Source organism: Pseudonaja textilis, chromosome 11 (genome assembly GCF_049901715.1).
Source record: "Pseudonaja textilis isolate UNSWEBS1 chromosome 11, rPseTex1.2, whole genome shotgun sequence".
NCBI lineage: Eukaryota > Metazoa > Chordata > Lepidosauria > Squamata > Elapidae > Pseudonaja > Pseudonaja textilis.
The window spans coordinates 6,536,729-6,596,045 of record NC_142000.1 but is presented as its reverse complement, the minus strand read 5'-3'; the positions used below and the strand labels follow the sequence as shown (position 1 = coordinate 6,596,045).

Below are 59,317 nucleotides of genomic sequence, written 5' to 3'. Positions count from 1 at the left end.
ACCACTGGAACTTTTGAAGGAAATGCTTTTTATTGATCAACCTGGAGAAGATCTTTGAAGTCAGACCAAGCATATAGAACCCACTAGATCTCCATCTGGGGGGAGAAGCCTTGATCAAGAACTTCCACAACTTATAGGCAAAACATACAGATCCATTATTTTCCTGGAAACCTCCCCCAAAGTGGGGCCATCCCCTCAAGAGATCCCCCCATGGAGGAGGTGGCAACCAATGTCCCCTTTTGCACCACTGATTTCAAGCAAGCCAACGCTTCGATTTGTTGGCCAAGCATGACAGGAGATGGACCAGTGAGAGTGATCATCCCCGTGCTGTTTGGACTGATCTTTCTACTGGGCATGGTGGGGAACACACTGGTGCTGGTGGTACTTGGCCGTCTCCCACCAGGTGGACGTCCCTCCCGCAGTGCCACCAACATCTTCATCCTCAACCTGAGCATTGCAGACTTCTCCTTCCTTCTCTTCTGTGTCCCCTTCCAGGCCACCATCTACTCCTTGCCCGAGTGGGTCTTTGGTGCCTTTTTGTGTAAGTGGGTGCACTATCTCGTCATGGCCACCATGCTCGTCAGCATCTTCACCTTGGTGGCCATGTCAGTGGACCGCTACATTGCTGTGGTCCATGCGAAGCGCTCCCTGTGCATCCGAAGCAAGCGCAATGCCACTCTTGGGGTGGCCGTCATCTGGTTCCTCTCTCTCCTCTTTGCCATCCCCGTGGCGGAGCACCAGGAACTTTTTAACGGGCACCAGCAGGCACCCAACAGCTCTTTCTGTTGGGAACTCTGGCATGGCAATCCAGGAGCCAAGCAAATGTACAAGGTGACCATCTTCGTGGTCGGTTATCTTCTACCTCTGGTGCTCATCACATGCTGCTATACCAAGGTGGGTACCAATGGGTTAAGAGGGGCTGGAGGTGGGAGGTAGGTATTTTTTTCAAGTTGGCACAGCCAGGGTTTCCTTTTAAGCCAGCCCTGCTCAATCCCAGAACTTCTTTGCTAGAGAAAGATACAGTGCATGATGGTCTAAGTCAGGGGTCTCCAATCTTGTCCACTTTAAGCCTGGAGGACTTTAACTCCCAGATTTCTGGGAGTTGAAGTCCTCCAAGCTTAAAGTGGACAAGGTTGGAGACCCCCGGTCTAAGTGGTACTTCTCCCAAGCATGTGTATAAAACAGTCTTTCACCATTCATTTATCCCTGTGAGTCCATACATGACTTGAACTAAGCGGAAAGCAAGGATAAGTTAAAATCTCTGTTCATTTGATACAGCAAGCCAAGCTTCAAATCTCTTTCAGGTGGGCTCATACCTGAAGCTCAACCAGATTGTTACTCATAACATTCAGGCTTGAATTTCAGCTGTTGTGGATTGTAAACTTATAGTTTAGTGTGTAACCCCAGCCAAAGCGGTTGTTCTGAATTTGTTTAAATCAGACTGGGGTATAAGATGATGTAGAAATCCAATTATTAACACGAGCCATTCATCCCTGCAGCCTTATGTTGTCAACACTGGTAGATAAAAGTCTAAGGGTTTCAAATCAGGTGAATCTGGGAATTTTGGTATAAAAGGTTTTCGACTGCTGAGCTACATACCCACCCCCTCCAATGAGTTTCTGCTAAAAACTAGACAAATTCAAAAAGTCTAAATTGACCTTGGCAGAACAGACAGGCAGCTTCTAAATCTAAATTCAACTTAGGGACCATCTTTCCTTTTCTAAATTTCTTGCCAGAAGCCAAATTTCACTGCAATGATTTCTTTTTACATCTATGCATATATATATTTATATCTACATTTATATCTATGCATATATATATTTATATCTACTAAAGTAACAGAGTAAGGCCAGAAAGAGCAAAAGAGAATCTTTCTTAGTTTTCAGATCCAGAATCGTGTTGTTCAAGAAACATTTTTTTTAACATTTAGAAACCCGGGGAAAGAAAATCTGAACATATCCACACTCAGACAGTAAGCAGATAATGGAGATGACGCTGTTTGATCCTCTGATTATCATTTGATGAAATGCAAACCCATCCTTCTCATTTTACTCTGTTTCCCTTTAATTGATTTTCTTCCTCTAGTGATCAATATTTTATTTGTGGAAATGGGTTGTTTTAGGATAATACAGATGTTTGCTTGTCCCAGTTCCAAATAGTTCTTGATAGACCCCCCCCTTTTTTTTTAAAGTGAAACTTATTTCTTTGCAAATGGTAGCAAGCCATTTTCTAAGCAAGATAAGTAACCAGCCTCAGAGAGGAGTAATTTCCCTCTTGTTCTTCCCCAGACTAAGATACCATGAATGTCTATTGGTATGAATAACATAGGCAAAGGGGATAGTTCCTAATGTAAAAAAATTGTTAGTGCTAGAACAGGGGTCTCCGAACTTGACAACTTTAAGAATTGTGGACTTTGAGTCTCAGAATTTCTCAGGCAGATATTAAACATTTTGGGATTTGAAGTCTACAAGTCTTAAAGTTGTCAAGTTCGGAGACCCCTATACTAGAAGAAATTTTTTCCCCCAGGAGAAGAGATTAAATTTATTCCACTTCTCCTTACTCGTGATTCTCCATTCTTAACTGAGACAGCCCAACTTTTAGATTGCTTCTCAACCTCAAGGACCTTCAGACGGGTGGACTTCAACTCTCAGAATCCCCCAAGCCAGCATATAGGCATGGGGGATTCTGGGATTTTCAAGTTGTTGAGGTTGAGAAACGCTGCTCTATTACAATAGTTAGCATTCTTGGTCTCCCTACCATACCTGTTGCTTTGGGGTTTTGGGTTTTTCTTTTTGAGCTGGCCAATGTTGAAGAGCTGACATCAATCTTGAAAGGTTATTCAAATTAAACTAGCAGAATCAAGGTGGGATTATGATGAATTTCTTACTCACCCTTGCTTCGCCCTCTGGAGCGTGGAATTGTTTCTCCAACTGTCTCTTTAATGGTTCTTTCCTATAAAGGTCATCCTTCTAATTCCTTCTGCAGTGGATGGCTTGGCAGGGTGGTAGACTATATGGAGCATTGTCCTTTCCTCTTGATGAAAAGTGGAATGTAAATCTGATAAGCAATTTCCTCCAAGAGCACCTAATTAGCTTATAAATCAGTTTCACGATCATCAAACTGTAAAGCCCATTTCCAAAGTGTATTCAAACAGTCAGGTCTCTGAATATAACACAGCACACCTTTAATTAGGATAAAAGTCTTCTTTATGAGAGATCCTGTCCATTTTCTCCAGGAAGTGCCTGGTATCCCCTTGATCCAGGGTACCACTAGGTCTTCCTATCCATTTTAACCCTTTGGTTTATCTGGGTTATGGAGGCAGGAAGCTTGCAAAGTCATCAAACCAGTATTCTATTTATGGAACCTTCTGTTCATGAGCCAGTGGGAGGGAGGGGGGAGGAAGGAGGGAAGGAAGGAAGGAAGGAAGGAAGGAAGGAAGGAAGGAAGGAAGGAAGGAAGGAAGGAAGGAAGGAAAGGAAGGAGATGAGAATGAGAATGAGAAGAAAGGAGGTGGAAGAAGGAAGGAAGGAGGTGTGGAAGGAAGGAAGGAAGAAAGGGAGGGAGGGAGGGAGGGAAGGAGGGAGGAAGGGAGGAAGGAGATTGGAAAAGGAAGGAGATGAGAATGAGAAAGGAGATGGGAAAAGGAAGGGAAGGAAGGAAGGAAAGGAGGAAGGAATGGAATGAGAATGAAGGGGTGGCAGGAGAAAGAAAGGAAGAGAGGAGATGGGAAAAGGAAGGAAGGAGATGATGAGAAAGGAGATGGAAAAGGAAGGAAGGAAGGAAGGAAGGAAGGAAGGAAGGAAGGAAGGAAGGAAGGAAGGAGATGAGAATGAGAATGAGAAGAAAGGAGGTGGAAGAAGGAAGGAAGGAGGTGTGGAAGGAAGGAAGGAAGAAAGGGAGGGAGGGAGGGAGGGAGGGGAAGGAGGGAGGAAGGGAGGAAGGAGATTGGAAAAGGAAGGAGATGAGAATGAGAAAAGGAGATGGGAAAAGGAAGGAAGGAAGGAAGGAAGGAAAGGAGGAAGGAATGGAATGAGAATGAAGGGGGTGGCAGGAGAAAGAAAGGAAGAGAGGAGATGGGAAAAGGAAGGAAGGAGATGATGAGAAAGGAGATGGGAAAAGGAAGGAAGGAAGGAAGGAAGGAAGGAAGGAAGGAAGGAAGGAAGGAAGGAAGGAAAGGAAAGGAAGGAAGGAAGGAAGGAAGGAAAGGAAGGAGATGAGAATGAGAATGAGAAGAAAGGAGGTGGAAGAAGGAAGGAAGGAGGTGTGGAAGGAAGGAAGGAAGAAAGGAGGGAGGGAGGGAGGGAGGGAAGGAGGGAGGAAGGGAGGAAGGAGATTGGAAAAGGAAGGAGATGAGAATGAGAAAAGGAGATGGGAAAAGGAAGGAAGGAAGGAAGGAAGGAAAGGAGGAAGGAATGGAATGAGAATGAAGGGGGTGGCAGGAGAAAGAAAGGAAGAGAGGAGATGGGAAAAGGAAGGAAGGAGATGATGAGAAAGGAGATGGGAAAAGGAAGGAAGGAAGGAAGGAAGGAAGGAAGGAAGGAAGGAAAGGAAGGAGATGAGAATGAGAATGAGAAGAAAGGAGGTGGAAGAAGGAAGGAAGGAGGTGTGGAAGGAAGGAAGGAAGAAAGGGAGGGAGGGAGGGAGGGAGGGAAGGAGGGAGGAAGGGAGGAAGGAGATTGGAAAAGGAAGGAGATGAGAATGAGAAAAGGAGATGGGAAAAGGAAGGAAGGAAGGAAGGAAGGAAGGAAAGGAGGAAGGAATGGAATGAGAATGAAGGGGGTGGCAGGAGAAAGAAAGGAAGAGAGGAGATGGGAAAAGGAAGGAAGGAGATGATGAGAAAGGAGATGGGAAAAGGAAGGAAGGAAGGAAGGAAGGAAGGAAGGAAGGAAGGAAGGAGATGAGGATGAGAAGGAGAAGGAAGGAGATGGGAAAGGGAAGGAAGGAAGGAGATGAGAATGAGAAGGAAGGAAGGAGATGAAAAGGAAAGGAAAAAAAGAAAGGAAAGGAAAGGAAAGATTCTCTCCAAAGGGAAAGACAGAAAATCTCGAGACCCCCTGCCCCCCCGCAAAAGAAAAAATAAATCAGTTTTGGAGCATATTGCCACTGAGACAGAAATAAATCAGCTGACTTTTCCAATGGCCAAGATTGTAACACCAGGAGCACCCCTGGTTTGGTACCAGCTGTGGTGATGTCACATGCCTAATGAGAACCTTATATCGATAGTGTGGATGGTATGTTTCCACAATGTCCTCATTGGTGTCATTAGTTCGATAACATCATGACATATATGACATCACTTCCCTCCCTCCTTGCCTTCCCAGACCCGGGTTGGTTCTGTATTTGAAGGGAAGGGATGATGTGGGCTCTATGAATCCAGTGTTGGGACTTCTTTAGCAGAGAGCCAGAGGTGGGATTCAGCTGGTTCTGACCAGTTCTGGAGAACCAGTAGGGGAAATTTGGAGTAGTTCGGAGAACCGGAAAATACCACCTCTGACTGGCCCCGCCCCCATCTATTCTCCGCCTCCCATTGAGTCCCAGTTGATTGGCTGGGTCTTCTTTGGTTGCCCTGCACAAGAGAACGGAGCTGGAAAGCAGGTTAGTGGGGTGGGGAGGGTATGGGGATTTTGCAGTAACCTTCACTTGCCACGCCCACCAAGCCATGCCCACCAAGCCACACCCACCAAGCCAAGCCCACCAAGCTAAGCCACACCCACAGAATTGGTAGTAAAAAGTTTTGAATCCTACCACTGCCCTAAAGCCCTTGTGAACCAGTGTCTGAAACACGCAGATCAGAGGTGGTATTCAGCAGGTTCTGACCAGTTCTGGAGAACCGGTAGCGGAAATTTTGTGTAGTTTGGAGAACCGGCAAATCCCATCTCTGACTGGCCCTGCCAACCCATCTATTCTTTGCCTCCCGAATCCCAGCTGATCAGCTGGGTCTTCTTTGGTTGCCCTGCACAGGAGAACGGAGCTGGAAAGCAGGTTAGTGGGATGGGGCGGGCATGGGGATGTTACAGTATAACCTTCCTCTGCCACACCACCCAAGCCATGCCCGCAGAATCGGTAGTAAAAAATCTTTGAATCCCACCACTGCAGAGGGCCGTAAACTAAACCAAATAAACTCCCAATTCCCTTCCAACCTCAGTAGTAACTTGGGAATTCAAACGATTTCCTTCTGCGTCACTGCTCCGAGTGAGCCTGCCAGCAAGGCAGATAATAAATGCTATCGTTAATAGATGCATTTTCTTTTAATTAATTGACATAAGTACTCTAGTCTCCTAGACCTAATGGTTAAGTACATTCATTGCTTGGTTACAGTAATGCAGTAAGACTCTGTTTTCAAAAGGTTAATCTAAATTTCGTTAGAGAACAGGATACACTTTTTCTCCTCCTAATAGTTTACTCATTTTTTTAAAATAAAGATAAAACATGCAGAATTAAACCTTGACTACAGCATTAAACAAATGAACTCTTAAATAATGATGAGCGCCTGAAAATAAATGCCCAACTGCTGTTTACAATAACAGTGCAAAAAAGTTGCATGTGGCAAGAACCATCGTTGCTGCTAATGTCAGCCGTATTCCTATAATACAGACAGTCCTCGACTTACAATCACAAGGGAGCCCAACATTTCTATTGCTAAGGGAGACATTGGTTCGGTGAATTTTGCCCCATTTTACAACCCTTTTTGCCACAGTGGTTAAGTGAATTACTGCAGTCGTTAAATTAATGACACAGTTGTTAAGTCAATCTGATTTCCCCATTATTTTGCTTGTCAGACAATCGCAAAAAGTGATCACATGATCTTGGAACACTACAGCCGTCACAAATATGAACCGATCTCTTCTTCTTCTTGAAGGTCTTAAGTGATGGCGCTCCCACAACTTCCGAGGGCAACTTCTGTTCCGTTGGTTGATTGTTCTCACTGTCAGGAAATGTCTCTTCATTTCTAGGTTGAATCTCTCCTTGTTCAGTTTCCATCCTTTATTCCTTGTCTGGCCTTCAGGTGCGTTGAAAAATAGCTTGACCCCTTCTTCCTCCTCTCTGGGGCAGCCCCTCAAATACTGGAAGACTGCTATCCTGTCTCCCCTGGTCCTTTTCTTCACTTGACTAGCCAAGCCCAGTTCCTGCAACCGTTCTTTGTATGTTTCAGCCTCCAGTCTCCTAATCATCATGGTTGCTCTTCTCTGTACTTTTTCTAGAGTCTCAACATCTTTTTTATAGTGTGGTGACCAAAACTGGATGCAGTACTCTAGATGTGGTCTTACTAAGGCTTTATAGAGTGGTATTAGTACCTCCCTTGATCTTGATTGTATCCCTCTGTTAATGCAACTTAGGATTGCATTAGCTTTTTTGGCTGCTGCTGCACACGGCTGGCTCATATTTAGCTGGTTGTCTACTAAGACTCCAAAATCCCTCTCGCAGTTACTGCTATTGAGCCTGGTTTCACCCAGTCTATATGTGTACTTTTGGTTTTTCTTGCCTAAGTGTAGGACTTTACTTTTCTCTATATCGAATTTCATTTTGTTAGATATAGCCCAGTGTTCTAGTCTGTCAAGATCCATCTGGATCTTGAGCCTATCTTCCTGCAGTTACCATGCATCCAAATTCTGATATGATTGTTGGGATTCTGCAACAGTCATAAGTATGAAAAATGTACATAAATCACTTTTAACAGGAGCAAAAGGATGGTTATCGCAAGAGAACCATCAAAAAGGAGTTCATTCATCTTAAATTAGATTCTTAAATCTTGCCAAAACCCCGACTCACTGAGGCACATATTTAAATTAATTTTATGTAGTCACCTACATTGCTTTTCAAGACACTTGAGTTGGGGAGCACCAACAGTTTAGATTTTAGTATACAATATTGAGCAATTTCACACCCCAAACAGTACTTAGGTTAAAAAAAGGGACAGTGATGAGAACTTGTGCAAGATTTTAGGATTCTTGCACAAGCTTTCAAGAATCTTTCAGGATCTGAACATCTTTTAAATGTTTTGTCTGTCTTGTTTATGAGATTAGTTACTTTAAGTACAACAATGGATGCTGGCAGTGTTGTCTATGCTGAAGTTTCGGAATAGATTTTTAAGAAATGATTGAGTTTTTAAAGGGAAATAAATAAGAACAAGTTCTTCATATGGGCATTATTAAAGGTATCATATCTTGATTCTTTATTCCATTCCATTCCACTCCACTCTACTCTTATTCCACTATTCCTACTCCCATTCCCATTCCATTCCAATCTATTCTATTCTCTATGGAACAATGTCAAAGTTTTTGACATCTCTTTGCTGTCAACTAGTAGTTGTCTGGGTGTTTGCCCTATCCAGATAGGGGAGCGCTGAAAAGGTAAGAAAGCTGAAAAACAAGACCCGATATTTAAGTCATGACATATGCATTTCAAAATCAGTTATAAAGATGTAAAAAATTCCCAGAAATAATAGACCAACATTTAGAAAAACATAAAATTTGGGGAAACTAGTCATATATGCAATAGCTTTCACTGATATAAAAATGTTTTATTAAATGCAATCTATAAAGATTGCTTTGCTTATAAAAGAAAGTTTGGTTCATGAAGTTTAAAAATATAGTTTATTTGACAGGTATATAATTGCGTCTATTTAATTTATCATTTTTTTAAAAAAAAGTTAAAAAGGAGCTACAAGCTGCTAATTCTATAAAATGGAACCTCTCTCTGATTTTTTTTTTGCCTCTTTATTAAAAGAATTTATTAATAGCCCTGTAGGAAAATGAAGGATTTTGCACTCTGGCTGTGGAATCCTGAGGGCTGCATTCCAACCATCTTAAAGGTGCCAAGGTTGAGAAACATTTTTCTAAATCCTTTAAAATTAGCTAGTAGGAAATAATTCAGGATACCCCTCGTTTCTATTTCTGCCTAGATTCTACTCCATTTATGGAGCCCTAAGAGTCTTCGAGAGTTCTCAAAACACAGTCATGGTTTTAATCTTGATTACCCTTGTTGGGCTTCCAAAAAACATACTGCAAAATAAGCTAACCAGATGAATCATACAGTGTGCGTAGCTAAAATTCTAGGACTCTTAAATAGAGCCTTGAGGAGTTAATCCAAATCTTACTAGCATTTCTTTTTACTGTATCTTTGGACCAAAAGCTTACACCGTTTATTTTTGATATGTAAATTGGTTGGAAATAAAGCTGGATTTTAAAAAAGCAACCTCTTCCGGGTTTCCATTTTTTCCTCCACTTTGATTTGATGTTATGTCTGGAAGGAGAAAGCAGCAATATCCTTTCAGAAGTCTACCATTTCACTTTTTTAAAAAAAAAATCCATCCTTTTTCCATTCCACCAGTGACCTTGTGTAAAAAAAAAAACATAACAGTTGGGTAGAGATAGCCTTCCACATAAATTGAGCGTGGGTGAGAGAGTCTGGAATTACAGCACACAAAAAAATAATCCCTGGTCCTCACTTACACAAGAGCAAGCTCATCTGGCAGATCAACCATCTGGTGTTATAGCCCATCAAGGCACCAACATCTGAGAATTTAGCGTGACATGTTGAGAAATACACTCAGAATTTAGCATGACATGTTGAGAAGTACACTCTTCTACTTGTTGTAGAATACCTTATGCCACCAGACTTGAAATTCTAGACCTAGAAAACCTTGAATTACACCGTCTTCGGTCTGATCTAAGTATGGTATATAAAATCATACATTGCAATGTCCTACCTGTCAATGAATACTTCAGCTTCAACCATAACAACAGAAGAGCACACGATAGATACAAACTCAAGGTTAACCGCACCAAACTTGATTGCAGGAAATACGACTTCAGCAACAGAGTGGTCAATGTCTGGAATACTCTACCTGACTCTGTAGTTTCTTCCCCAAACCCCAAAAACTTTAACCTTAGACTGTCTACTATTGACCTCACCCCTTTCCTAAGAGGTCTGTAGGGGGCGTGCATAAGCGCACCAATGTGCCTACTGTCCCTGTCCTATTGTTTATTTTATTTTTCTTATATGTACCCATTTCATGTATTCATAACTACGTATATACTTATACCTATTATCTTGTAAGCAATTGACAAATCAAATCAAATCAAATCAAATAAATAAATGTCACATATCAAGTATAGCATTTGGGTAAAAAGAAGGACATTGATAAGAGCTCATGAAAGGTTTTAGGATTCTTGAACCCAGGAATCTTTCAGGATTTTTAAATCATCTTTTAAATGTTTTGCCTTTCTGGTTTTTAGGATTATTTTAATTTAAATACAACAATGGGCTCCTAAGCTCTTTGATAAGTCCCTGCAGTTGTCTTGGCAAGATTTTGGAGGTGATTGTATTCACTTTGATTGTTCGTTTATTTAATTTATATCCTTCCGTCATTATTTTTATAAACAAGTCAAGGCAACGGACATATCAAATACTGCTTTGTCCTCCTATTTTCCCCACAACAACCCTGTGAGATGAGTTGGGAAGAGAGGGAGAGGAGAGAGAGAGAGAGAGAGAGAGAGAGAGAGGGAGGGAGGGAGGGAGGGAGAGAGAGAGAGAGATTCAAAATCATCCAGTTGGTTTTCATGGCTAAGGTGGGACTTGACCTCACTTTTCCCTGGTGATTAACTCAAGTCAACCAACCAGCTGCTAAGGCAGGACTGGAATTTATGGTCTCTTGGTTTCTAGCTTGGTGCCTCCACCATTAGGCCAAGCTGGTTTGCCATTGTCTTCTTCTGCCTAGGGCCAAGAAAGAAGGACTGGCCCAAAGTCACCCAGCTGGCTTCTGTGCTTAAGCAAGACTAGCTCTTGTGGCTTCCTACTTTCTAATCCAGCACTACACCAAGCTGCTTCTTGGATGTATCTTCTAGAATAGTTAAGTAGCCCTTGGGGGTCTGCAAGAGTCCAATCCAGGCAAGATCTCTCTCTGCTGCCTGTTGCTTCTCAGTAACGGATCATTTAGGCCTAAATGGTATTAATCGCACGAAGGCAGTTAATATCTCTTTTCACTGTGCTTCTTCAAATGTAAATAGCAGGTGGAAGGTTGAGCAATTCGGCCCTGAGGAGCAAGGGATAAGGAGAAGAATCCCTTTGCATAAACAAAACAGATGCAGGTTAATTAGCACAATGTTATGTCAACCCTGAGCCACAGAAATACAATGCCTTTCAAACAGGAGATAAAACAATTCCATTAAGATTAGTGGCTCTTGACAGATGTAACCTCCCTGAAGCTGAACAGTGATCTAAGGTGACGGCCAACAGCTTGTTAGGTGGATTTACACAAAATGTTGAACTGATGCGGTCCAGGATTTAGTGGTTGTATTTGTCCAGCTTCCAAAGTTAAGTTAAGTTCTCTTCTCTTCTCTTCTCTTCTCTTCTCTTCTCTTCCCTTCTCTCCTCTCTCTCCTCTCCTCTCCCCTCCCCTTCCCCTTCCTCTCTTCTCTCCCTTCCCCTTCCCCTTCCTCTCTTCTCTTCTCTTCTCTTCTCTTCTCTTCTCTTCTCTTCTCTTCTCTCTTCTCCTCTCCTCTCCCCTCCCCTCCCTTCCCCTTCCTCTCTTCTCTTCTCTTCCCTTCTCTTCCCTTCCCCTCACCTTCCTCTCTTCTCTTCCCTTTCCCTCCCCTTCCTCTCTTCTCTTCCCTCCTCTTCTCTCCCCACTCCTTCTCCTCTCCTCTTCCCTTCCCTTTCCCTCCCCTTCTTCTCTTCTTTTTTCTTCCCTTCCCCTGAAAAACTAGCTTTTCCAGTTAATTAAGCAGTTAGTATATTGTGTGGTTTGCTGTACTGAAGAAGGCATCAGGGCTAGAAATCAGGAGACCATGGGCCAGTCACTTTCTCTCAGCCCTAGGAAGAAGACAATGGCAACCACTTCCAAAAAAAAAAAAAACTTACCAAGAAAATTGCAGGTCTAGTCGAGGCAATCTCTGAGAATCAGACATGATTGAGCAGCAGAAGAAAAAAAGTATGTATATACTGGACCACCTATGAACAGTTTTGTTCATTGTTCCAGAAACATTTCCTTACTTAAACCATTAAGCAGAATGGCCACGAGTGGGCAAAAAAAGTAGGTGCAATGGAAACAAGTTTTGACTTCCTGCTGGCTTTCCCATTGACTTTGTTTGTGGGACAGTGGCAGAAGTCACGACCACGTTACCATGGCTGATTGCAATGGCACGGTGATGCTGTAGGGCATTACAGCAGAACTGCAGGGTGGTGCGGTAGTGCTGCAACAACCACAATTTTGTCAATAAAATGAATCTGAAGATTCCTGAAATTTCAATCCCGCGAAAGTAATGGGCCCTGAATTTTGATCCCATTCTTTCAGCTGATATCGGGCACGAAGGATCAGCTCCACCTGTGAAGGTTCAGTTAAACTAATTTATTGCTACCTAGGTCTGCGCACATGAATATTTCTGACCAACCTGCTATGAACTCGGTAAGGGTCAACAGAATTAAAGGGGGGTGGTGATTGGAGTTAGTTCATTTGTGGCTATGTAGAGATTGTAGGCTGATCCCTCTTTAAACTCCATCCCCAAGGTTCCGCTACTCCTGCCCCTACATTAGTCCATTTGAGCTACCTTGATTTTAAAAAAGGGGTTGTCCTGCGATCCTCCATTTTGCCCAGTTGAAGATTACAGATAGACAAACAGACTGGAGAGTTTTAGTAGCATATAAACAGCTAATACATTGTGCAGTGTCTTAAAAACACCCGAGAGGCTATTAAAAAAAGCAAAGGGTTACAACGATCTCACTTGAAGCCTGATTAAATTAGGGGGAAGGTTCATTCTTCTCTTGCAAACTCCAGCAATGGGCTTGAGGGAAAAAAAACGATATTTTTCTGAAATAAGGCAACATTTTCTTTCATTCTTTCTTTTCGTAGGTTTTATATCACCTTCATAAAAAAGTGAAGAATATTTCCAGGAAGTCAGAAAGATCAAAGAGAAAGGTAAATGCCAAACAGCAATTACTAAGCATGGTAGATGAGGAAGATATTTTGTGTAATCAAGTAATCAAAATGTGGTACGTCTGTTTCTATGAGAGATGATGCCCACGGGAGGGAGGGAGGGAGGGGGAGCTGGTGTGAAGGACAACAATGAGGTGGCAGTTTCCCAGAAAGAAGGGAGTATATTAGTAGTAGAAAGGGAGGGGGAGGACAAGAAACAGACCAGCTCAGAGATGCTTAGGAGCAGAGCTGGCATTCAGCAGATTCTGACCAGTTCTCTAGAACCGGTAGCGGAAATTTTGAGTAGTTCGAAGAACCGGCGAATATCACCTCTGACTGGTGATTTTACAGTATCCTTCCCCTGCCATGCCTACCAAGCCACGTCCACAGAACTGGTAGTTAAAAAAATTGAATCCCACCACTGGTTAGGAGACAGAAAGATTCAAATACTTGCCAAATACTTGTGAATGCTCCAACATTTCAAAAAAGATGTTGGATAACCATTTGTCTGGTGTAGGGTTTCCTGCCTATGCAAGGGGTTGGACTAGAAGACCTCCAAGGTCCCTTCCAACTCTGTTATTCTATTTCTATTTTTCTATTTCTATTTCTATTATTTCTATCTCTATTTTATTCTATAAATAGCCACTCTCTAGGATGTATTCATTAGGGTAAGAGTAGTAGTGAAGAGTGAAGAAGTGAAGGACCACAGGAGACATGGTAGCAGTGTTTTGATATCTGAGGGGCTGCTACAGAGAGGAGGAAGGGGTCAACCTGTTTTCCAAAGAACCTGAAGGCCAGACAAGGAATAACGGGCAGAAACTGATCAAAGAGAGATTCAACCTGGAAATAAGGAGACATTTTCTGACCGTGAGAACAATCCACCCATGGACAAGAAGTTGCCTTCGGAAGTTGTGGGAGCTTCATCATTGGAGGCTTTCAAGAAGAGACTGGACTGCCATTTGTCAGAAATGGCAGTCTCCTGCTTGGGCAGTGGGGTTGGACTAGATGACATACAAGGTCCCTTCCAACTCTGTTATTCTGTTATTCTATAGTAAGCATTTATTCTGGCAGGATTCTGTCTGTTATATGTAAGCAGATAAAGAACTGAACCCCAGTTGAACCAGTCTGATTTAGTGGTTAAAGCACCAGACCAGAAAGCAGGAGAGCGTGAATTCCTGCCTTAAGCCATGAAAGCCAGCTGAGATCCTTTGGGCCAGTCCCTCTCTCTCTCTCAACCCAACCCACCACACAGGACTTGTGGGGAAATCAGGAAGAGGAAGGTGTGTTCAATGAGTTTGCCCACTTGAGTTATTTGTAAAAAGGCAGGATACAAAGAAACAAACAAATAAATACATAACCCCCTTCTTGGAAAGCGGTGGAATCTTTGTTGTGCAATCAATTGAATTTTCATGTAAGAAACTCATGGAGGGTGATAATAACTAGCAATATATTTTTTTTTCCCTGAAAAAAATATGAGTGAGCCAATGGTTTGTCTTCTTGCAGGCATTTAAGGTTAAGGGTTTATATGCTGTGCATATTTAAAATTTCTGTGAACTGCTGGTTTGCTGTTTCACAAGCAATTAGCAAGATGACCATGTTGGATCAGAGTTTTTTTGCCCAGGTAAATGTGTTTCCAAGCAAGGATTTTAATCAGTTTATCATCCTTTTATTCACTAAATGTTACAAGGAAACCCAATGTTAATTTGAAATGCTGCCACAAAAGGAAGATAAACGTACAGTTATAAAAAAAATAACAGTCAAGTTCCAAATTAATGTTTTGTTTCTTAAAATTGCAGGGAACTGTGGGGAGGGCTTCTTTGTTGCTTGCTTCAGATTAACAATCTTAAAAACTGAGAACATCCCTTAATAGGCATCATGCTTTTGTAAGGTACGGGATTTTGCTTAGATGTTTACAATTTCCATCTTAATCTTTTAAACACACATATCCTTCCCGCAAATATATTCCTGTTGGGTAAAATGATCTCAAAAGCAATTTTTGTACTTCTGAAAGCCATACAGGACTATCTGTACCCATAGATAGTTAGAAACAGCTTTATTTTTAAAACTACATGCAGCTGCTGTTTCTTTGTTTCCCTTATCTTAATTTGCCTTTTTTTTGTTGTTGTTGTTAAAACCTCCAATGAAGAGTTATGGAGGACTTCCAAACTGGCTCTACTCTGTGGCCTTTTAAGGACTTGGTAATGGTCTTGCTTTGATTCCAGTCCTTTCTGATGCCGTGATACATTTGACTATACACATGGAATTTATGTTTACCCAGATTCTGTAACTCAAGATAGTCTGTGACCGCAGGATTTGTAAGTCTGGTTTATGGCTTAGCATACGTGATCCAAACCAATTTTGATTTATTCATAGTTGGGTAAATTATGCGGTTTGTTGTGTTGAGCAGACTAAACAGAATGAGAATTTAAATGTGGTTGTCTGCTTGAAGGCATCTCATGGAGAGAAGGCCATCATCTTTTGCAGCTATCAATCCTTCAAGATAGGCCAGTTCAGGAAACGAATTGTTCTGACAGTGAGAACAATCCACCCATGGAACAGAAGTTGCCTTTGTAAGTTACGGGACCTTCATCACTGGAGGCTTTCAAGAAAAAACTGGACTGTCAGAAATGGTGTAGGGTCTGCTTACACAGCAGGTTGGACTGGATGACCTACAAGGTCCTGTCCAACTCTGTTAATCCGTAAAATCAAGAACTGCCTGTATCTCATCTGCAAAAGGATGATCTGACTGTACAGTAACAGCCACCTTGAGTCTGTTTGTCATCAAGAACAAAACTATTGAGAGTCCAAAACATCCCTCAAAATGACAGAAGCAGGAGATAATTCCAAGGAGGTCTCATTCTTCTACTCTGGATTCCTTTGGCTGCCAGGCCTACTTTTAAAAAAGAAAAACAGAAAACTCAGACACTCCTGCTATTTGATGACTGACATAATTTAAAATAATTTGCTCTTGTATATGTATTAGACAGCAAATTGGTTTTTCCATCAAAAGCATTTTTTTCCAGGAAAAATTCTGGCCATTAGCTGTTTAGTTCCTGCTCCTATAATATTATGCTCAGCAATATGATAATTATATCATATTGATGGATATAAATGGGGCATAATGCAGGGTTTGTTCATTGCAACCATAACAGATATAATTGAGACTAGACTGGTTTCTTGTAGTAGTTATTTGCTCATGGAGATTGTCGGCCATCCAGGTGTCCCAAAGGTGCTTTTTTCAAGAGGCAACTGGACTTTGGTTTTCCTTGAAGATGTTTTTCTTCTCATCCAAGAAGCTTCTTCAATTCTGGTGAATGGTGGAAGGTCGAAGGATTTATATTCCCTGCAGTCATCTAGTCGTTAGCACTCTTTTTGAGAGTTGTTGAGGCCACTGGGAGGTTTATCTGTGCCCTCAGGGTCACCTGAATAGTGCAAATGGGTGTGGAAACTTCTTACAGTCCTTTCAGCAGCTCCAAGAAGGCCTCACACTCTGAATTTAGTTGAAATCACTCCAACTTTCATCCTTAGCAGGGAGAAGCAATTGCCATCTCTTATGGCAAACCATTAGAGACCTTCACATTATGGTCTCCTTTTCTCATTCAGGCCACTTAAAAATTAAGAAGCCAGTGAGAATTGCGTATCTGTGTGCAAAACAGAAAAACAAGAGTGCTCTCTGCTAATTGGATGGAAAAGATGTTGGCTGGTGAATTTGGCCAGAAATATTTTATTCTAATTGCTGCAGCGCCAGGCCAAAGGTTTGCAGAGCTACTATTTGAACCAGCGGCTTTCAAACCTGGCTGGTTGTTTTTACACCAGTGGCCTCATTCCCAGAGTTGTTTTACCTACAAGTTAAGGATTGGGAGGCATTGTGGGGAAAAATAACATTATAATTTTGGTTTATGCAGGGACAAGAGTGGATCTATAAACTTTCTTCTTCTTCTTCTTCTTCTTCTTCTTCTTCTTCTTCTTCTTCTTCTTCTTCTTCTTCTTCTTCTTCTTCTTCTTCTTCTTCTTCTTCTTCTTCTTCTTCTCCTCCTCCTCCTCCTCCTCCTCCTCCTCCTCCTCCTCCTCCACCACCACCACCTCCTCCTCCTCCTATATAACTTGATTGCAGGAAATTCGACTTCAGCAACAGAATGGTCAATGTTTGGAATACTCTGTGGTTTCTTCCCCAAACCCCAAAAACTTTAACTTTAGACTGTCTACTATTGACTTCACCCCTTTCCTAAGAGGTCTGTAGGGGGTTTGCATAAGCGCACAAACGTGCCTATCATCCCTGTCCTATTGTTTCTTTTATTTTCTTATATGTATCCATGCATTCATAACTATGTTTATACTTATACCTATTATCTTGTTAGCAATTGACAAATCAAATATATAAATATAAATGTAAACGTAAACATATAGGTATACATATACGTATATGTATATATATATATACGTTTTGTTAAGTTTTCGCGGGTACTTACATGTATGGTATTCAGCTTTGTTCGGGTATTTTCCCACATCATTATAGTTGTGCTTTTAAAGTTGTAGCAACGTTTCGACAGAAACTCATTTGCCATCATCAGGCTTCTGTATTCTATATTCTGTATAGAATACAGAATACAGAATATATATATATATCTGCGAAATGCCACTCACGCATCATCACAAAATCTCCAGAAGTGTAAAGTCTACCAACTTGATTTTGTGATGATGCATGAGTGATATTTCGCTTTTATATATATATATATAGATTTTAGGGACAGAAGGATCTTTTGCAGGCAGGTTTAAAAGGTTGAAATAATGCCCAAGAGGCCTAAATGACCGGTCGTAATTTGAGGAGTAATCACAACGAACTTTACTTTGGTTTGTCTGTTAGCCGAGGTTACACTTCAATCCGCTCCAAGATGTTGCTGTGTCTGATCCTGATGGCTTTGGAGCATCTCTGCCAGAAGATGCTTTTCCTCCATCACCCCCACCCGTCCTCTTTGCCATTTGCATGGCAATTAGTTAGTCAGAGTTTACCAAAACAAATCTCAAGGCAGCACCATTGGAAGCTATTCAACAAATGACTCAGAGTTTCTGGGTTTTCTTTCCCCCTCCCCATCCCCCCTCCCCCCCCCCGGCCAACCACTGAATGCATTCAGGACAAAATACTTCACTTTCTGGACATAACCAAGAGCTTTGTAATTATTTTCAACAGCATTTTAGTCCTGGAAGTGCTAATGTAGGGCTGGTACCTCTGCGGTGAAGTTTGGGTGATGAATTAAATCCAAACCTGATCATAATTGTGAGCTCCCAGAAAGTAAGTAGTGTTAAAAGGACAGTGCAGATAATAGCTTGCTATTGAACAAACAGGGACGTTCGATTTTTTTTCCCCTCTCCAAATTGTCAAGGGCTAGATGTGTGCAGCACATGCGTCAACCACAAAGCAGCTGAAGACAATTTCTACTCATGGGCTGTCAGACTTCTGAACAGAACATAATTTCACGTCAACGTATTATGATAGACTTGCAGGGTTGGCGCATTGCGCAACAAGGTCACATAGTGCAATAAGATTGGGACTGGGTTAGAGACTTCTGTCCTTACTGTGAGTTGTGTCGCGGGGGTGTGTGCACGAAGGGAGGCTCAGCCAATCTCATTGTACACATGTAGTACTCTGGCAATAAAGGTAATAATATAACTTCTTGTGTTTCATTCACTACCATTTCTTTGGAGGTCCTTGCAAGTTGAAGAGATTTGCGTTTATTTATTTTTTTTATTTTTAATTATTTGATTTGACAATTGCTTACAAGATAATAGGTTTAAGTATAAACATAGTTATGAATACATGAAATGGATACATATGAAAAAAATAAACAATAGGACAGGGACAGTAGGCACTTTGGTGCACTTATGCACGCCCCCTACAGACTTCTTAAGAAAGGAGTGACGTCAATAGTAGATAGTCTAAGGTTAATGTTTGGTGTGTCTTTTTCTCAGTATCTCTCTTACTATTTATTTCATAAAATATTTTGGACGCTTCATCATCCTGGTTTGAATCTACAGTTTCCAAATCCTAAAGAACCTACTAACCATATTTGTGCACCAGTGCCAACGGGGTATCATATTTTCAAACTTCGCATTATAACAAGATCCTCAATTCAGGGAAATCCTTCAAGGTTTCTCTTTGTCCTTTCTTAGAATGAGGATGCAGCTGTCTTGGTACTTGAATCCTCAGTCCAGGGGAGAAATCCTGAATGGTTTTTATAATGCCTGAGGAACCATGCAGGAGTTGGAGGTTGTAGAAGAGGGCTGTTAAATTCCCAGCCCACGGGCCAAATGCATCCCACGCTAGCCACGCCCACGCCCAGTTTATCAAAGGGGAGGAAGTCCCAATATGTCACGTGACCCCATGAGTTTGACACCCCTGTTGTAGAAGGTCAAGCATTCTTTACAGTCAGCAGAAAATCGTCAATCATAGAAGGAAAGGGAAGGTGAACTGTCCAAGGTCCTTATAACTTTACATTCCTGTTTAACAAATGGGCCCCTTTGGGGGAATCATGCAATGGATTACACCAGTGTTTGTGATACTCAGCAACTTTAAGATATGTGGATTTCAGTTCCTAGAATTCCCCAGTCAGCATGCTGTCCACACATCTTAAAGTTGCTGGGGAGGGTGAGAGACATTGTATTAAACAGTCAAGATGAACAGATTGGATTCACAGACAGAAGTGTAAAAAATGAACTCAAGTTATCGCTAATTGAGTTTATCACACTGCAAGGATCTGTCTGCTAGATGTGAAACCAACCTGCTTAAGCATGTCATATGAACCCAATCTTAGTAGGTGACTCTCCCATAACTTTTAAAGATTTTTATCCTACCTCTCATTCATTCAGGGCTTCAAGCCAGTGATACCCAACGTTCTGTCTTATTTTTCCTTACAATGTAAAGAAGTAGGTTGATGTGCTAGAGAGTGACTGGCCCAAAATCACCCAGTGAAATTCTCTGGTTGAAAGAGAATTAAAACTGGACTCTCCCCAATTCTAATCCAACACCATAACTACTGCACAACACTTAAATTATCTCTCGCTTTCTCTGTGTGTATGTTGTGTGAGAGAAGAGAGGGAGGGAGGGAGAATGATGAAGAGACTGCGATTTCTTTTTTTTCGCTGATTAATTTTTAAAATTTTTAACATACAATAAATCCATTCCATTTCAATCGTGTGTTTATTAGGTACATATTTCATGTGCTTAACAATTACTAATAATATTCTTAACAGTATAACCATATAACAATAATCACATTTCCGTGTGTGTGTGTGTGGCATGCAGGCATGCGTGCACACACACACACACACACATATATATATATATATGGATCTTTGGTTGTTGGGTTTTCTCCCGCGTAAGATTCAAACTTTGAATCTTACGCGGGAGAAAACCCGAACAACCAAAGATCCACATATAAATACCCGCGAGAACCTCAGAAAACAAATATATATATATATATATATATAATATTCAGTATATGTTTTAGACTAGTTTTCTCTTATTGCTTTATAGTTACATCTAATATCTTTTAATTAATTTTATTTTCTAGCCATTTATAAAACAAAACATACCATGTAATATTCAGATTCTTCTTTTTCTTTAATTTCTAATGTTAATTTATTCATTTCAGCACATTCAAATATTTTTTCAATTATTTTTCCCTCTATTGGTATCTTATCACTTTTCCAATTTTGAGCAAATACAATTCTAGCTGCTGTTAATACATGTATAATTAAGTATGTTTTTTCTTTACTATAACCTCCAGGTATGATTCCTAATAAAAATATTTCAGGCTTCAAATCTGTATGCTATTTAATCATTTTTTGAAGCCATGTGTGTATTTTAGTCCAATATCTTTTAGCTTCTATACAAGGCCATCACATATGGTAATATGTTCTGGTGTTTGATGACATTTCCAACATTTAATTGATTTATCTTTGAAGATTTTGGCTAGATTTGCTGGTGCTAAGTGCCATCTGTAAAACATCTTACAAAAATTTTCTTTATAGAGATTTGAGATTTCTTGATGGCCTCACATCAGGACTGTAAAGCACTGCCAGGAATAAAATTAAAACAGCAGAACAATTAAACAAGAAACAAGAAAACAGTGCCTTTTTTTTTTTTCCAAAATGAAAATATCCAAGCTCATTTGAGGGATGAGATCATTTGCGATATTAATCTCCCAACTCTCTGCAGCAGAAATAAAAGTATGTTTGTTGTTAATCTGTTCCGAACCCAGTTTAAGAACTACATTAAAAAAAAAATCTTTTGATAGCTGTCGGGTTGGAAAGAGTTGAATGTTGGCAATCCGACTCTTGCTCATCACTTGACATATAGTTAAACAAAGTGGCATCTTTGTAAAAAAATAAAATGTTGATGTGCCAACTGCAGTTTACAGTTTGTCTCTCCAAAATGTCGGTATTCTTTTCTTTCCTGCAGACAGCCCAGACTGTCCTGCTGGTTGTTGCCGTCTTCCTGATCTCATGGCTCCCACACCACATCATCACAATGTGGGCAGAATTTGGGCAGTTCCCCCTGAACAATGCCTCCTTCATCTTCCGCATCATCTCCCATTGCTTGGCCTACGGGAACTCCTGCATCAACCCCATCATCTATGCTTTCCTCTCGGAGAATTTCCGCAACGCCTGCCGCCAAGTCTTCACTTGCAAGCTCCTCCTTCAGCCAGCCCCTGCCGAGAAGCTGGTGAGAGTTCGCATGGAGAATTTTTCCACCACTCACTCCACAACCAATGTGTGAAAGGGAAGCCGAAGCTCAAAGTAGTATGGGATGAAAAGCAAACGAGTGGTGATATGAAAGTGTTCAGAAATGAGTTCATCTTGGGGAAAGCTGGCCTGAGCAGGTCATTCATCATGTTCACCAGGGTGATACTTACCCATCCATCATACTTACCATGGTGATAGGATTCATGAGTGAGGTTCATCTTTATTAAATTACCCATCTCTCATGTTCACCATGGTTATATTACCCATCTCTGATATTCACCATGGTGATATAATAACCCATCTGTCAAGTTCACCATTGTGATATTACCTATCTCTCATGCTCACTCACCATGGTTTTATTACCTATCCATCTTGCACGCCATGGCTATATTACCCATCCAGCATGTTCACCATGGTTCATGCACACCATGATTATATTACCCATCCACCATATTCACCACTGTTTTATTACCTATCCATCATGCACACCATGGTTATATTACCCATCTACCATGTTCACCATGGTTTTATTACCTATCCATCATGCACACCATGGTTATATTACCCATCTACCATATTCACCATGGTTTTATTACCTATCCATCATGCACACCATGGTTATATTACCCATCTACCATATTCACCATGGTTTTATTACCTATCCATCATGCACACCATGATTATGCTACCCATTCTTTGTTGATACCACTTTGACTTTTTCAGCTGTATTCCATTCGTGGCTTAGAAAGGACAATGAACTGCTTCTCATATTGCCTGAAGGGAAAGTCCCAACTTTCTGGAAGTTACTAATTTCTATTTGCTGCTTGCTACTGAAAAAGGCAGTGAAAAGGAGACCCCCCAGTACAGTGAGCTCTCTTAATGTGGCTGCCAGCAAAATCCTGGCCCTTCAGCTCACAGAGAGCATCCCCATTTTTTTAGGGTGATGGTTGGTGCTGTGTGTACCACTACTTTTCAGAAAGTTTGCGCCGAAGTAAAAGCCTCTGTGCGTTAAATTGTGCAAGGTTGCCAAATTTGTCTTGCTTGGAAAAATGGATTTTGCACTTTTTATTGGTATGTGTTAATTTATTCTGCAGTCATAGAAAGGACAAGGATGGACAATGGCACTTTCTTTTTGCTGACCATCTGAAATCTATTTCAGCTACCACTCTGTCTTGGTTTTAAATATTTTCAAGACTTTCTTTGCATCCAGAAGATCTAAACATGTAAAGAGTACTGTAGATTCAGGAATAGTGCAAATCCCAGGCTGTCTTAAATAGGAAAAGTACATTATAATATGTTTTATTATGAAAGAGAGACCACTTAATGATTTCTAATTTGCAACTAGCTCCCCCTCCCCAGTTCATTGGAATGTAAACAAAATATAGAGAAATACCTCTTATGAAAGAAGCACTGCGGGATACTCTGAAATTAGGAACTGCTGGAGAGCTGTCAATCTATGCAGCACAAAGGACACAATTTGAGCATTTCCACACCAAATGCATACTCCCCCATGCCCTGAAAGTGGTCTACTCAGTAGCCCTTCAAAATGTGGGCAGCTGCTACCCTGAGCTGCTTCTGGATGAGTGGACCACAACTCCCAGAATCCTCCGGTAAATAATGCCTTTGTAGAGAAATCATAGAGCTAAGATTCACGCGCGGGAACATCCAGACTTGGATAGGAAGGAATACATGATTGGAAGCGATGTACTAATTGGGTTATTTCATTTTAATTAACTGTCAAAGTCAATGAAATAAAATGGTTTAGATCCTGGGTTTGCCATCTTTCGGAAAAGAATGCTTGGCACATCAATGAGAAGACCTTTTCTGAAAGAACATAGATGATCTGTAACGGCTGAAGTGCTGAAGACGATGGACCACAGCAAACGATGATGAATCAGATTCCATATTTCCTTTTTTTCACCACATATAAGCCTTCAGATTGGACTCAACAGCCTGGAAAGGGGAGATGTTCTTTTTCCCCAGCATTTAAACTGTGGGTTGTCCTCATATGGTCAAACGCCATTGTGTAAAGGAATGCCATCTGGGAAAACTGAAGTTACAACTGAGCCTCAAATGCAGTTTACCACACTTTGTTGCAAGTTCCATCTACAACAGCAGAAAGGTTATGAGAATTTGCTTTTATACATCACAGAGACATTTCATTTTGACCAGATTTAGAATTGCAGTTATTATACTATTATCTTTGAAACATTGAAGAGGTCAAGATGTATTTTTCTGTTCTCCAGTATTGGTTAATGTTTGTGTCCAGATATGGTTTTGTTTAGTTGTTTATAACTGTGCATTATTGGAATCCTTAGTTTAGAAGCCAGTGGGAATCCATTGTTATTGTATTGCACTACTGAAGTAAGAATGCTTTACTGATTACTTTTAACTGTGATGGGGGAAAAAAACGTGTGTCTTGTCTACCTTTGCAAATTGGAGCACACTGCATTAAAAACATTCCGTTTCTCAGTTGCTAAATAGTTATTAATCCGCTCGCTGGGCAATGCTTGCTGTGGTCTGGTCCAGCTATCACATTGCCCTGATTCACATGACAGTCCAAGTCATAATGTGGCTTGTTTATTTTTGGCTGCTCCATTATGTTTTGTAAATTGTGTTTTATGTTACATAAGTCCAATCAATTGCAGTTTCCCACTCCCCTTGGCAAACCAACTGTAACTGGATCAGCAGTGTGACAATCAAGATACAGGTTGCCTTTAATTTTATGATCAAAGAACATGGGATAGGGTTCGAAGGGATCTTGAAACTCCATGGCAAGAAATCCTATTCCATCTAAAATGGCTGCCCAATCACTTGTTAAAAATCTCCAAGGATTAAACACCCACAACTTCTGGAGGAAAGCTGCTACATTGATTCATTGCCCTGATTATCAGGAAATTTCTCCTTGGTTTCAGGTTGGACCTCTCTTTAATGAGTTTCCACCAGTCAGTTCTTGTTTCCTGCCCTCAAGTGCTTTGGAGAATAGGCTGTGACCACCTCCTCAAGTAAGACCATAATAAGAACTATAAAATTCGTTGTTAAGTGATGAAATCTTTAAGCAAGGCATCACATGATCCTATCCGATTTTATGACCTTTTCCTCACGGGTGTTAAGTGAATGACCATGTTGTTAAGTGAGACATCATGAGACTTTTTTTTTGCTGGCTGACCCATTGACTGCGCTTGTCAGAAGCCAGCCGAGGAGTCGTAATTGACAGTTACCTGACCAGAGGGATACTGTGACCGTCATAAGCGCAATGACCTGAGGTACTTTTTCAGCACTGCTGTAACTTTGAATGGTTATTAAACCAATGGCTGTAAGCAAGGGTGGGGTTCTCCAGTTTGGACCGGTTTGGGTGAACCGGATGTTAAATTTGCATCTGGTTCCCCGAACCGGTATTTGAACCAAGCAGCCGGCCCCGCCCCTCTCCATGTGGCCCATATGCAGGTGAGCGCATGGTGCATGCAGAGGCTCTGGGAGGGGGGAAAATGGGCCTTCCAGAAGTCCGGAAATGGGCCATAAACGAGCAATAAAGATTGTTGGGTTGCATAGCAACATATCATGTAATACTCCAATCTACAACCAGTCTTGCTGAATCCCAAGCGGTTGTAGGGAACAACCCTTCAGCTCCTAGAAATTTAAAACGGCAGCACAAATGTCAACACAACATATAAATCTTAGGTTAGTAAGGTTCAACAACAAAAATCAGATGCCTAATTTAAAGGAAACTGTGGCTCCTGTTTTAATAAACATTGGTAGCTGGAAAGGGGGTTAATGGACTCCAGATTTTTCCCTATGACAAACCGATATGGTTCTCCTCCTACAATGTTTAACCAAGAATAAAGTGAACCTCTGATATATTGTTTCCTTGATTTATGATCTGCGTAAATCATAAACACAGCTTGACATGAAGACGACTTGAACCTGTGCTAAGTTAGAAAGGAATCAAGAATGTAATTCTTTTTTGTAGTATTGTTACCTTTATGATCTAAAGAAAACGGAGTTCTTGGATCTAATCGGTAAAATGTAGAGTTAGGGTTAATCGCAGCCAGTACTAAAAATGCTCTTTCCATAGATTGTGGGTTTTCTTTAAAGCCACTTTCTAATTGCTTCAAATTGCTTCCAAAAAGTCCTTTTATATCCCATACAGGATAGACTCCATTAAGATTACTTGTTAAGTAGCCATCCCCTATTAATACTAATACCATCACTGGGCAGCAGCCAGAAAGCCAAGGAACCGAAGAATATAGGGGTGAAGAAAAAAAAACCCAAACCAGTAGTGGGTTTCAATTTTTATTTTTTACCACCGGTTCTGTGGGCGTGGCTTGGTGGGCTCACTTTACATGCAGGTTTCTACTGACCTTCTCCTGCAATCCTGAACTCTCCCTGTGTCTTCAACAGCTGGCATGCGGCAATCCGCTGTGCGGCACGAAGCAGCTGAGCTTCGAAACCAGGAAATAAAGGGGAGTATAGAGCCGGGGCAGGAGGGAGGGCCCAGCAGCTGATCGTCGGAGCGAACTGGTTCTCTCACAGATGATCCTCGGAGATACTGGTTCGACTGAACCGGTAGAATACCACCACTTCCCCAAACCCTGCATGTTACATCTTTGAATTTTCTCAAGTATTGCACTTTCTGCTTTTATTTCTGGACCTTTAATAGTAGCCAAACACAGGGGCTTTAATTTGCACAGTATGCTATGCAAGGAACTAAGTTTGCAAGCATACTCACAAGCCCGGTTTTAAATATCATCCCAACAGCCAGCTGGCTTTCAACTGAAATTTCAGGTCACCATTCTTCCCTTTAAGTCAGATGTTGGCAGTTCAGGTTTGCTGTAGATTGTGGCATCGGAATAAAAAGGATGCAAGAACTTGGCCATTTCTGATTGCTATGGGTAGAGTAAATATGCTTGCAAATTGTGCTGTGAGAAAGTACCACTGGATATCAGGTGAAACCACAGACAAGCACATAGGCATTGCTCTTTTTATCTTTTCCCAACCATTTTTCCAGTTAACTGGAAATGGGTCTATGACAATTTGCCACGGCCAACTCACAATGGCCAACTTGCCACAGGACAATTCGCTGTGGGGACAAGTGTTACACTAATATCAAAGAAATGGTGGGAACAGAATAATTACAGGAAGGATGCAAAAGGAAGGACAGGATGAAATGTGAATAATCTATTTTGAATTATTACATTGAATCATTAAATTGTCCTGCAGCAAGTTGGCCATGGCAAGTTATCCATTCTGGTTGGAAATAGGTGCTTTGATGTAGATCACATGCAGCCAAACTATGGTTAAAGAGATGATGATTCTCCTCTAGCAGCTCCTGGGCTTTCTTTGAACATGTTCTAAGTGTTGTGGTTTGCCAGCAGTGGAGTTGGACAATGAGGAAGGGGACCAGTCTGGGAGTCTGGAGAGGACTCGGACGAGAGTCCTGCATTTGATGCAGGGATGGGGCCAGGACCATCTGGGAGTGGGGTGCTGCCTTCGGAGCCTGGCAGCAGCGAAGCAGAAGACCCAGGGGAGCCTGTTCCCAGTGTGTGTGCAGAGCTGCTAGAAGGCAAGAGGAGCTGAAACAAAAGGGGCGACTCAGGAGTAAGACTGGGAGGTGATTGCCCCTCCCATAAGGGATAAAGTCAGACCTCAATGATGAACACTTTGCAGGAAGCAAAGTAGTTCGATAGATTCCGAGTCCTCCTTGAAGCTCTGCGTGAACTCTGGTTGTTGTTTTTCTGGGACTTTGGTTGTTTTCTGTTATAATTAATTTGACTTGTTTTTTTGGCAGCATTCTACAGCACTGAAAGGCGTGCTCTTAACTGGGGGAACTGTTTTTAATTCGTTCTGGCTGGGAATGAAAGTAATTCCCAGCATTGCATTAAAATAGGTTTTCCTTTTACAGTAAGTTTGTGTTTCATTAAGTTTGACGAAGCCTGGCTCAGAACAACGCGCACTTAAAAGACCTTGGATATCACTACTCATGGTGCTGCCGTGTCTGCCTCTGTAACTCTTCAAGGTAAGTTGGATGACTGCAAATGTTCACAGCACCTCCTCAAGGCTCTCTAGGCAAGAGGCACTTCATTTATTTAACATTTGTGTTCTGGCACTGAAAACAAAACTGCTACAGATCAAACCACCTGGTGAGATTCAACAGCAAAAGTAGATCTGATGCTTAAAAAAAACCCCAATAGCCTACGAGTCAATAGAGGGATTTATAGCAGGCATGATAAAGACACAAACAGTGGTTATAGGAACTTGGGAAGATGCCTGCTTTTGGGTTGAAAAAACTCAAATACCACAAAACGGTGGGACATACGCCTCCCTTACACTTACTGCACCAGCTTGCTGAACCACAGGAATTAAACCAGATTGGGATCACAAACCTAATCACAAAATGTGGTCAGGCCGAGAGGTCTGTAGAAATCTCCAACCAGAAACCTGCCCATATAGGCAATGAGTATATAATTCATCGGGCTATAATAGTCCAATGGGTTTACAAACAAAATTAATGATATACAGGTAGTCCTCAACTTATGACCGCAATTTGAGTCCAAAATTTCTGTTGCTGAGACATTTGTTAGTTTTACCCCACTTTATGACCTTTCTTGCCAGTTAAGTGAATCACTGAAGTTGTTAAGTTAGTAACACAATTATTAAGTGAATTGGGTTTCCCCATTGACTTTGCATGGCAAAATGTTTCAAAAAGCGACCACGTGACCCCAGGACTCTGCAACTGTCATAAATATGAATCAGTTGTCCAAGCATCTGAATTTTGATCACGTAACCATGGGATTGCCTCAATGGTCCTAAGTGTGAAAAATAGTTGTAAGTAACTTTCTTCAGCGCTGTTGTAACTTTGAATGATCACTAAATGAACTGTTGTTAAGTCGAGGACTAGCTATATACAATTTTCCGAATTCAGAATATAATAACCAGTATGCATAGAACTGCTTCTGGTATGTGCAATATATTTCCAGGAAACTATCAAATTGCACCTGGAAGGGCAGAGCCTGGAGAAGGTTTGGCATGTTTGAAGACCAGATCATTTTGTACCTGAATTACTGGATTTTACCATTTGTAGAATAATATATGAAAGTCAATTTGGACAAAGCATGTTAATATGTTGAATAAATCTGGTGAATACAGAATGCTCCATGTTTTTATAGGATGCAGTTTCTGACAGTTCCATGTCAGCACAGTTTTGTTAAGGAACTAGCTCGATACCCGTGCTTTGCTCCGAAACTATGTGGTCGGGCTTAGTTTTGGAGGAGGAAAATAAGGGGGGGGGGGGAGAACTGTGCCTCTGCCTACCAGCATCCATCAGTATTCATCTGGCTAGCGTACTGTCAGTGTGTGAGAAACTGAAACAGTATTTGCTGTGTGAGCAAAGAGGAGACAGCAAGGAGTCTGGGCATGGCTTAACTCAACTGTTCTGTACTAAAGCTGCTTGGTGCTGTGAAACTGAAACTCCTCTCCTCTGCTTGTGTTTTGCATTTGGAAGAGATTTCTTTTCAGGTGGGGAGGGGGAGTAGAACTTCTTAGAATCAGAGCATGTTAATAATAATATAGGAAAAACTAATGCTCTGATGGTCATTTCGAAAAATCCTTTCTTGGTGAGCATCTAGAAGTCAAGAGGAACATACCTGCCAAATTTCAAGTTAATAGGCTTTATGGTTCTGGAGATTTTGTGATGATGTGTGAGGGGTATTTCCCTTTTATATATATAGAAGATTGAGTGGTCGAAAATCAAATACACAAAATGTCTGAAATATATTAGGAATTGTTTCAAATATTAGATTAACTGTTGGTCCTCCAGGCAAATTCAGAATTTCTTCTTTGGATGCAAAGACTCCTTCACAACTATATCTAGCCCTGGGAGTGGACTTCTTTTGCGAGCTGCCGTTTCTATTTTCCGAACAAGATCTACATCCCACTTATGGGTTACAAAACTGACCGCAGTCCCAAGGAATTTACTGCCGATCCGACCGACTCGCCCCACCCGATGCAGATAATCTGGCAATGTTAAAGGGAAGTCATAATTAATTACAAGCTCTACATGAATGGTGTCCAATCCACGGGAAGCTATATCAGTACACAACAAAATGTCAGATTCGCCTCTCTGAAAGGCCTTAAATATGCCTGCTCGTGTATCTGCTGCTATTTCTCCCTGCAGGCGTAAATGATTGATGTTATGGTCTTCTAAAATGTAACCCAGCCAGTTAACAGTCCTGGCTTTGTTGCAGAAAATAATAACAGCTCCAGAAGAGGATCCTCGCTCTTTGAGGAGTTGTAGCAGCTCTGCTACTTTTTCACCCCCTTTCAAACGTATGAATCTTTGCTCCACGTGAGGCTGAAGACAATGCAAACTGGAGCCAGTCAATACGGTGAAATTGGAGAGATCGGCAGATTCACTCAACATCTGACTTAACCCTTTTGGAAGAGTAGCGCCCATCGCTACCAGCTGGGCTTTGGGATCCCAAGCCTCATCCCTGTCTTCAAACTTTGGGTCCAGGAAAGTTTGCTGAACGACATCCTTCAAAAAAGCATGCTGAACTATATCCTTCACCAGATCTATGAATGAGGCATCCAGGAGAGTGTCCACTTCATCCAACACCAAGAAGAGCAATTTCTCCAAGGACAACATCTTCCTCTTCAGGACTTTGCTCAGGGCGCCTGGCGTGGCGATCAGGAGGTCACTGGGACCCTCATGGATCCGCCGCCGAATCACAGCCGTGCCCCGGCCACCGCCGATCTCCTTCACCTGCAAGTCCAAAGGGTCAGCCAAGAGGGCGGCCACTCTGCGCACCTGCCCTGCCAGTTCTCGGGAGGGCACCACCACCAAAGAGCGCGGAGAGGTCCCGGAAACGTTGTCCCCAGGGAACGTCGGGGCCTGCAAGAGCCGCTGGAAGAGAGGCAGCAGGTAGGCCAGGGTTTTGCCGCTGCCAGTTTCCGCCCCGCACAGCGCGTGGCCCCCCTTCAGCAGGGCCGGGATGGTGCGCAGTTGCACCGGCGTGGGCCGCGAGATGCCCAGCACGTCCTGCAAGGAGGCCGCCACGCGAGGCTCCAGCCCCAGCTCGAGGAAGGTGGACGGGGCGTCCCCATCGCTCGTCTCCCGGGTAGGCTCCTTCCGCGTCCGCTCCAGCTGGAAATAATCCCCGCGGGACAAGCGGTGCTTCCAGCCGTCCGACACCAAGCGCGGCCTCTCCAGGCGGCCCGTCGTATGCCGGGCCGCCTGGCTCAGCTCTCGTCTCCGGCTCCGCAGCAGCAGCTTTTCCCCGAAGGAAGCGCCGCTCTCCGTCTCGGGGTTCCTGCATCGCTCCCGCTTGGACGCCGGCCGCTCCAGCCTCAACTTCCAAGCGTGGGGGATCCGCACCACGTGCTCGTCGGGCGGGGACGCTCCGGAGGCTCGGCGCACCGGCCAGCCGCGCACGGCCGGCGGCCGCCAAGAGGGGAACCGGGCGGCCGTCGCGGGGCCACGAATCCCCCAAAGCGAGAGGAGGAGCGCCATGATGGAGCGGTAAAAGGGGAGGAACGCGACCGTCGCCAATGGATGACGTATAAAACGAGCGCGGTTTTTAGGCCTCGCGGTGAAGGCGGCCCCCCTCGATGACGTCAGTAGCGCCCTCGCCTCCTTTTGCCTCTCAGAGGCGAGGCGCTTAAAAACCATAGACTATAACATGTAGAGGAGCCTCTCTATGGAAGTATAATATTTCACTTTGAGGCATTAGGATTGTTTTCATAATTTTTATGATGGGGTTTTTTTAATAACTTTGACGGTTGTTTTCATAAGAAAATCACTTGACATTTAGAGTAAACATAGAGATCCTCTGAGAGCTATTAGTCACGCATGGCTTATACATACTATTTTAAATAAAATTGCGGTGTGTCAGAGCTGGTCTGCCAAAATATGATCTGATGGTTTATCGGCATACCAAACAATTTCTTTCCAGCTAACCGGATTTTATCAAATCGGCTAAAAACCCTGAATATTTGAAAAGATGACCGTTACAACAGCGAGACCTGCGAGGAAGCTTAATTTTATTGATGTGAGATCCACTGAACGTTTAATTGTACAATGTTAATTCGAGAAAAAAACACACATTGGCGTTTGTTTACACGTGGGCATCTCTACCCTTTCCTATCTCTGTTTCGAATGGTGGGGGGGGAGGAGGAGGAGGAGGAGGAGGGCAAGGCCGTGACGTCATATCTCGTCGCCTGGCGCATGCGCGGGAGCGGACAGTCCCGAGTGATGGGAACCGGCGTCTGGTGAGTTGAGCTGGGTGCCGCTTCTGAACCGTCCCATGGCGGAAGGAAGGCCTGGAGGTGCCCCCGGAGGCAGGCCGAGCCCAGCAGAACCCCCTGCAACGCTTCCGGCCCAGCCTATTTCACAGGGTGGTTGTCTGAGATGGTACTATGGGGATCTCCTGTTTGAGCAGGGGGCTGGACTAGAAGACCTCTAAGGTCCCTTCCAGCTCGATTCTGATTCTAATTCTAGTAGGGAAAAACAGGAGGTGGGAGTGTTAAATTGGTCCCGTTTTTTTGCGTTATATATAAAAAGATGGCATGAAAATATAGTAAATTCAGGGAATGATATAGGGCAGGGGTAGGGAAACTTGGCTCTTCTATCACTTATGGAGTTCAACTCCCAGAATTCCTGAGTGAGCCATAAAAGGTTCCCCATCTCTGGCCTACTGGTTTTTCAGCTGTGGGGGAAATAATTTTTTTGACTTGAATGGGGACTGTTTAATATACTGTTGGAAGTTATGATTCCCCTCTCTTCTAGGAAAACAGCCCCCCACCCTTTCTCAAGTAGGGCTATTAAAATAGCTGGAGCCAGGTTACTTTTCACAACAAAGGAAGGAGAAAATGACAGGCATGAGATACAGAGAGAGAAAAAAAACCCTACAAACTAGCTAGGATCCTTTCCCATAGAAATCAAATAGATGGCAAGCTACAAAAAACTTGTGAAAAGCAAACAGCCTAACAGGAAACTCAGGATATTGCAACCAGGTGCAAACTGATAGCTACAAAGGATCAGGGAAAAACAGATTGGACTATAAAACAATTACTCCTACCAAGATCCCAGGAAGAGATCCCAATCTCAGACAGGAATTCAACACACACAAATCAAAGACTTCATTTACAAATCAAAGAACCTGAAGTGTATAAGAGATAGGTTTTCCTACTCACTTATTAGATCAATCCTAGGAACGCTGTGAGATTTCTTACCTGCCTTCCTATTAATAAACATTCTTACTTTCAACGCAGCTGACCAAATCATTTTGCATTTCTCCCAGCCAGGAAATTTGAATCCACAAAAGGAAAGAACTTTGCCTATTCCTTAAAGGGCAAGGCTTCTTTTTCCCTTTCCTCAATACAAATGTAAGACATATTTTAATATATAAATGTAGGACATATTTTTTATATGTCCTACATTTGTATATTAAACAGTCCCATTCAAGTCAAACATTGATTTCCCCCGCAACTGAAAAACCAGTAGGCCAGGGATGGGGAACCTTTTATGGTTCACTCAGGAATTCTGGGAGTTGAAGTCCATAAGTGATAAAAGAGCCAAGTTTCCCTAGCCCTGGTATAGGGTCTCTGTCAGATCTGTGTATCTGCCATTCTTCATGGTAGAAGTAGATGGGGAGTTGGTACAAATCCTTTTTGATGTAACCTGGATATATTAAATCTTATATTGAATTTGGATAACGCACGACATACTATGGAAGGACAGAGACCAGATGCCCAGAACCCAGTCACCTTTGAAAGAGACAGCCACAGGATGAAGAGACCATAAAAATTCCTGCTGGGAGATGTCTCCTGGGAACCTCAAAAAAGATCCTTCCAAGAAGCGGGGTGGGATAAACATGTTGGCTCTTTGTTTTACTAAATACACATCAAGAGATCCCTGCATGCCTGAGGCAGGTTAGATGATGCTTTTAATCCCTGCATGAATTGTCTCATCTCAATAAAGGATTCCTTTCGATATGTTTGGTTTTCAGAAGTTCATTCTTGTTGATTGAATGGGAAAAGTTCTATAGCCTGACAGTCTCCTGCCTGAGCAGGGGGCTGGACTAGAAGACCTCCCAAGGTCCCTTCCAGCTCTATTATGATTTTAGTAGAAAAAATAGGCTAGTTATTTTGAGTTTTTATATATATATATATATATGGCATAAAAATATAGTAAATTCAGGGAATGATATAGGGTCTCCTTCCTGAACAAGGGGTTGGACTAGAAGACCTCCCAAGGTCCCTTCCAATCCCCTTATTCTGTTGTTCTTAAATGAGCTTGTTGAGAAGATATAGGGGAGAAAATAGAGTGCATGATCAAGACAGATGAAGCGACCTAGGCAGTGATAAATATTGGAAACATGTTTTATAAATTTCATTGCAGTTTCATTGGGAGGTCTTTTTAAAACAAAAAACAACGGTTGTCTTATATCTCACTGCCCAGATTGACAAGGCAGAATCCAGAAGTATTACATAGGATAGTGGGTTTGTATGTAACTCCCAATCCGGTTGAAATTTGCAGCTCGGTTTCTACGTACAGGTAATCCTCAACTTATGGCCACAATTCAGCCCAAAATTTCTATTGCACAACAAGACAGTTAAGTGACTTTTGCCCCCATTGTATGATCTTTCTTGCCACAGTTGTTAAGTGAATCACTGCAGTTGTTAAGTTTAGTAACAGGGTCGTTAAGTCAACCCGGTTTCCCCAATGACTGGTTGCAAAAGGAGATCACATGACTGTGGGACAGTGCAACTGTCATAAAAACACCATGGTTGCCAAGTATCGGAATTTTGATCACGTGACCCTGGGGATGCTGCACAGTTGTGTGAAAAGCAGTTGATAAGTCACTTTTTTCAGTGCCATTGTAACTTAAAACAGTCATTAAATGAATGTGAGTCAACTACTTGTATGGATCCAGCTATTTTATCAGAATCAAATCTTAATAATGTGATTAGGAAAATATTAGAATGTGCAGAAATGAACAGATTAACACTTGTAATTAGAGAGAGAGAGAGCAAACAGAATATTATAAGATATGGGAACTATTCTATCAATGGCTAGGGAAAAAATATGAAAGCTAGATAGAATTAATGGATTAGTTAAGGACAATAGGTATTTTTCCTCAATAGAAATAAATAAGCTAAGTTGAAGGATAAAGACATAGTGATATTAAGTACAATAAGTATAACAAAATAAGACTAGAGAATAATACGTAATGAATATGATTGTAAATATTAACTGTATTGCCCAAAGTATTTGTAACCAGATGACATGTTGTCAAATGGAAGAAGATATGTTGGTAATAAAAATAAAATTTAAAAAATATGTAATCAAATCTTAACTTGGTTAGAGGAAGTTCTTTTCTATATAGCAACAAATGAATTAAGCTAAGGTTGGGTGCTGTATCTGATTGTGATTGTTGTTATAATTGCAGTAGAGGGTTTTCCTCATTTATGCAAAGAATTTAATTGGACAGTTTTTATGCTACTTCAATTCAGTGGGACTCTTTAATTTTTGAACATATCCCCACCCCCCAGTTTCCTTTCTTTCAGCTGATTCCAAAGACACCATGCCAATCAACTGCGTAGCCCTCAGTTTCACAAATAAAGCAATACTTGCTCCTATGGTGCGAGTTGGGACCCTGCCGATGAGACTCCTGGCTTTGGATTATGGTGCTGATATTGTATATTGTGAGGTAGGTGTTCTGACCTAGGCTTCCCAAACACATGAAACCGACTCCTCGTCCCGATAAAACCCCTTTTATTTAGGTTAAAGAGAATTCCTCTCCAGTTGCTGGGCCGATAGCTTCCAAACGCCACACTGTAGCAGCAATTACTTGGCGAGGAGTCAGGAACAGATCTTCACCCTAATGAATTGAACTAATTGTCTCCTGCAAACACCACTCCCCTTTCACTCCTCTTTATTCCCTCTGGGAGGGGCCATTCACCGTCCACCTGTGCCCTTACTCCTGAGTAGACCCTTGTTCCTTAATTCTTCCCTTCTGGCAGCTCTGCGCATGCACACACTGGGAACAGGCTCCAGCTGTTCTTCTGCCCCACTGATCTCCAACTCCAAAGGCAGCTGCTAACTGTCAGAAGGCCCTGGCTCCATCTCTGCCTCCAACGCAGAGCACTTATCAGAGGGGGACGGACTCCAGGACTGGCCCATGTTCCTTCCCAACCTCCTCACTGTCCAAGTCTACCGCCAGCTCCGCCACAACACTAGGGGACATGGATGGTTCCATCTCCTTCACATTGTTGTCAGGAGATAATAGAATAGGAATCGAATAGATGGCTTTATGGACCATGTGTGATTGGACAAAAATGGAAATTATCTCCAGTGTATAAACTCGCTGTATATATACAAAGTAATATAATCATAGGATACCAATAGGAGAAAGTAGAAGAAAAGATGAGAGGATAATAGTAATATAGGCGTGCTACCTGCATAAATGTGCTTAGATATAAGACAGTACTGTGGCAACTGGATGTTCAGCAGAGGATGTATTTGTGTCTAGTTGTTTTGGTATGAAATACCCTATAGCGGCATCTTGAGGGGACAAGTTGAAATAGTTTATGTCCAGGGTGTGAGGGGTCTGTATATATTTTCTCAGCCCTCTTTCTGACCTGTGCAGTATACATAATGTATACTAACCATTATGTAGTAATTATGTATGCCAAACACTATGTAGTAATTCATAGAGGGAAATACTCTGAACAGAGTTCACAAGTAGATTGCTAGACACCATATTTGAAGTGGTTTTGGACTCTGTAAAAGTCTCTTCAGTGTTTATATAATTAGTTCTGTCTCAGCAAATGGCAGCATCAACCAATACTAAATGGGAAGAGACGGCACTGGGGAATTTCCAGAGCTGAAAACTAGTCCTGAAATATCTCAGAAAACAGTCATTTAGATGTTGTTGCTAAAAAACCAGCCTGGATATATTTTCCCTTTTCTCTATACTAAAGGGAAAAAAGGAATTACTTTTTAAAAATGGTTTTTGTTTTGTTTTTCTGTTGGGATGAAATTTTTTCGTAATCTTTGCCTTGTTCTTTAAGGAGCTGATTGACATAAAGATGCTTCAGTGCAAAAGAGTTGTAAATGGCAAGTATTTATTTGATATTTGAGTGAAAAATAAAATGAAAAAGTTCTGTTTTTCCTGACTGGTAGCTTAAGACAATGATTAATGCTGCTTGTTCTCTTTAGATAAAGTGCTTGTTAAAGAAATTAAAGTGTCTTGGTGAAACTGAAATTAAGAGTAGTGAAAATGGTAATAATTGGTTGGTACATTATTAAATGTATTGTTTTTGACGCTTATGTAAAGGATCCTTGCTTTAGAAGTATTCAGAGCTTCTGTAAAAGTGTTTATCCAGAAAATTTAATAAAATTATAAACAACTTTCAGCATCGATACGTTTTAATATCTGGCTGTAATCAGTGATGATCTAAGAAGTGAAATCTTGAATGGGAATATGGGTGTGTTAATAATTATTCAACAATCTGTTAATGAAGTCCTTAATAGAGACTTTTTTCTCTTCTGTGCCTCACAGACATCCTTGGAACTGTGGACTTTGTGGCCCCCAATGAAAGAGTGGTGTTCAGGACATGTGAAAGAGAAAAGGACCGGGTTGTCTTTCAAATGGTATGACTCTGTGTGATTTACAAAAGCAAAACCAACTGCTGAAAGTAAAACAACTGCCACAAAAATAAGATCATAAAATCGGGTTGGTCATGTGAGGAGAGAAAGAAAGAAAGCTATTTCTATAGGCAATCTATTGTTTCCCTTTCCCCCACCCTTCAGATCGCGAGGAAAGGATTTCAAGAGAGTAAGCTATTTGCATAACATTCCTGTGGCTCCAAGCCGTGGGGTGTGGCATAATTGCATTGCTTTCAATGTGTACAAGACAAGAGGCAGTCATGTGAGTCGTTCAAAGGGCAGGGAAGTTGGCCAACCAAAGCTGAAGTTGTGAAATTAAGTAGTGGTTTGAGAAGAGCGGGCAGAGCTGGAGAGGGGAGTTAAGTGTGTCATCAGTCTATAATTATTATGTTCCCACAAATGGTTTAAGTCCAACCGCTCCTGAATTCTGTTAACCCTTATCTGGTGCTGGTTTAGTATTTAACTTTATTTGATTAAAATTCTTATGTATGACCTTGAGCAATAAATCATCTTTAATACAACTTCACATATGGTCCTGAACTTGTCTTGTCTCTTTCCAGCCATAAAGTGCAGTTGTGGTCACATGATTTCCCATTTAATGACTGACTGCTTTGCTTAATGACAGAGTTGCCAGTCCCTATTTAGGGTTTTTATATGAGGACTGCCTGTATATTTTTAATGTATATGTGAGCCCTTTGGGGAGCTCTTGAACTGAAGAATGAGCTAGAATAATCTTTCTAGAAAAATAATCCTGTATGGTTTTCTTTTCTCGCTGTTGTTCAGGGCACAGCTGATGCTGAGAGAGCCTTGGCGGTAGCCAAACTTGTGTATGTATCTGTCAGAATATATTTATTGTACTTCTTTTATGTTCCATTCAAACAATTCTCATCAGCTTATATATAAACAAAAGTGAAAACATCCCCAGGGAGGTTAAAGTCAATTATACCAATGCTAACAAAACTACCTCAGCTCCTTCCTCCCTCTAAAGCCACAAAAATGACAATAAACGAAGAAAAGAAACATAAAATGTGATCTAATACGAAGAAAAGAAACATAAAATGTGATCGATTTTACTTGGCATTAACTTTTAACTGATCTACCCAAGTTTACAGATCCGCTCCACACATTTCCATTTGCATAAGGTTTATTTCTTTTACATTTTGCAGATCTCAGGAATAAAAAGTGACAGTTTTAGTTTGGCACAGTATTTAGTAGCAGGGGTGTCCAGCCTTGACATCTTTAAGACTTGTGGACTTCAACTCCCAGAATTCCCCAGCCAGCCATAAGTCTTGAAGTTGCCAAGGTTTGAGGTCCCTGATTTAGAGCAATGGATTAGGGCTAGAGAGATCCAAGTCCATTATGGGTCCATTATGCTGTTTATCATAACAAACCTCACAAAATTATTGGGTGGCTAAGATGGGAAGTACTTATATTGTCTTCCTTGAGTTGCTGTTGGATGAAAAGATAGCATTGATCTAACCAATAAGACCCACAAATGTATTCTTTAAGCAAGGAAATTATGGTTGACTAGGACTGGTGATAGCCTAAAGCTGTTTACTTATGCAAAGTATTACTTTCTTAATTAGAGAGCAGAACAGTTTAGAAATTGCTTGTCACTCTTCAATAAAAGCAAATTAAATTTTATAGTAAATCTGAAAATTATTTTCCTGAACTTTTTTAAAAAAATGCACAGAAGTGAAAAATGCGCAATCACAGTAATTTCAAACAGAGTTTTTATTCTCTATGGTGAAGATGCAACTTGGGTATGGCTTGTTGTGATTCTTATAAAATCAGTAACAGGATCATTTGAAACTGATAGTACATGAGCTACATTTGGTTTGGACAAAGAACATCTTTCATCCTTCTGACAATGAACTTGAGATAAGCAACCATGTAAACTAAAACACTGCAAAAATAAACACACTGAAGCAAACCCTCAATAGAATAAACAATTGCTCTGCATCTCATTGTTTCAGCCATTTGTAACTTGCTCTGAAAATGGATTGCTTAATAATATTTGTGTGTGTCTAAATGTTAAAATCTCCTTATATTGTCTTTTTGCCTTGTCATTTCAGAGAGAATGATGTTGCTGGCATTGATGTGAACATGGGATGCCCCAAAGAGTATTCCACAAAGGTATGATTTTTGCCATCTGCAGTTTTTTTTCTTTTTGAATCATATTTATAGATGCCTCCAATTTTATGAATGTCTGCATAGCTTGAATCATTATTTGAATTATGTTGTCTTTCTTATTCATTTAATCAAAGACTCTAAACGCATGAAACACCTTTTTCTTTCAAGCCTTTGAAATGAGCTCCAGGAATTTGCAGACTGCAAATTCAATTTGCTTAACTGAAAGAATTGCATGTTGTGACATAGTAGCTGAGTATATTAACAGAAACCTTGTGTCCAAAAACAATTTGGTTTTTTTTTCCTTTTAGAATGACATACGAATACGTTTGTCTGCTTGTTTTTCTCTCAGGAAGCCAGAATCCCAATGCAAGTTTCTGTGTTTCAATTGCGTCATATTAAGGAAGTGACTTCAATATTTCTTGCTTGAACCTAACATTAGACCAAGGTTGGTTGAAGCCATCCTGTTACATTTGGCTGATTTAACATTGCAGACCACTTCCTTCTTTTGATCAGCTGCATTCAGACTGAGCTTCCTTTTTTGCATACTAAAGATGTGAATTTCTAGCTTACTCCAGAAAAAAATGTGTCTGCTGTCCCGTTGACTTCCTGATTCGCTTCTGAGTTATTGAGAAGTTACGAAACATTTCTTTACACTACCTAGTTTTTTTTTGAAAACATTTTGGTTCTCATTCTTGGATAAGAAGCAAAACGTCTTCAAAGAAAAATGAAGTCCAGTTGCCTCTTGAAAAAACACCTTTGGGATAACCATGACTTGGATGACTGAGAATCTCCATAGAAATCTCTTGTACTACTTCTATTCATTCCCTTGTATTTTCAAATTAACACATGATCTGGTAGCATGTTCAGTGTCTAAGTGGAATGGAATGGAATGGAGTAGAGTAGAGTAGAGTAGAATAGAATAGAATAGAATAGAATAGAATAGAATAGAATAGAATAGAATAGAATAGAATAGAATAGAATAGAATAGAATAGAATTCTTTTATTGGCCAAGTGTGATTGGACACACAAGGAATTTGTCTTGGTGCAAATGTTCTCAGTGTACATAAAAGAAAAGATACATTCGTAAAGAGTCAAGAATCATAAGATACAACACTTAATAATAGTCATAGGGCACAATAAGCAATCAAATCATACTAGGAAACAGTCCATATAAATAGTAAGGATACAAGTAACAAGGTTACTGTCATACAGTCACAAGTGGGAGGGGATGAGTGATGAGAAGATTAACAGTAATAGTAGTGCAGACTTTCTAATAGTTGAACAGTGTTGAGGGAATTATTTGTTTAGCAGAGTGATGGCGTTCAGGAAAAAACTGTCCTTGTCTCTAGTTGTTCTGGTGTTCAAAACTCTATAGCGTCATTTTGAGGGAAGGAGTTGAAACAGTTATATGTCCGGGATGTGAGGAGTCTGTAAATATTTTCACAGCCCTCTTTTTGACTCCTGCAGTATACAAGTCCTCCATGGAAGGCAGGTTGGTAGTAACTGTTTTTTGTGCAGTCCTAATTATCCTCCGAAGTCTGTGTCTGTCCTGTTGGGTTGCAGAACCAAATCAGTCAGTTATAGAGGTGCAGATGATAGACTCAGTAAGTAGGACAGGAGTGCGGGTTGTGTGATGTTTTATAAGTTGACATCCACCAGACAAAGAAAATAAAGTTAATAGACAAATGTAAAAAGTATGCAAGACAACTTTGGGCTGTTTGTATTCACTCCCGTGAAGACGCAGTTGGACCCTAAGTTCATACTTTGTACTGAATCCTAATGAATGGTTGTAAGTCAAGGACTACCTGTAGAACCTCCTTGAATTATTTTGGGCCGCCAAGATGATGAACGAAGATCTTTTTTTGTGTATATTTTCCCCAGGGAGGAATGGGAGCCGCGCTTTTGTCTGATCTGAACAGAATAGAATCTGTGAGTATGCAGAGTGCCCTGCTTATCATTTTCTGTGGTTATTTATTTATAAAATTAAAAGCAGTGGAGTTTGGAGGAACCGAAGGGGGCTGCACAAGGTACATGTGGTCACAACTAACTGATATTTTTTTTGCTAGTTTTTTGTCTCTTCCTCCCCCCTCCCTTTTCTTCATTTCCCTTCTCTCTCCTACCTCCACCTTGGATCTATGGCAGCTCGTTCCAGAACAGCTCGCCACCGGCCAATTTGCTACAGCCAACTTGCTGTGCTCAACTCAACTCAAGACAATTCGCCATGTCCAATTCGTCACTGTCAACCGTACGACTAAGGGACCCAAATAAAAGCAGGCATCCTCAGGAACCTTATAATCCCCAAAGCAAAACTTTATTGAGCATATCATTTCAGCAACTTGAAGAAAAGCAAAACCAACTCTAAATTTTCCCGCGCAGCCCTGCATACTTAAAGATGAGTTTCAGGCCCTGCTCCCGTGGAGCGGGTCACATGATCCAACTGGCAATCAGCCTTTTGTTTTGATAACAGTCCCCATCCTGGCGGACACCTGCAGAAGTGTCCATGGCTCTCACGGTTGAAGATTGTAGCCTCCACGTTCTATCTCACCCTTCCTTTCCCCCAGTTCGTTGGCAAGTTGAAAAGCAATAATAGTCACAGGAAGTGTCAGCATTTTTCAGTCTTGACAGCCACAGGACGAGTGTTACACTGATATCAAAGAAATAGTGGAATAGAATCATTAAAGAAAGATGTGAAAGTGAAATGTGAATGACAAGGATTTAAATAATTTTTAAACTACTTTAAATAATTAAATAGAAATGTTGCATTGTTCTGCGGCAAGTTGACCGTGGTGAGTTAACTGTGAGTTGGCAAGTTGTCCCATTCCGCTTTCCCGCACCCCGAGAGCACATCTAAGTTTCTTTTTTAGAATAATTCTTGATGCATCTGACGAAGTAGGCAACGTTCCCTGGAAAACTCTTAGCCTTGTATTTTTCTTTGCAGAGTGATGCTTTGTTGATTTTTTTTTTCCTTTTGCTTGGCAGTAAAACTTAATGGCTTGTGGGAACGTATTCAAGCTTCCACTTGTCTGGAGAACTCTAGAAAGATTTACGCGCAGCTTGGAGGCAGAATTGTGGACCTTGTTCATGAGAAAAATGCAATAGGAAATCATTTATAGAGACATTTAACTTGTTTATTATTTGGTTGAGAACTTATGGAGAGATGGCTTTTCCTAATGAGGAAATAATCTTTTTCAGTAATCACCTAAGTTTTCCAAGCAATCATTCTGCATCTCTGGTCTGCTCTTGTTTCCTGTTCTTTAGATTCTGACTACGCTCGTCAATGGTGTATCTAAGCCAGTAACTTGTAAAATCCGAATTTTGTCATCGGTAAGAATATATTACCATGTTTCAGATATCACAGGACTTTTAAAAATACCCACCAGTCCAGTGTTTTGATGCAAAAATACAGTTTTTGCTTTGTCGGCAGCAATTGCACTGAGTGAAAATGAACCAATAAGGGAGATAGCGGTAGCCACACCTAATGTTGACTTCGGATCTTTCAACTATTCAACTTACAACAGTTCACTTAGTGATCATTCAAAGTTACAACAGCATTGAAGTGAGAAATAGTCCCAACATCTAGACGACATGGCCTTTGAGAGATCCAAAAAAAAGTTCACTGCTGCTTATATACCCTTAACTGTGAATAAGATCCATTAAATTGAGAATTGACAAATATTGCTGAGTAGACATGCCTAGGATTGTTCTTTTTAAAACTCAGATAAGATGTGGCCCCAACTGGTGCAGAAGCCTTTATTGGAATTTAGGAGATGCTGAAATTAGCCGTTGTGAAATCCATGCATTGAATTGCATGCTTTAGAAGAAAATTTCTGTCCTGAACATATCACTCTCAACCTACACAATTTGTTAAACAGGGTTTGTTTGTGGGGGGGAGGTGGCAGGACACAATTACCTGGGTTCCAAAGGCACAATGAATTCAAACTTACCACCCACATTTTATAGGTGGGTTTCCACCCTGATAAAGATTCAGGAAGCAGATGTTGAGAAACTGCCAGTTAGACTGGAGGGAGGGGTCAAACAAGGACCTAGCTTAGAATCGTTGCACAGCACTAAACCTCATAACCATGACTGCCCCCTCCACCTCCCCAATCTATGAAGCCTTATTGAGCTATTTGCAAGGGTAGGCAAACAATCTGATGGGATTCTAGTGAGATAGGTAATAAATAATAAAATTACTACTTGATGGTTCTAGTTGCTTACACTTTGACAGCTATTAAATAAACAGCATCAAGAGGCTGTTTCCTGCTTCCTCACCAGATCCTAGGAGGACTGTTAGGATGGGGGCTTTCTGATTCTCTCCATAACACACACAGGGACATACCATTTCAAAACTGGAAATTTGTTTGGTGTAATTCTTGTAATAAATTTCATCCCAATAAATTTCACTATGGACTTGCACTTGGAAAAAAAGGAATCGTTTGGGGCTTAATGCAGCTGCCAAGAACCCTGACACATATTGTAAAGAGTTGGGCAAGTTCAACCCATGAGGGACACTGAATGGCCAACACCCCAAAGCCAATGACAGCCTTTTGCCTCCCCACAAGAATGTGCACACTTATTGCTTGACATTTCATCCACATTTAGCTTCAGAAAAGTGACGTAGCAAACTTGGGCGAGCGTTGAATGTTTTTCCCCTCCCTCCAACATCATTTTCAGGAAGAAAAAACGCTAAGACTGGTGAAGAGGATAGAGCAGGCTGGAGTTGCTGCAATTGCTGTTCATGGAAGGTAAACTAATTCTCCACCTGAAAAGGAAAAAAAAAATTCTTGTGAGTCCTATAACATAAAAACTTTTGAGCTGCAATTGGTAGAACAGGCTCTACTGCAAAAAAACAAAACCAAAAAAACACCGTGGTGCCACAGTGGTTAGAATGCAGTATTGCAGGCAAACTCTGCCCACTGTCAGGGGTTCGATCCTGACCGGGCTCAAGGTTGACTCAGCCTTACGTCCTTCTGAGGTTGTTAAAATGAGGACCCAGATTGTTGGGGGCAATAATGCTGACTCTGGAAGCAGCTTAGAGAAGGTTGTAAAGCACTGTGAAGCGGTATATAAGTCTAAGTGCTATTACTATTACCCTCCCGCCTTCTCTCGCCTCCCCCCTCCCTTTCCTTCACCTCCCTTCCTCCATTCCTTCCTTCCTTTCTTTCCTTGGTGACGCAGTATTGCAGGCAAACTGTACCCACAGTTGGGTTCGATCCTGACCAGCTCAAGGTTGATTCAGCCTTCCATCCTTCTGAGGTTGGTAAAATAAGGACCCCAATTGTTGGGGGAAGTAGGCTGACTCTAAATTGCTTAGACAGGAAGCAGTATATGACGCAGTATATAAGTCTAAGTGCTATTGCTAATTTCTGACCTGTCTCCTTTGAAGGAAGAAAGAAGAGAGGCCTCAGCACCCTGTCCACTGCAACGTGATCAAAGCCATCTCCGAGGCAGTTTCCATCCCAGTAATAGCCAAGTAAGTAGAACGAATTTGGTCTCAGGCAGGAGAGTCCAATCTTGGGGCAAACAAGCTGCATGGATTGACAAAGTCCACTGTGACCATAAATGTTGCCTCCCCTGCAGTTAGCAGAGAGTGGGAGGGTCCTCAAATTTTGAAACTTGAAGACATGGACTTCAACTCCCAGAATTCCTCAGCCAGGAACCTGGGAGTTGACGTCCACATGTCTTAAAGTTGCCAAGTTTGGAGACCTCTGGCAGAGAGGTTCAGACATCTGCTATACAGGCAGTCCTCCATTTATGACCGCAATTGACCCCAACTTTTCTATTGTTAAGTGAGACATTCGGTACATGAGTTTTGCCCCATTTTATGACTTTTCTAGCCACTGTTGTTAAGTGAATCGCTGCAGCTGTTAAGTTAGTCACACGGTTGTTAAATGAATCAGGTGACTCCGGGATGCTGCAACTGTAGCAAATACAAATCGGTTGCCAAGCATCTGGATTTTGGTCTCGTGACCATGTGGATGCTGCAAAGTTTGCCACTGTGAAATGGTCATAAATCCATTTTTTCAGTATCGTAACTTTGAACAGTCACTAAACGAATTGTTGTAAGTCAAGGACTGTGTGATGACCCAAAGGGGCATGGCACAAAGGCAACATAGTCAAATAAGCAAGAAGAGTCCCTTTATTATCTCCAACTTTGCCCCCAATGTCCAGGTTACCTTCGGCTGAAGAAAAACTCTCCCAGGAACAGCCTTTAACTGTAGAAAATTCAGTCCAAAACAAGGTACCTACAGACTGTAACTAAAAATCCAAACAAACAAAGCTGCAGTAATTAACTTGACAGGGCATAAGAAGGAATTGCAGACTTGAAAGCATGGCAACACTCACACAGTTGGGAAGACTCCAGGAACACAGATAAGCCACGATGATACTCGATAAATTCACGATTTGGTCTCAACAACTTGCGGTGCACAGCTTCCCTTTTTAAACACTGTGTTCCCAGCTGCAGCTGATGAAGGGAATCAGGGCCCTTTCCTCCCCCATAAGCCATGCAACTCACGTTGCTCCCTTCTCCGTTCCACCCTGCATGTCCTAGGATGAAGAGGGGGTGGGCCTGGGTCTTCCTCTGAATTCCCTCTCCCTTGTTCTACCTCTTCCCTGCTCTGCCCACCCGAACTTTGCCCTTGCCCAGTTTCCTCCACAGCCAACAAAGCCACACTCCCACTCCCTGTCAGCTGTTCAGCCTCCCCCTCTGAATCAGATTCCGACAGGGGCATGACAGACTGCCTGTACTGGGCTATGAATGCTAACATTTTTTTAGAGAAGCGTGTTTCCCAATCTTGGCAGCTTTAAGCTATGTAGATCTCAACTTCCAGAATTCCTTAGCCATCACACTTAAAGTTGGCAAACGCCACTTTAGACGACCGATGGGCCGAATGCCGGTGTAGAGCTTGACCTTTGGAAGCAGTTGGGGTCCACTGTTGAAGGCGTGTCCCATCCTTTCAAAAGCTGAGGAGCACTTCTCAGCAGCTGTGCTCTTCTACAGAATGCACGTTTAACAAAAGTGGTTTTGTTTTTGAAAAGGCAACTGGTTTTTTGTTGTTGTTGTTTGGGGAAAAACAAGACTTTTCTTATCCTGGAATCTTCATCCGTTGTATGGGATGCTGTGGGAGATGGAAGGAAGTTATTGACAGTTGAAATTAGTTGGTGGGAGGAGGAATGATTCGTTCTGAGAGGATGGTACGTGTGTTTGTGGTGGGTGGGAGGCAAAGATTGTGTTTTCTTTGCAGTCAAGTGGTCTTAACACTCTCTGAGAGCCGTGGTGGTTACTTGGGGTTTGATCTGTGACCTCGGGGTCACCTGAATCAGAGGTGTGGAATCCCCATGCTGTCAGAACCTATGATTCCCCCTCACACCAATTAACCTCAACTGTCAATAACTCTCCTTTCATCTCCCGCAGTATCCCATACAACTGATGAAGCTTCCAGGATAGGAAGCAAAAAAAATCTTGTTTTTCCTCCAAAAAAATAAATAAAATAAATCAGTCCAGTTTCCTTTTCAAAATAAAAACCACTTTTGATACAACTACGACCTGGGTGACTGAGAATCTTCATAGACATCACCTCCACCCTGCCATCTGCGTCGTGTTCATGCACCACTGCTGGTACTGCAAACTGTTGGGTTTTGCAGCATACGTTCAAATCCAGAAAGCGCAGACAGATGCTGACTCAGCAGGATTCTTTAACTTCTTTATATGCATAATAATATATGAGTAAAATGTACAATACCAATAGTAGATTCTTCCAGCGTGGTAGGGAGTTACAGGCAAAAAACACAAGCAGGTGAGAGAACAGCAGAGAAGTTTCAGTTTCAATTCAGCAGTCGCAGACAAGACTGCAGCTTCAGAGCTTAATAGAGAGCCACGCCTAGGTTCCCTCCAGTTTCAGTTTCCAAACAGTCCTCATTGGCTGACTTAGTTGCTCTTCCTATTCATTGGCTGACCTTATTACCGTGCCTCTTCCGGTTCATGAATATTCTGACACAAACCCCATATCCCCCTTATTTCAGTGGAGGATCCCACGATTTCATCAAAGAATATTCCGACCTTCAGATCTTCCAGGAGGCAACCTCGGCATCTTCTGTGATGGTGGCCCGGGCCGCCATGTGGAACCCCTCAGTCTTCAGGAAGGAAGGACTTTTACCTCTGAAGGACGTCATGCAGGAATATATCAAATACGTATGCATTCTTGATACCGGTCTCGTGTGTGTATGGGGGACTTTAATTGTGTTATTAGAAAGATTGTGCTTTCTTGTGCGGTCAACTGGTCTTAACACTTTCTGAGAGCCGTTGTGGTTACTTGGGGTTTTATCTGTGTCCTTGGGGTCACCTGAATCCGAGGTGTGGAATCCCCATGGCTGTGTTTGTATTAACATGAAACCATGGACTCCCATTTTTCTGGGTTCCATAACTGCAGGTTGTGCAATCGTGTGCAGGTAGTGAATGACCACATTCGAGTCCCAAATATATGTTTTTAACTGAAACATTTGTTTGTGCGAGTTTTGGCTCATTCTACAACTTTTCTTGCCACAGTTGTGAATGTGGAATCACTGCAGGTGTTAAATTAGTAACGGTTAAGTCACACTTCCATATGACAGCTATTGTGGTTTAGGCATTAGGGTGTTGACTGGCCCTTGGGAGCAGCGATAGGATTCAAAAATTGTTTACTCCTGGTTCTGTGGTTGTGGCTTGGTGGGCATTGCAGGGGAAGGTTACTGCAAAGTCCCCATTCCCTCTCTACCCCACTAACCTGATTTCCAGCTCCGTTCTCCTGTGCAGGGCAACCAAAGAAGACCCAGCCAATCAGCTGGGGCTCGGGAGGCGGAGAAGAGATGGGGCTGACGGGGCCAGTCAGAGGCGGTATTGGCTGGTTCTCCGCACTATTCAAAATTTCCGCTACCGGTTCTCCAGAACTGGTCAGAACCTGCTGAATCCCACCTCTGCTTGGGAGGTTCTCATCTGCCCTCAGCCATGGAAACTCCTTTGATGTCTTTGGCCAGCCCTCTTAGCCTCAGCCTATATTTTACAGGGTTATTGCTGTTGGTCTGAGGAATTCTGGGAGTTGAAGTCCACAAGTCTTAAAAAGTTGTCAGGTTTGGAGATGCCCTGCTGTAGGGAAAAAAAGGAAAAGAAGCACTGTGTAATAAACCTCCTTGAGATCCTGAAGGAAAAGCGGGATATAAATCTAATAAGACATAGGTATTGTATTGAAGGGAAGTCTGCCTTTAATGGAGTAATTGTTCCCCATCTGTAAGTTATACACAGTTTGTTCAGTGTAGATCTCTGATACGAGAAATAGGTGACGTTTTTTAGTACCAGGTTTCTCATCTATTTTAAAATTCCCCGCAACTCAAAGAGAGTTGGAAATCTGCCTTTCTTGAAATGAACGAGAATTGGATTTGAAGGCCTGGCCAGGCTCTGCCAAACAAGGTCTGAAATGAATATGGTTAGGTTCTTCGCGACAAGGAAGCATTTGTTTACGAAAGGCTAAGAGACAAAATGTGAACTATTTGAATTTCTTGCTCTAAAACTTTTTTTTCTCTTTTGTTTTCCTTAGGCAGTGAGATACGATAATCATTATACCAACACAAAGTATTGCTTGTGCCAGATGTTAAGGGAGCAATTAGAAAACGCACAAGGAAAGAAGCTCCATGCTGCACAGTCCTTGCAGGAAATCTGGTAGGAGTGTTTTCATGCTTTTCATTTTAATTAAAGTGTCCCTGGATAAAGCCAACAGCAGATGTGTTAAAATATTTGTTAAAAGTTTTTAATACAAAAACTTTTGTTTACATCTTATTTTAATGCACTCCCACTGCCATTGCTGGAAGAAAACCTTCTATTTATTAAAATAATTCTAATCTTCATATCACTGATGGAATTTAATCTTAGCCTACTCTTCTTATTTCATATTATTCAAAGTAATATAAAAACCTAATGCAAAATTATCAAGAGGAGTTCTTTTGAGCACCACTTGTGTAGTTTGTATATGTATTAAATTTATATTTGTGTGTTTGTGTTCATAAGTGCATGTATAAATATATTTCATTTTCAAAATCCAAGACCATTTTCTAGAATTAATTTGATTTTTTTTTTTTTAAATTAGTGAAGTTTTCGAGATGGGTAGCTTCTTCCAAGAAGCATCTGATTTACTGGAGAAGAAAAAAGTTTCGCTCCAAGTGAAGAGCCCAAATAATGATGATCGCACTGAAGACACAGATGTCATCAAAATGGCGGTTAAGTTTGATAAGTAAGTGAGATAATTAGATTGAAATATACTGTGCTGCATATAGTACGAACATATGATGACTATAATAGAATAACAGAGTTGGAAGGAACCTTGGAGGTCTTCTAGTCCAACCCCCTGCCTAGGCAGGAAACCCTACACCACTTCAGACAAATGGTTATTCAATCTCTTCTTAAAATCTTCCAGTGTTGAAGCATTCACAACTTCTGGAGGCAGGTTGTTCCACTGGTTAATTGTTCTCACTGTCAGGAAATTTCTCCTTAGTTCTACTTTGGTTCTTTCCTTGATTAGTTTCCACCCATTGCTCTCAGGTGCTTTGGGGGATAGCTTGACTCCCTCTTCTTTATGGCAGCCCCACAAATATTGAAGCACTGCTACTATGTCACCCCTAGTCCTTCTTTTCATCAGACTAGACATTTCCAATTCCAGCAACCATTCTTTATATGTTTTAGCCTCCAGTCCCCTAAATCATCTGGATACTAAATCATCTGCTCATACTGGGTACTAAAATAACCAGATTTCTGCTAAACTTCCAACTTGCTTGCATAGTGATCCTTCCAGTGACAAAGTCATGTTGGCTGAATTCTCACAAAAGCTAGGAGATGTGTTTCACGGTGAGGTTTCAATATCTTCCATCTATTTGGAGATTCTCCTTCATCCAGGTCATACCTGTCCCAAAGATGCTTTTTCAAAAGGCAGCTGGACTTCATTTTTCCTTTGAAGACCTTTTTCTTCCAGCTCTTATTTTGGTTGATTGATTATTAACTCAAGAATCAGTCACAAGGCTGGATCAACAGTTGATCCAAGAACTTCAGCAAGTCAACAGATTTGAGATGACCTTTTGTATACAGATCAGTGCTTCTCAAGTTCAGCAACTTTTTAAGAAGCGCGGACTTCAACTCCCAGAATGCCCCGGCAAGCATACTTCTCTGCCTCTTAAAGCTGGTGAGCTTGAGAAGCACTGAGATAGACGACCGAGGATCATTAGGGACACCTTCAGTCCACCCTGGGCCAAAGATGCTTGGCATTCAGTTTTATATCCTTGCAAAAAATTGCAAGCCAAACGATGTGAAAAGTCCTGGGTGCGTTCTTTAGCATCTTCAGTTTAAAGGACCCAGCAGCCAGTGTTCAGCTTGTCTCAAAGGTGGTTTTTTTTTCAAAAATCAACTGGATTTTCTTGTTGTTTTTTCCTTGAAGGGGTTTCGCTTCTCATTTAATGAGAAGTGAAGCATCTCCAAGGAAAAACGAATTCCGGTGGCCTTTTGAAAAGCCACTTTTGGGGTTTGCCTCCATAGTTCCGCTGTCCTCCCCATGATTAGGATAATTCAATCCCGATCATTAGTTTCTTTGGTTAATTTTTTTTTTCTGATCAGCCCTTTGAGGTCAGCTAAATCAAGAAACAGATTTCACAGGAACACTAGAACTATATTTTCTTAGTAGTCCGTAGCAGAGGTGGGATTCAGAAATGTTTTACTACCAGTTCAGTGGCTTGGTGGGCATGGCAGAGGAAGGATATATTGCAAAATCCCCCTTCCCTCCCCACCCCACTAACCTGCTTTCCAGCTCCGTTCTCCTGTGCAGGGCAACCAAAGGAGACCCAGCCGATCAGCTGGGACTCAGTGGGAGGCAGAGAAGAGATGGGGGCGGGGCCAGTCAGAGGCGGTATTCGCTGGTTTTCCGAACTATTCAAAATTTCTGCTACCGGTTCTCCAGAACTGGTCAGAACCTGCTGGATACCATCTCTGATCCATAGTAACAGTCTCTTGCAAGCCTGAATCTGTAAGCTGTCCTCCTGCTTAGTCCCCAGTAAATCAGGAAAGAGTCGCCTCCAAATACTATCTTCCTTAAGGAATATTTCAACCCCTTTATTTAGGAAACATGCCTATTTCCATCAAGATCACCTCCCTGATTTTCTGTAGTTTTTCAAGAACTCATTAAACTGGTTTACATCCGTTCCTTGGCTGTTTGTTTTGTCTTTCTCATGTTTATATATCTGAGCACCGTTGTAACATTGAACAGTCACTAAGCGAATTGTTGTAAGTCAAAGACTATCCGTATTCTAAAGCACTGAAGTTGTTCCTGAAAAATCAGCCTCTCCTCGCTTCAACTCTTCTCACCTCTCAGAAGAGCAGGACTACCAGAAGCTTCTTCCTATCTTCTAGTACAGTGTTTCCTGAACTTGGCAACTTCAAAATGTGGGGACTTCAACTCCCAGAGTTCCCCAGCTGGCTTGCTGACTTGAGAATTTTGGGAGTTGAAGTCCACACCTCTTAAAATTGCTAAATTTGAAAAATATAACAGATTGGGCTGTTGAAGGTGATTGCGGCCCCCTGGCCTATAGTGAGAATTTATTGTTTCCTTTTCTTTTTTTCCTCTTCAGACGAGAGTATCCCCCACAAATTACCCCCAAAATGTATCTTCTGGAATGGTGCAGGAAAGAGAAGCTGCTTCAACCTGTTTATGAAACAGTAAGATGTCATAGGATGAAATTCATTTGTTAAACCATACTGTGATGACCCGGAGTGTAACACAAACGTAACAAAATGTAAACCGTAAATAAATGTCCTTTAATGCCTCCAACTTGACCCCACTGTTCAATAATTCTCAGCTGGAGATAAAACTTATTCACAAATAGTCTTCAAAAGTAAACAATACAGTCTGAACTTAATGAGCAGATAGAGGTGAAATAAAAAACCCAAAACAAACTACATTGGAGGAATTTCCACAACAGATCAGGATAAGTAATTACCAAATTCAAGAAGATAACAAGGCACAGTCTGTTGGAAGGACCCCAACCAAGATAACTTCAGCCCAAGATAAAACACACTTTGCTTTTGGCAACACTGTGTTTTAACCATCTCTCTTATATACTATTCTCCCCAGCTGCAACTAATGAGGGGGATCATGGCCACTTCCTCTCTCGTAAGCCAAGTTGTTTCCTTCTCCATTCCTCCCTGCATGTCCTAGGATGCAGAGTGGATGGACCTAGTTCTTCCTCTGACTGCCCAGCCAGCCTCTGCCCTTCCCCAGCCTCCTCCATAACCTCCAGAGCCACACCTCCGCTCCCTGTCGGCTGTTCCTCCTCTCCCTCAGAGTCCAGCTCTACCAAGCGCATACCTCCCCAAAGGGAATCTTCTTACGTTGGTCTATGAGCACAATAAATATTTGATTTGAATAGGGAACCTTGTTCTCTTAAATCTTTAGCTCCGATAGCAACAAATATTGTGGGGGGCTGGTGGGGAGGCTGTGCAAATATTTGTTATGTGTCTGGGGGAATTTTGACCCGGTCTGTTTGCAGACTAGGCCCAAGCCTCTTCTACCACAAGCTGCCTTTGAAATTCTCCAGCTTTTCTGTCTTCTGGAGGAGCAGCTGTTCAGGAAAACCAAAGAACCGAAAGCCCCTTTGAATGCAGCGGGCCAGCTGCCTTAAGCTTCTGGGTCCCAGCTTTAAACTGCGGCTGCCTGTTCCCAGCCTCGAACTGAAATGTCGCACCTGTTGGGGATTTGATAGTTTTCCCCCAACATTTCATTCCGACGCCCCTTGAATGGATCGCTTGCGTTGACTTCAAATCCAACCTTTCATTTCTCCCCTTGCTCTAGATCGAAAGACCCCGGGATCGACTGTTCTGTTCTGTTGTGACGGTGGCTGGGCAAAAATACAGCTCGACGTTATGGTAAGCAGCCCTTGCGGATCGTTTGCTAGAGAGAGTGAAGTGTTGTTTCATGACAACTCGGAAAGAGAGGATTACGATAATACTACGGAACGTTGGTATATTATATATATATATATGTTATGTATATATATCAGTGTTCGCCAACTGGTAGGCCGGGGGCCACTGGTGGGCCGCGAGAAAATTTTGGGGGTCCGCAGAGAAATGTCCCCCCTGAAAGCACTCCCCCCCAAAGAAATTAATCCAGGCTGTGCAGGAACACAAGGCTGCGCCACCCACATGGCCCGCCCACCCGCTGGCCCCCACCCTTCGGCCGAGTGCAAATCTTACCTAGAGTAGAGCCACGTGAGGTGGAACTGGAAGGTAGGACCACCGGCTGTGGGGGGAAATCTGCCCTGGGGTGGCCTGTTGGTGAGAAAGTTGGTCCCGTATTCCAGAGCTGCCATATTCACAAGACTGGCTCTTTTGGTCATCCCGGAGCAGCTCCTCCAGTCCATGGCAGGCCAGTGCACCAAAGGGCCAGTCCTGTGACTACTGAAGCTCTGGAATATGAGACCGACTTTCCCACCAAGGTCAGCAAGCCACCTGTCAGTCAAAATTCATATTAGTGATCCGTGGGATTTAAAATTATAAGTTTGGTGGTCCCTGAGGTCCAAAAGGTTGGCAACCCCTGATATATATTATGTTTGTGTATTACGATAGTGCTACATAATGTTGGCCCCTAGCTAAGATTCTGCGCAGTTCGGAGAGCCCCTCCCCATCCCACTCCTGGCTGGCCCCGCCCACCCCTCCCCGCCCCTCCCAGGAGTCCCCATGGCGCATGTTTTGGATGCAGGTAAGTGTGGCATGTGCGGAGGGTAGGAGAGGGTGAAAAACGGGCCTCCTGGAAGTTGGGGAAGGCCGGTAATGGGCCCATTTCCAGCTTCCAGAGAGCCTCCGGAGCCCGGGGAGGCCATTTTTGCCCTGGAGGGAAAAGACAAGCCACACACCACGGTGCAGGAGGCTGAATAGACCATGCCCACCATGGCCACGCCCACCCAGCAACCGGGCAGAGAACCTGTCGCTCAAATGTTTGAAGGCCACCCCTGGCTATGGTACCCTTAAATCAGGGATCTCCAACCATGGCCACCTTAATACTTGGGGGACTTCCAATTCCCCGAATCCCATGCTGGCTGGGGAATTTTGGGCATCCAAATTCAGACGCTCGGCAACTGGTTTCCTATTTATGGATCGTCGCTGTGTCCCTGGGGTCAAGTGATCCCCTTTTGCAGCCTCCTGACAAGCAGAGCCGATGGAGAAGCCAGGTTGCCTTAACAAGCGTGTGACTGACTTAACTGTGGCGATTCACTTAACAACTGGGACAAGAAAGGTTGTAAAAGGAGGTAAAACTCACTTAAATGTCTCACTTAATTTAACATAAATTTTGGGTTCTGTCGTGGTCATTAAGTCGAGGACTACCTGTATATGCAGTAGATACTCTGACGAATGCAGAGTTTGGGCTTTATGTCTAGATAGGATAGGATAAGATAGGATAGGATAGGATAGAATAGAAATAGAATAGAATAGAATAGAATAGAATAGAATAGAATAGAATAGAATAGAATAGAATAGAATAGAATAGAATAGAATGTAGAGGAGACGAGAGAATAGAATAGAATAGACTAGGATGGGGTGGAGTGGAATGGAATGGAATTGAATTCTTTATTGGCTAAGTGTGACTGGACACACAAGGAATTTGTCTTGGTGCAAATGCTCTCGGTGTACATAAAAGATACATTCGTCAAAGAGTCAAGAATCATCAGGTGCAACACTTAATAATAGTCATAGGTTACAATAAGAAATCAAATCATACTAGGAAATAGTCAATATAAATCGTAAGGATATAAGCGAAAAAGTTTCAGTCATACATTCTCAGGTGGGAGGGGATGGGTGGTAAGGAGTGATGAGAAGATTAATAGTAATAGTAGTGTAGACTTTGTAAATAGTTTGAAAGTGTTGAGGGAATTATTTGTTTAGGAGAGTGATGGCGTGCAGGAAAAAACTGTCCTTGTGTCTAGTTGTTCTGTGTGCAGTGCTGCATAGCATCGATAGTCCTTCATTTACAACTGTTCGTTTAGGGACTGTTTGAAATTGCAACCCTTCATGAAAATTTTAGCAAAAAAATGGAATTTGGATATAGGAAATAACAAAATAAAACCGGAAATTTTTCTATTAAGCATGCTAGAACCAAATATGAAAAAGAAATACCAATATTTGATTTTGCATATTATAATAGCAGCTAGAATAAGTTTTGCTCAAAAGTGGAAATTGGCTATGACCCCTTCAGAAAACATGATAATCAATAAGATTCATAAATGTGCCGAAATGGATAGATTAACTAAATTGCTAAAAGATAATCAAGAAAGTAAATATTACAAAACGTGGGATATCTGGTGTGATTGGATAAAGAAAAGGTGATATCGGATGATTTGGTAATATTCTGAAAAGGGTGACGTGTAAATAAATGTAAATAAACTATGTATGCATGTATAGGACGAAGGAGTTATTATGACAATGTACAACACGCTATCAAAAGGGAAGTACAAGTGTATCTATTGCTTAAACAATGCTGTAAAATGTATGTGTTTTTAATTTTACAAACGTTGAATAAATATATTATTTTAAAAAAGAAGGAAATTGCAACAGTACTGAAGGAAGTGACATCCGGTCCTCCGAGTTACAACTCTTGCGGCGTTCCCATGGCCACAAGATCAAAATTCAAGCTCTTAGCAACCATATTCCCGTCTTCTTCTTTTCCAGGGAAAAATCCAAGAAACTAGCAGAACAAGCGGCAGCTATCGCCTGTTTAAGAACTCTGGGCCTCCCCGAAGGCAAACGCAACGAAAGCCCCAGTCACACCTTGCTTAACAAGCGCAAGCGGCAAGATCAGGAACTTTCGAACTGTGATGAACACACAGACAGCTTTGCCGTCGATGCTGTTTGCAAAAAAGCACATTTTCTTCCCAAAGAATCCCTTTGCCACAGCTCCTGATGACCACACTACGCTCACTGGCGTCTTACAACTATGCAGCTCCCCGTTTCCACCCCAATTCTCTGCCCTTAATTTTTTTCTTGGAGGCAATCGGGTGGAACAGGTAAATTTGAATTTTGATCCCTATCTCCTGGGGATCGCCAGGGAATCTCGTACCATTTTTATTTTGCACCTTTTAATTGGGAGAATTAATTCTTTTTGCGCCAACCTTTTCCGTCTCTGGGAGTCACGGAGCAGGCATTCCTCAAATTCTTTTATTTCAGTTGTCTGCCCTCTCTCAAGATCATTCATACTTTGCAAGATATCATCTCTCTTCACTCAAGCATCTAACGTTCTTCGGCCAAAATCTCACGACACACGTGAGGATTCAAGATCTTTTAAATTTGAATTGTGATAGATTGCACACACAGCAGGACTGGGAAGCGGAAGGTGTGGGGTTGTCACCCTCGTGGTTCCTGCAAATGCCACACTGCTGTCTAGGGCAGAGGAGTGCAATCTTGGCAGCTTTAAGACTTGTGGACTTCTGGCTGGCTGGGGAATTCTGGGAGCTGAATATTGAGAAGGGAAGATGGAATTCTGAACCGTTCTGATTGGGCCTTATTTCAGAATGTAATATTTTCATTTGCGGCTGATTCTTTTCCAGGGGAAGAAATGGAGGAATAGCAGCAAACAAAACGTACAGCTTGTTTAACGTCAGTTTCCCCTAATGCTCATTTTTTTTTTTTAACAATATTTTTTTTTTTTTGTCTCCAAAGTTAAAATACAAAATAGTGGAGGGGGGGTGGGACAAAAAAAAGCCCCCAAACGTCCACTACAAACAGAGCGATGAAATAATAGTAATAAAAACGCGTGTACAAAAAGTAACAGATGACAACTATATCATTAACTTTAAGTCTAAAATGTGTCCATCCTGGTAGAATGCTGAGAAATCGATCTAAAATTAGCATAAAGTGCTAATTTTACCTTAAGGAGAGCGGGTGACCAGACTGGATTTAGAAACCTTGCGCCATTCATTTGTCCTTACGCTTGGCAGAGCCTGGCTTTAAATAACATGGAAGCATGACTCTTGGAATCTGCATTACAAATAGCGCTCCTTTATGAAGCCTGTAAGTCACAATTCAAAGGCATTTGCCACCCTAAGCTCTGGTTCAAGCCCTTTTTGCTTTGATTTAAATCTGAACCAAGATTAAGAGAATAAAATGAATGGCCCAGATCTGATTTATTCCAATGAGCATATGTCTTTTTCTTCTGGCAGATGTTCCTTTAATGCAGGGGTCGCCAACCTTTTGGACCTCACCAAAGTCATAATTTTAAATCCCGCAGACCAGAGACCCTGGGAAAATCCCCCCAAAAATCTGCAGGAAAATTCCCCACCCCGTTTTTTCTACCGATCGATTCTTTATTTGGGGTCGCAGGATACCGGCTCCAGCTCCATTCTCAGGGGGAGAGAGAGAGAGAGACTTTTGGTTTCATGCAAGGAAAGCAGCAGAAGTCTCTCCCCCAAACTCTGCCAGAAATGAGTCTTTGTGAGACTTGTAGTGTCGGCGCAGCCTCTTGGAGCAGGTGGCCTTGCAGGGTCCCAAAGACTCATTTCTGGTGGAGTTTGGGGGAGAGAAAGAAAGACTTTGGCTGCTTTCCTTGCATGCAGCCAAAAGCAGAAGAAGAAAGAAGCAGCCCGGTGGCCAGGCGAGTTGAGTGGGGCTAGTCCTCCCCCCTTCTGCCCTTTCCCCCCTCCCCTCACTACCTTGTGTTGTTCGCAATGCAAGTGAAGCAAGCCTTGTGTTCCCACTGGCCACGTGGGCATTGCAGCCTTGTGTCCCTGCGCAGCCTGGATTAATTGCTTGGGGGGGGGGGGTGACATTTCTCTGGACGACCAAAATTTTCTTGCAGACCACCAGTGGTCCCCGGCCCACTGGTTGGCGACCACTGCTTTAATGAGAAATGAAAGGCAGGACTGAGAATGGTCAGGAAAGCGCTTCTCAAGCAGGCAGCGGATTGAGAAAGCACCTGAGGCTCAGCCAGATGGTAGGTAGACATGTTCAGTGCTGGAAACCTGCTGGCAAGGATGGGTGGATTTCTTTATGGAAACATGTGATGCTCCCCCCGTGTGATATTTTCTTTGTTATTTTGTTTTCCAAAGGAATAAACGCTCCCTTTTTCTTTGCTTCGTCGATCTGATTGGAGCAGGAGCTAATCCAGCGGTGGCCATCTTGAAGATCTGGGTCAGGCTTTTGCTCGAGTGATTTTGAGAGCAGAGTGGTGGCCTAGAGGTGAAGACACTCGCCTTCCCCTCAGACGGGTTGAGAGTTCAATCCTACTGGCAGATATTTCTCTCCTAGGGCGTTAAAAAATAAATAAATCAGCTATGAACTTTGCATTGGCGTCAGGAAAGGCATCCGGCCAGTAAACGCTCAGCTCCATCCATTTGCCGTGATTCTACCCCGAGTTAAGGGATTACAGGGCCGTAAAATTTTTTTTAAAGATCATGGATGGCCTCTAAAGGATCGTTTAGAATCGGTTCTCTGCAAATGAAAGAAATCTTTTGCTACAAAATGCCAAATTGATAGCTATTTGAACAGAAGTCCAGTTAAGGCTTAACATAAACTAATCCAAAAACCCAGAATAAAACGACCAGAGTACAGAGCTTCACAAAGGACTCGGAGATTACTGAACTGCTTTGCTTCCTGCAAAGCTCTTTGTCATTGAGGACTGACTTTTGTCCCTTATGGGAGGGGCAATCCCCTCCCAGCCTTACTCCCGAGTTGCCCCTTTTGTTTCAGCTGCTCTCACTTTCTAGCATCTCTGCGCATACGCGCACTGGGAACAGGCTCCCCTGGGTCCTCTGCCTTGCTGCTGCCAGACTCCAAAGGCTCCGAAGGCAGCACTTCACTCTCAGAT

At 42.1% G+C, this 59,317-nt stretch overlaps 3 protein-coding genes across 3 annotated transcripts; 2 read left to right on the top strand and 1 right to left on the bottom strand.

Moving 5' to 3' along the window:
• Positions 1-210: 210 nt before the first annotated feature.
• LOC113445140 (galanin receptor type 1-like) lies at positions 211-21,919 on the top strand. Its single transcript, XM_087940793.1, has 3 exons — positions 211-894; positions 12,851-12,916; positions 21,372-21,919. The coding sequence occupies exons 1-3, from the start codon at positions 211-213 to the stop codon at positions 21,687-21,689; spliced, it is 1,068 nt and encodes a 355-aa protein (XP_087796919.1). The 3' UTR covers positions 21,690-21,919.
• Positions 21,920-25,935: 4,016 nt separating this feature from the next.
• On the bottom strand, positions 25,936-31,201 carry DDX28 (DEAD-box helicase 28). Its single transcript, XM_087940547.1, has 2 exons — positions 28,533-31,201; positions 25,936-28,500 (listed from the first exon to the last, which is right to left on the bottom strand). Exon 1 carries the CDS (start codon positions 31,161-31,163, stop codon positions 29,478-29,480), a length of 1,686 nt encoding a protein of 561 aa, XP_087796673.1. The 5' UTR covers positions 31,164-31,201; the 3' UTR covers positions 25,936-28,500; positions 28,533-29,477.
• A 638-nt stretch (positions 31,202-31,839) lies between these two features.
• DUS2 (dihydrouridine synthase 2) lies at positions 31,840-58,582 on the top strand. The gene is made up of 16 exons (XM_026714126.2): positions 31,840-31,921; positions 35,207-35,364; positions 36,728-36,773; positions 37,219-37,310; positions 38,109-38,152; positions 39,401-39,461; positions 41,340-41,387; positions 42,717-42,782; positions 44,133-44,203; positions 44,845-44,931; positions 47,484-47,652; positions 49,031-49,152; positions 49,577-49,720; positions 52,098-52,185; positions 53,318-53,391; positions 56,188-58,582. The coding sequence occupies exons 2-16, from the start codon at positions 35,239-35,241 to the stop codon at positions 56,417-56,419; spliced, it is 1,470 nt and encodes a 489-aa protein (XP_026569911.1). The 5' UTR covers positions 31,840-31,921; positions 35,207-35,238; the 3' UTR covers positions 56,420-58,582.
• Positions 58,583-59,317: the final 735 nt, after the last annotated feature.

Bases quoted from the DNA above. Each gene is read 5' to 3' on its own strand.
- DUS2 (XM_026714126.2), top strand. From the start codon at position 35,239: ATGCCAATCAACTGCGTAGCCCTCAGTTTCACAAATAAAGCAATACTT. The intron at 39,462-41,339 runs GTATGATTTTTG...TATTTTCCCCAG, and splicing joins CCAAAGAGTATTCCACAAAG to GGAGGAATGGGAGCCGCGCT. The intron at 49,153-49,576 runs GTAGGAGTGTTT...TTTTTAAATTAG, and splicing joins CAGTCCTTGCAGGAAATCTG to TGAAGTTTTCGAGATGGGTA.
- DDX28 (XM_087940547.1), bottom strand. From the start codon at position 31,163: ATGGCGCTCCTCCTCTCGCTTTGGGGGATTCGTGGCCCCGCGACGGCC.
- LOC113445140 (XM_087940793.1), top strand. From the start codon at position 211: ATGGAGGAGGTGGCAACCAATGTCCCCTTTTGCACCACTGATTTCAAG. The intron at 895-12,850 runs GTGGGTACCAAT...TTCTTTTCGTAG, and splicing joins TCACATGCTGCTATACCAAG to GTTTTATATCACCTTCATAA. The intron at 12,917-21,371 runs GTAAATGCCAAA...TCTTTCCTGCAG, and splicing joins CAGAAAGATCAAAGAGAAAG to ACAGCCCAGACTGTCCTGCT.